The sequence below is a fragment of the Syngnathus floridae genome, chromosome 10 (genome assembly GCF_059516105.1).
Source record: "Syngnathus floridae isolate MCC-2025c chromosome 10, RoL_Sflo_1.0, whole genome shotgun sequence".
NCBI lineage: Eukaryota > Metazoa > Chordata > Actinopteri > Syngnathiformes > Syngnathidae > Syngnathus > Syngnathus floridae.
Window position 1 is genome coordinate 9502968 of NC_142422.1, and position 72089 is coordinate 9575056.

General features: G+C 40.2%; 2 protein-coding genes and 1 long non-coding RNA gene across 3 annotated transcripts; 1 reads left to right on the forward strand and 2 right to left on the reverse strand.

Annotated features, from left to right (window-relative positions):
* The first annotated feature begins 2663 nt into the window (after positions 1–2663).
* Positions 2664–6607, forward strand: tmem74 (transmembrane protein 74). Its single transcript, XM_088388299.1, has 2 exons — positions 2664–2799; positions 3326–6607. The coding sequence occupies exon 2, from the start codon at positions 3386–3388 to the stop codon at positions 4208–4210; it is 825 nt and encodes a 274-aa protein (XP_088244425.1). The 5' UTR covers positions 2664–2799; positions 3326–3385; the 3' UTR covers positions 4211–6607.
* Positions 6608–30838: 24231 nt separating this feature from the next.
* LOC148392297 (uncharacterized) lies at positions 30839–34283 on the reverse strand. Its single transcript, XR_015860864.1, has 3 exons — positions 33744–34283; positions 32608–32676; positions 30839–32503 (listed from the first exon to the last, which is right to left on the reverse strand). It is a non-coding gene; the product is annotated as an uncharacterized LOC148392297 (long non-coding RNA).
* A 1391-nt stretch (positions 34284–35674) lies between these two features.
* On the reverse strand, positions 35675–54342 carry emc2 (ER membrane protein complex subunit 2). The gene is made up of 11 exons (XM_088387651.1): positions 54221–54342; positions 53493–53606; positions 52938–53002; positions 51161–51246; positions 49509–49566; positions 46733–46818; positions 46422–46481; positions 42200–42281; positions 41873–41983; positions 40164–40268; positions 35675–36184 (listed from the first exon to the last, which is right to left on the reverse strand). The coding sequence occupies exons 1-11, from the start codon at positions 54258–54260 to the stop codon at positions 36098–36100; spliced, it is 894 nt and encodes a 297-aa protein (XP_088243777.1). The 5' UTR covers positions 54261–54342; the 3' UTR covers positions 35675–36097.
* Positions 54343–72089: the final 17747 nt, after the last annotated feature.

Below are 72089 nucleotides of genomic sequence, written 5' to 3' on the forward strand. Positions count from 1 at the left end.
CGTGCTAAGCAGTGTGTTAGAGATTTATATAATTATTTCAAATTTTAAAAAAAAGGAATAAAAAAGAAGTATGCCATGCAATACACATGCCACAAGAACAAAAGCAAAACCCTTTTATAACATTTAAACAAAACATACACTTTAATTCGAATAGGTTAAATTATAGTTCAAAGTATTGTGAGCTAGTGACGAGATTGGTGTTTTGCTGGTGTGTTCTTTCACTTCTTTGTTAAAGTACGTAATCTCTGTTTTCACTGTTGTCACTGACTTGAATTTCAAATGGGATTCTGACAGTTTACTTTCTAAAGTAGGTGCTTTGTAATTGGAGTCTTGAAAAAGCTGAGAACTGGAGTCTTGAAAAAGCTGAGAACTGGAGTCTTGAAAAAGCTGAGAACAATTTGGCCAAAATATTTCTCTGTGCAAGTAAATAAATCCGATGTTTAGATAAGTACTCGATAAATCCAATGTATAAACAAGATAATCACTTATGTTTCTTACACGGCAAGCACAGCATCTCTTGGAAGCTGGTGTCCATGTCAACAGGAAAAGTGGTGCAATGTTGCAGACGGCTATAGCGGTGTCTATAATCATTGATGCAGTAAAATACCCACTTCCTTTTTCTATTTCTATGCTTTAGAGTTTTGGGTTATATTGTATCAAGGTTTCATTACAAATTTTGGGATATATTGCAAAGATATAATAGTCTGTAGGTTTTCAAGCCGACTGCCGCTTTTGCTCTCTCTCCTGCACCCTCCAATCATGACTGAATTGGAGTTCACTGTCTCAAATCCTGCACCGACTGACCAGGACAAGATCTGAGGCGGACCACCTCGGAGGAGGAGCCACTATTGAGATTTCCACATTGACCAACTAATTGCCCGGGGACCCAGGCAAATAACATTGGACCCAATACTGACCCCTGTGGGACACCAATGTCCATGCATCGGGACTTAAATCCATCCATCATTACAAACTATTGGCTTCTCTCCAAATAGCTAATCATCTAATTTAAAACTACCCATCGGTTCCCATATTGTTCTAGTTTAGTAATTATTTTAGGATTTACTGTATCAAATGTTTTTAAATCAATAAATGTCTCAAACACAAGTTTTGGTGTTGTATTTGTTACATCTTTCTCATCAATAGGTACATTGAGCTTGTGGTTACTTTGATAGATCCAGTCCCGAGGGATGGGATCTGTCATAGATAGTTTTATTGCCAAAGTTGCTCCAATATTTGCAAAATATTTATTGAGCTGACTCAGCACCTCTTCCATTTTAATGTAACCAAACAAACCGTAAACCATTATGACTAAGCAGGCAATGTGGCTGTGGAGCATATATTCTGACTACCCAAGCAAAGGGGGGGGCTCCTATTTCCTCTCATTCTCTCTTCCTCATTTGCTTATTCAGTATTTTGAGGAAAATGTCAGCCAAATTTCAATGTAAAATATTCAGCAAGTGAATAGTCAGCATTTAAAAGTGGGATGGAAATACTGATTGTTACATGTAAATTGTAACTTTAATTAAAACATACATTTGTTTAGGTGTTTTTTACATTAAAATGTACAGCAGAGTAAAGAGCTCTAAGAATGGCGAATACACAGGTTGAATCTCCTAAAGGTTTGTTTGAAGTTGCAGGTCACATGATCCATTAGAACTCAAGATTAAAAACGGCTGGATGACATGGTCACTAATCTTCTAAGAGCATGGGACAACAGATGCTGCATGATGGTCTATGATACACACAATCTGACAATGCTGTTTGCATAACACTATTGGTTGTTTTTATCCGATGACAGTATTATGTAAAAACTCTGTGCAAATTATTATGTCACCACATTTGAGGGTAAACACAATTTTGATAATAAGTAACTCCATTCAATGTTGTGTATCTCTGGAGGTTGAAGCACTTAATGTCAATTTTATTGATCTCTAATTCGAATAATGTATGAGATTTTAATAGGCATATTAATGGTGCCTTATGGTACCTTTCTTGAGAGAGTTCCACTCTTTGGAAACTCATTAGGTATGCTTGTTACATTATACATTTCATACAAGAAGTGCGGGGACAAGTTCGTTGACCAGAATGTAGAATGTTAATAGAATATTTATCAAATTATGTAAGATGGGGCACTATAATCACATAAGAGCTGTAAAAAATAGAAAATAAAAAATATCTTGCTTATGATCCAGTCGACCATCTCTTTGATTCCTACACCTTTGTTGAACCGGTCAACATCTGGTCCAATTCTGTCAACATGATCATCAAGGTCTTGACTAACTAACGATCTATTTTGGGGTGTATATATTTTCACTCACTTTTCGGCCATACAAAATATAACCATAATTTACAGACATTATGAAAAGGTCTACAGAACCTCTTTTTATTGATTTGATTTATATTGTTCTAATTCTGCAGTCCAAGTTACTATGTTTTTTTTTTTTTAAATCGTAGGAGGGATCTCATCACACTTTAAACTCTGATTCACATATCCATTATTTTTACATTGATTTTGAATTCAATATATAATTGCGGGTCCGTTTCCTCTGAGTGAGTGAATCTGCCTTTTGCTGATCTGGTGCTGATTTGGTCAGCTCCTCTCAGCGAAAGCTCTGCTGAGGGCGGGGCTAAGCAAGCGCTCCAATCAATTCAGCCTCTGACGTCACAGCACCAAGCAGAGAGACGGCGTCTGAGGCGTACTCAACCGTTATGGCTAAATCTGCCTTCCTTGGCGTGGAGTTACTTGCGATGGCGTGTTTCGGCGTGCGGCAGCCAAAGGGATCCTAACGAAGCACGGTTGGTTTATTGATAGATGTGATTTGGGAATGTATTTTTGTGGAAAACGATTGTGCGCGAATGCTCCATGCAAATGCAGCAGAGCCTCAACTGTATCTTTTCGGAAGCAGGATATGCTTGATGGATGGATTTGGAAATCCAATGAGATGTGTTCTTCAATTTCGATGTGTCCTTTGTAGATAAAGTACAGATTATGATCTGTTTACGTTTTAGATCCGGTTTACTACTTGCAGTAGATCATTTGAATATAGTTTAATCTAGGTTTAGGATGAACACAGATTCCTTTCCTAATTGGATACAAAGGCATTTGGCTCATGACATCCAACGTAAGCGTCTTTCAAGAGAAGGCTACGGATTTCTCTAATTAACTTTAAAGTGGCTTTTACCCAGTTTTGCGACTAAAGTGTGTGCGTTTTCCGCACTTGTCCCTTATAACACACACACCAATTGCGCAGAAATACACCCCGCGTTAATTTATTCATCACTGTTATTTGATTAAGATGCATCATTTGACTTGTCTCATTAGGGATGCTGTGCAGCATTACAGAAGAGGGAGGAAGAGGGAACCGGCAGGCGGCGAGAGCAAATGGCTTCTCCGGTGTTGTCTTTAACAAGGGATGGTGAGAAGCAACCGCATCCTCCCGCCGTCCTTGAGCGCCTCTCCGCTGTGCTGCACGTCCGCAAGCAAAGTGAATCAACAGGAGGGGGCTCCCTCGGGGACGCCGGCTGTAACCCAGCCCGGAGCTGCCATGACCGGTGTCATTCAGCTGCGAGGCGCTCGGAGGTCAAACTGCGCCCTCTTGGGGAGGAGAAAGTGCGCGTCTGCTGTGACGAGGAATTGGAGACATCGTTCACCTACATAGATGAGAATGTCAACCTGGCGATTGGTAGCCCAGAGACGAGCTGTAAAAGTTCTCATAGAACCGGGCGCAACTGCGAGCCATGCTCAGAGACGCTACCAGAATTTTCTTTCATGTCTGAGGATGAGCTTTCCTTTGGGGAGGCCTCAGGCTCCTCAGTGGACTACTGGTTTATTAGTGCAGTCACGTTTTTGGTGACAGGCATCTCGTTGGTGATCATCTCCTACGCTGTGCCCCGGGATGTGGTCGTGGACAGGGACAGTGTCTCGGCCAGGGAGATGGAGAGAATGGAACTGGAGAGGGCACGCATTGGAGCTCACCTGGACCGGTGCGTCATAGCAGGATTGTGCTTGCTGACTCTGGGAGGGGTTGTGCTTTCCACTCTGCTTATGATCTCCATGTGGAAAGGAGAGATGTACAGGAGGAAAGTCATTGCTTATTCCAAACGTTCCGCCAAACTGTATGGCTCCATTAGCCTGAAAACTAAATCCAGTCCCAGTCACTCCTCTGCACACTTGTCCCTGGAGGATATAGTGGAAAGTCTGAACTAGCAACATACAGTTTCGAGTCAAACGATGAGCTTCACACAAATTGTCATCACTTCTTCACTTGTGCACATTGGATGTGCAAGTATGCACTATTTTAGTTTACGCTGTCCACTTTCAGAAAAAAGGGCACTTGTATTCCTCATGTGTCGGGTGTGAGCAGAGGTGGAGAGCCTATGCCAGCTGAATTTGGAGTCCATCCCATGTCTGGCCAATCGCAGTGATTTATTCCAAATTAATGGCATTTATTTACATATTAATTTCATATTTTGCAACTCAGTCCGTTTATCATTTTCTAGTTCAGAACCATCCAATTGTCTCCAGAAAGGGCATAAAAAGAGTTGTGCTTCACAATGATGTCTACATGGCAAATCAGCACCTCCAGAAGATATTGTCATCCTCCGAGAATAAAGGCAGAAGTCTTTTTTTGAGCTTTGCCAGAAAAGGTGGAAAAACTGAACCAAATTCTGAATTAGATTTATTAATAATTTAATTTCAGGGTTATGGATAATAGATGTCAGCCTGAGTTGTACCTTCTATTTACCTTCTACAGCAATGCAGATGTTCTAACAATTAGACCGTTAAAAACATTGTGGTGCTTTTATTTTAAATTTGTTATGATGGTGTGTAAACATTAAGTCTTGTTGCCATTGTTCACATACGTCTGAATCTAACGGCACACAAAAATTATTTACAAACCACACAGTATTACTTTAAAAGAGGTGCAGCTCTGGTTTATTAAATTTCCAAGCTAAATTATACGTCTGACTTACTGTTCATATTTGGCACTATGGTGGAGAGCTTCTTGCAGAGCCAGATTTAGAGTGACACCCACAGCATATTCCCATTTTCATGCTTGCAATCGAAGAGCTTTTTTATATGCTCTACCAAATATGATATATAAATCTACTATTACTAAATATCGCAATTATTGGGGGATAAAATGACTTGCAATACCAATCCTTATTTTCTTTTATAGTTTGGAACTCTCTGACTCGAAGAACTTAGCCTTATGGAGTACATTGAAAATTAATACTTTAAGGGCTAGACATGGACTCCTATTATATCCTTATTTCTGACAGTGGACAGAGTTAACTGAGCAGCTGTGTTCCAAATAAACACTCCACAGTAGTTAAATACTGCATTTCCTCCAAAGTGGTTGAGGTCATTTATTTACTGTATGGCAGCCAGATGTATGTTTATTTGTTCAAATATTGTGAATTCCATGCAAACAAGGTTACAGTAAAGATAATTAGAGCTACTGTTTTACCACATATTTGTATTTATAAGTGGAGCGAAAGGAGGCGTTGGTTATTTCAAGTGGATGGCACAGTCCTATAGAGCAGATGCTTGTATTTTGATGGTGTACGGTCAAAAACTGTACTATAACACTGATCATAAACAACACACACACACACACCCTATCTTACAATATTCGTGGAGCATGCTAACAGCTTTATCAACATACACTTGAATGCCTTTTTGGGTCCACTGGAAATCTGGGAGAGCTTCTATTTACTATTAAGGCTATTTATTATTAATGTGAAGATTCTGAACCGCAAAGTCATACGCAGACATATTTCAGGAAGTAGCCAGAGTCCCTAGAGTGGAGGTGAGTCTGGCTTCTAAGAGGTCTACTCACTCTGTGGAATCTTCTGCTCAGTGGTGTGCATGGTAATATCCAGTGACAGTCCCTCTGTGGTGCACTGCAGAGGTAAGCTAGTAAGCCCAGCTTTGTGCATCTGAGGCAAAGCTCCAAGTCGCTTTGACTGAACTCAGCAATTTGACTGCGATGGACAGTCCTGTCATGCACGGTGCACATTCCTGTCTTGATCTTGTGAGCTTCACTTTATAATCAAGCTTTTTCTGCTTTCTGGATAATACATCATTGTCTTTAGCCCTTTATCACTGCAAGGCTGCAGCACTGTGTTTTTATAATGTATTGAATGATATGACAGCCTAAGTATCATTTGAAGCTGATAAGCATTTTCCCTCAGCGGAATCTGTCTCTGTCTTCTTTTCACTTGTCCACACTAGAATGATGATAATAACTGACTTAAGGAATGGCTGAGTATATGTAAGCTTACATATACAATTTGGTAAAATGAAAAATATCAGAATAATTTGTTGGGTGTTGTTGATGGCAGTGATATTCTGTGTAAAAACACAATCACAAGATCATGATTTCAAGTAGAACAAATACTTTGGTTCAGATGAGGAACATGTTACTCACTCACCCACCCTTTCTGATTTAAATAATCAAGTAATTTCACTTATTTAATAACATTTTCAGATGCAGAAATTGTAATTACATGGTACACACATTTTCTCTGTTTCTTGGGATGCTGCTGAAATGTTAGCATTCATACGTGCCAGCAGAAAATAAAGAATGCCACAAGATGACTATGAGTGTGCATGTGTGAATGAGTATGTGCTCCATAAATTATGTATCCACAATAAAATCCATTCTAATGTGCATTAATTCAATACAAAGACAAACCTCGAGTCATGTGTGCTTAGGATTCCAAGAGGGGCATTCTGCTACAACTGCTAAACTACTGTAGCATAATTTTCTAGATTGTGTAGAACTCATTTCATGACATTCATTCTAAATGACATGGGTCGGCCTCTATTAAGGAGATTCAGCCTGTTAACAGTATGTAAACAACCATAGCCTATATTCCCAATACTATAACAGCAAAAACTCACTGCCTGTGTATGAAATAGGATGAGTTTTAGTAACATGAAATTACACAAATAGATTTAGTATTTAATGCTTCATTATACTTTATTACATACTATTTAATATTATCTATGACGACTGAAATTGGAAAAAAGTTTCATACCAGAAAGTAGTTTCATACCATAGCAGGCTACAACAACAATAATAAACACTCTATATAAACTGAAAAAAATTTAAATTAAATCTTTTTTCCTCTTTTCATGTTTCAGCCTTAGTCCCAAATTGAAGAAATCAAATTTTCCTCAAAATTCTACACACACCACCCTATATTGACAATGTAAAATGTTTTTTTCCCCCTAAAATTAAATTTAGAAAAATGTAAATCTTTCTGGGTGTGTCAGGCCATTTGCAGCAATGAAAAGTAAAAATTAAACTAACTGCTATTGAAAAAGGAGTTAAGGTGATAGAAGTCAAAGATCCACATATGATCCACATGATGCTATGTGTCTGATCCACCACCAGTTTTACAGTTATCGTAGTGCACACTTAAATTCCTGGGAATTTATTAAGAAATAAGATGTTCTGAATAGCCATTTCTTCAATGGTATTTTTCAGCCAAATTTTCCCTGAAAAAAGAAAAAGGTTAAACTCTGAACTGTGCCACATACAAGCCGCTTATAAGTATGAACTAACTGGCAGAAATAAAATGGGAATTTGCCTTGACTTTTTAAATATTCAGTTTAAATATCTACTGTTTCAGTCAAATTTTCATAGTTGTCTAAAATCCCTTGTATATGGCACCGATGTAGATTTTGCATTAAAAGCAACCTTTCTGATTCAACCTACTGAATATATAAAGGGTACTTATACAGCGATTTGCATAAAGCGACAGCATTTAAATGTCAAGGTCTATCGAATTTCCAGTAGTTTCAATGTATAATCTCTTTATCCTTGAGCAGAGCACAACCATAGTTGCCCTATTGATATTTGCTTGGTTCCTCTGTAAGCCAATCCGTTCAGGTAAGCAAAACCTTCACCCAGCAGCTGCCATCAGCAAATTTCTCAAAGGTGTAATAATACACCTTGACAATGTTAATACGGTGCTAGGTGTTTGTGTATGTATATGCAAGGGTGTGTGTTTCTTTTATATTTAGGTCTGCATTGGTTTTGGTGTCACCTTTAATAGCTGCTGACTCGGAAAAAAAGGGTTTGTGTTTCAAATTTAGTTTGACATAGGAATTAAAATGGATTTTTATCACTATTGTAACATAAAAGATCAAAGAAACCCATCAAAATGATTCTCAATTTGAATTGATAGTGACGGAAAGCCAGTAATGGTTGAGAAATATGTTTAACATTGTGGTTGTAATTTTCAGTGGTGGACAATCTCGCTACATCAAACTGTAATGTTTTGGCTACCTTATTTGGGTGCATGAGCAAAATATTAGCTCTTGAACTAAAATGTGTTTTCAGTGAAGTTGAAAAGAACCGAGTTCCCCTGACAGTGCCTGTGGTTGACATGCTGCCTCTAAGTAACATGATATCACTTCAGCAGACCTAAACCTAAATAAGAAAGTATATTGTTATTGAGCAACTAAGCGTTTGTTGGCTGAGTACAAAGACTTCTTGTCCTCTGACAACTGGCGACAAAACTCCAGGAGGCCAGTGCATCCCGCCAAGAAACAGTTAACTAATTTGACCACATAACCACAACCTGCATGACAGGTTAATTCATCTCCAATGTTTTTGCGTGGGACCAAAACATAATACTTTTCAAATACCTATCATGTGAAGAACCACACATAGAAACAGTCAAGACCTAGGACTACTGTAATTTTTGAAATGGGCAAGGTTATGTATAGAAGCAGACTCGTCGTGTATACTATGTACCATATTTTCCGGACTATAAGGAGCACCTAAAATCCAAAAATTTTCTCAAAGGCCAATAATGCGTCTTATATATGGACCAAATTCCTAAATTTAAACTGGCCCGAAGCAATGTGTCATGAAATCAATAATAAGCGCCCCGCTGAAGATTACGAATCATCAATTAAAAAGACTATGGATCATTATTTTGTGATTATAAAGTAATTTCTTGCGTCTGAAGTTGAAATAAAAAGATAAATTATTTGATTTGGATTAAAAATCTGACAAGATGCATTAATGGTGCGCCTTATATAAGGACAACGTTTTAAAATGGGCCATTCATTGAAGGTGCGCTTTATAGTCCAGTGCGCCTTATAGTCCGGAAAATACTGTATAATGTTCCTTGAGCGATTCAATTTAAAGGCAGGGGTGTGTTTTAGCAATAATTAATTCATCTTTCCCCTTTTATCCTACCTTCATTTCAATTCCAATAACGTTTGACTTACATGAGTGTTTGTGAAACATGAGACAATGTTGGAAATTAGGAATGAGTAACAAGTCTGAAGGGTCCAACCTTTCAAGACAGCTTACCAAACATCCATTTGTAATGAACTACGGCTCCATTTATCAGCAGATGGCACAGCCAAAAAACTTTTCCACTTCAATTGATTACTTTGAGGGGAAGAACTGAAGCCAAACTAGTCCGAGACATGACTTCATTTTTCGGTTGCTCCCTCCACTGCTTAATCCAAACAGGATATTTTCAGTCAGAGAGCATCCTGCATCGTTGGAAAGCTGGTTGTATTGTAAATCTTATTGGGCATGAAGTATTTTGCCAAGTATTTAGCCTATGAGGAAATCTTAGTTTAGTCATCTCTGCTCAAACATTTTCTTTGTTTGCATAATACTAAACCTCATATTGTATGCTGCCTCTTTGATCAGTTCAGTCGGGTTATTAACAATAAATGAGTCTGTAAAATGCAAGAAGAAGCCTAAGCAAATAACATGCAGACTGACTTCTGAATCTTATAATGCTTGAACATTGCCAATGAAGATAGACTGTTGCCTTGTGTGAGGTCACCCACGACAGCGATCAAACGAGAAATGTTGTGCGACTTGAGAGTCGGAATTTTTTCTATTGTACGTCGGCATTTCCAATTTTCTACTGTTATTCCAGTTACCTGCACCATTTCTCAGCAGGCAAACACAGCCTGTCAAAACCAGACCAAAGAACAACGTCTGCAGATCTTTTTCCTGTGTTGTACTTGGCATCTTTACATTGCTTTCTCAGACAGACTCAGTGTTTTGGCAGCAATGGTAGATGAAAAAGGAAATGAGGTGATCGGTTAGATCAATCTTACAGTAAAACCACTCAACCATTGCAGGGAAGCCTTGTAGATTATATCTCCCACAGCCTTTCTGATCGTCCACACAGAGGATGTTTAATGGGCTGTTTGTGATGGCTGGGGCTGTGGTTTTGCCCAAGTCGCGGTAACAGAGAGGCGTGTCATTAGCATCGTATTTTCAATTAGGAGAATGTCGCCTTAGCTTAATTGAGATGTAGAAACAAATGACAAGCTCACTTCACCTCTTGATCACCTCACTGCGTAGCCATCACAGAGCTCCTTTGATTTAATTTGTATCAAACTGCTAATGCAGTTATTCATCATGCAAGGCCTTGTTTCCCTTCATTATGCCTATGCATTCACTTCTAATTATAGTAAATAATGATTGTCTGCCTCTTTGTTGCTATAAACAAGTAACTATCTGTATTCTGGATCTTCAACATCGCAAATGTCCCAACCATCCAGGGATGGTGCTACACCGGGGCTAGGGAGGTCAAGAAGATTGACATTCAGCATAGTTAGTCGCTAACTAATCCCATGTCCTCTGACAATTTTAATGTATTATACAGAATGAGAAACCACATAATGTGTTGCGATAGGAAATACAATACATTAAATGATAATTGATGAATCTGAGATATCTCTGTTTTCACAAAAAAAGACTTTACCTGGTGTTCTGCTATGTAGCTGAGTAGTATAAAACTGTAGAAATGTCAGGGAGCTGACAACGCTATAAAGCTCAGCCTTATAGGACTCTCTGACCATCCATCATCAAATTTCATGGGAAATTCATGCAAACATTCTCAAATTCCTTGACAAACCACCACCCTTTTGCCAACCCTTGAATGCATGCGAAGATGCAAGCGATTCCATCCAGCCACAGACTAAATTACCACCAAGAAGCCCATTTCTACGCTGACATTTGCAAAGTCACGAATGTCATTATCACAAAGTGCTGTCATTGTAAATGGTCAGAACCAGTTCTAATAGGAAGAAATAAACAAATCCGATTTACATTAGCAAACATGCACATGATCGACGAACACGAGCATTGTTTTCTTATTACACAACTAGAAACAAGCCCACAGCAATTATTATAAAGGTGCACTTTTGAAAAAATGTGTGAACAGTTGCATTTGTTTAAAACAATTTCACTTACGAGTGTTTATACCCTGCACAACCAGTTATCATTAGTATGCTCTGTTAAGAGCTCTGTTTTTTTTATATGCAAGAAGAAACCTAAAGGTTCGGTAAGAAATTCAAACCCAGAACGTTTCATCTGCGAGTTAGACTGCACTAAACACATGCCATACTGTGCGGCCCATGATGGATGCCATTTTAAATCAATTTTCTATTTTTTTATTTCGCTAACTAAATACAACCTGAAGATGGCAGCATTACACAATAGAACCGCCTAAACTAAAGTATTACAGTCCATGCTCTGTCAGCATGACTGTCTGTTTCTCTGCCAAGACTGTGATACTGTGATTACATGCTTACTGGTGCCTCTTAATGAATATATTTTACAATACAAACATTCTAAAAGTTAATGCAAGCCACTCTCTCAGGACTCTTCAATTGCATGCTTACCTGAATTGACTGGTTGGCCAGAGAATTTAAATGCAAACACATATCGCATATTCTTAGATACTCCACCCCCCCCTGCTTGTGTTGTATTGTGCAACATATGACTCCTGCTGTGTATTGATCTTGGCTGAGGTCAGGACAAGGGGTTAGTGAAGGGGGTTGTAGTGTAAGTTAAGTGCACGTTTTTTTAAGGACCTCCCGTTTGTCCCAGTGAGCATTTACCGTCAAGTGGTGCTCTATTGCACAAGGAGAGTGAGTGTCCCAGAGGAGATCATCCAACCAGGACCTGAATAATTCATTTAGTGCTTTGCCTTCTCAGAGCTTCACGAGTCTGCGAGGATGAGGGCTTTTAAAGCACGTGTACCTCCAAAGGTCTTTGATTCAAATCTGTTTTTCTCCTCCGATTACCACTCCAGCCTTTACTTGTTTCTTTGTTTATGAAATAATTAATTTCTCACAATTGTTGTGTCGGTTTTAGCAACGGTCACCTGACACACCGATTGTAAACCGGATTTGATTTCCTGGCAGGGAAATATTCTGCTAAACTCCTCGCCCCTAGCCTCCTTCGATACTCTGTCAGGAATGGGGTTCTTTGCGGGAAATTCTAGCACACGGTTCTATCTGCTCACATCTCATATTTCAGAGCTGTATCGTGTACCGATGGAAGGTGGTGCATTCGGATCATCGTAACCTTCAAATATGCTTTCTCTTCACTGTCCCATCATCGTCTCTTCCGACTCTTTCAGGAATTCTTATCTCCATTGTGCTCATGTTTCCTCTTCCTAATATTCATCTTGTGATGCACCTTGCAAGGATGTAGAGGAAACTTAGATTGCAGCTGTGACACGGATGAAACTCAAACCATGCATGTAAGGACATGAACAGTATTTGTAAAAACATCCACGGCCAATAGATCTGTCAAACAAATATGTTAATTCAAGAGTTTTGGGTTGTCTCAGTTTACCATGGATCTAACAAAGCATGGATGCAATAAGGTTACCACATGAAGATGCGGTGTTCTTACTGAACCCACAATTAAGTAGCCACATTCATATACTCCTCAGTCATATCGCCAAGTTTTAGTTTCTGTTCTGCAATTCACCTTTATGTTTTTCACTTTTGCATGCTCTTGGTATGTAAAGTAGGAACACAAAGAGATTATGCCATTAAGACAAATCCTCCCCATCTGACTCCTGGTGACAATGCAAAACAAGTTCATGCTAAAAAAGTTAACAAAAAATCTCTAATGGAATGATTGCATTTCCCTTCCCTCACCGTAATGAAAAAAATGTTGCCTACAGACAGCATACTAATGACGTTATTCACTAATGTATCGATCAATGTTTAAAAAGCTAGGCCAGCATCAAATTCAGCTAATCGTCTTGCCTTTTTCACTTTGCAATAGGTTTCATCAAATGACTCAACAATGCACTTTGCCAATGTGGGTTGAAAACTGCAATTCAGTGGCTGAAAATACCGATGCATTACATCACCCCTCGGGTGATCTATTTACATTTCAGACAGCATACGTAACTGAAGCATTCATGATGATGTCATCCAAATACAGGACTTGTGCTCCGAAGTTGTTTTGTTGCTTCTGTACATGACTAATCTCTAATAAATGGAATGGAGATGGCAAATGGATAAGGTATTGGGCCTAGATTTAGGGGACTGGCAGGTGTTTGAGACTCTGAAAGGGAAACACACACACCAACCGTTCTGTCCTCTAATCTTCTGAAAGTCATGCTACAGTCTAAAAGACAAGGTATGAGTCATCTAAACAGCCATGGACGTAGGTGACTACCTCGAAGCCATTTGTTTTGAAGATTAATGATCTATCAGTCTTTTAATTGACACACACAAAATGAGTCCGTTCTTGTTATCCCAATGATCTTTCCGTCACTCTCTTTTCATCCCTCTGTAATTTGCCTTGTTCTCTGTTGTCCCAGTCAAGGTTAGTGAGGGGATTCAGAAAAGAGACAGACAGGAGGTCTACACAAATGCAGGACGATCTACTGCCAAGGTTTCTTTGGGGCAGGATGAGATGGAGAGGCGGAGCTCAAAGGTGGGGAGGTTGGTGTACTGAATTGTAGGAAGCGGTGGGGGCAGCGGACGATGGGGAATGACGTGATTGCCTTCATCCCAGCCAATAAAACAGAGTGGCCAGTGAGATCCAAATCCGTACGTGCCGTCAAATTCAATAAGGTACAGCTTTAATGTTTTCTTTTAATCAACCAAATTGCATTACACATAGCCTTCTCTGTGAAGCGACCATACTACAGAGCAGAGGGAGTGACAGGGATGGTATGCACTGGGGAGGACAGCAACACCGACGTGGGCATTCCCGATAACAGTAGAAATTTGAGAACGAAATATCACATGCATGTTCGAGGTTACTCATAGCTTGGTTTCACATCTAAGTAACAGGAAGCAGGCCGAGTGTAAAAATTAGGTCGGACAAGGGACGAACAAGGTGTTCAGACAGACTACGTCATCGTGCTCCGACAGAATTGTCTGTGATAAGCACTCTCAATTTCCATTCCTCCTCCTTCCCTCCCTCAAGCGATTCCACCTCATCATTCCATCCTCCTCACTCTCCGACCTCACTCCTGTCCATTCCTCCTCCAATACCCAAAATGACTCACACTTTCACAAAGATAGATCAAGAATGCTCTCCTAACCCCTCATCATCAAAACGTCATTTTCTCCCCCAAGGTTGGTAAAAAGCACAGCATCCAGCCTGAGGTAGAGCGATTGAATAACATCCTCGTGTACTGCAGTAATCATCATCCACATGATGAGCAGCTTGCTGCTCCAGTCCAGTTCTGATTGGGGTTTTACTGTTGGATGTTTCATTCCACCTTGGATCAGGAACTGCTGTTGTGGCCCAAAGGATTACAGCCTCCTGTTGCTGCCGCCCGTTCATCCATAGACGGATGAAAGTTCACAGAGAGCTGTAATCCACTGACGAAGGGTGGCTTTACTGCTCAGCTGCCTCGGCCACAACTTTAAAGCCAGCTGACATTTAACATAATGATCAGTCAGAGTGGCCGAGTGTTTACACACAGCAAAGTTTTCTCAGACACAATTAGACCGCACTCCTTCCATGGACTAAAAAGAAATCACAATACACAATGGCATTGTGACGTTTCGATCCATTTAATGGTAAACCAAGCACAGTGACTGGAAGAAAAGCCTCAGTCCCAGCTGTGATATCATGGAGGTTTATCCACGAGGCTTGAAAAGATGACCGCAGTTCGCCAAGGATCCAGACAGCATTTTGGTTTTAGGTATCCATCCTGGGATGACTCATTTGTGGTATGCTATTAGACAGAAGGGTTGAGCAGGTTTTCCACCGCTTAAACGGCAGTGCCTTGACAGCAGCATCATTTCATTTTCAATGCATCAGTATAGACCAAATCCATTTTTTCTTACATTTAAGTTCCTCAAACAATGTTCACCTGAGTCGTTTACTTTTAAAAGGCAACTCACACTTATAATTTTACTGTAATTCGGTGAATCACGGGCCATGGTTTTGGTCAGTGTTAGTGTAATGAGAGAGCGCTGACCGAGACTGGCATTAGATGGTTATATGTTTGCACAGTGACTCATGAGATGTTAAAAAGCTGCGATCTGGAAAGATTGATGTAGCCCGACGCATTACGTTGGAGTTTCAATCACATAGACTTTGGCTGACATGACAAATCCGTGTTATTTGGGTTGTCACGTTGTCTCGCTTCCACGCTCAATAGTGGATTCTTTTAATACTGTAATTGCAAGATGAATGTTAACACGAAAGCTGAGAAGCTCAAACATGACTGGAAGATGTTAAAGGGGCTTTTTGTAATTCTGAATAAACTTTGTAACATTTTTAGGCCTGCGCATCACCAGTAAGTCATATATTTTGCGGCCAACATGTCTTAACAAAATTGCCTCAGCCATAGAGTGACTTTCACCATGCCCGCATGCTATGCCGGATTATACGTTCCACAGAAGCATGCAAACTAAATCTAAAACAACAACAAGTTGCAGGGTTTGTTTAGAACTCGCCCCTGAGGTCCCTGATGGGCGAATGACTTCATCCACAAAGTCACTTTGACTCAGTGAATGAGGAATTAGGTAACGGGATCAGGCTTCATTAGGTGACTTCAGCCGAGCTGGCAGGCGGCCAGGTGAGCTGGACGCACAAATGGACATTGATTTTTCAATAAGGGCCCAGAAGCTGTCAGCCAACAGGCTATGGTGATACCTTTTCTCACAGGGAAGGCCTTCACTCCAATGATGAGCTGACTGGCACCCAACCACAGGCCACCACAATGGCCTTCACCTCGTATCGAAAAGGCACATCATGCTCCTCAAATGGTGATAATGAGGAGCCCTGGAGTGCAATCCAAGCTTTTAAATGTAAAAATAGTTCATACTGGAGACATATTGGGTGATTGTATTGTGCTACACAAAGTTTACAAAATGGTCCAAGGTGTCAGGTTATTAAGAACGGCTCTCATACTTGCCTGTCAGGTCGCTAGTCTTCCATATTTATCTGGCAAATGTCTCTGCTGTTCAGCTTTGACCCAGTCCTGAAGTGGCCCAACATCTCTAATAGTTTCCATCCATCATGGCTCCCGCTGACATGTCCTGTCAGTGTTTCTAAGATGGTTGCCGTCACTGGCTACCCTTCTCCTGAACCCCAAATACATCTTGGTATCCTGATGTGAGGGACGTTGAACGCTAACCTGGACCTGACCCTGGAGAGAGCAGAGCATGTCAGACAATCTTGAGGAAGGAAGGACAATAGAAATTAAACAGATGAGATGAGACACTGTCAGCAATAAAAAATAGCAATGGAAAGGAGGTTTTTTTCGTCTTCTTTTTCCTCATTTTTTAATGAAACTGACAAAACTACTCTCCTAAGGAATTGTAAAACAAACAATGTAGTGAGATGATATATTTTCTTTGTTGAGGTCAAATCATCTAAGAATCAAAATATCACGTCTGTGTTTTTTGTGTGTGGAATGTCTATCTGTGATGATTTGGTAAAATAAAAAATGACTAGTTTCAGTTCTCTTTTGGTCACTGCACTGCTGATGGCACATAAAGTGGAATATTGGATAAAATCTTTATTTTCTTAAACTTTTTGTGGGTTGAGGTACTTCAAGTATGCTTACATTATCAGCCTATTCAAACAATGGATTAATGGTAAAGTCATGGTGTCGGATCACACTCTCTGTGGAGGGATACTTTTGGGCTTACCATAAAAGATAGATTTACTTTTCAAAAAAGGTTGCTTAAGGTAACCGACACAAGTTTACATGCATGGAAATTTCAAATATAATGGTGTTAAAAATATATTTTGGCCCACTCTTCCAGCATTGATTTAATTCTACAACACTGGAGGGTATTCGAGCATGAACAACAACCTTTTAAGGTTAGGCCACAATATATCAATTACAATCAAGTCTGGACTGGATGTTTTATTTTTTTTTAAAAGCTATTCAGAAGTTGAGTTGCTGATGTGATTCCCATCATATACAGAAGCCCCTATGATCTGCAGCTTGAGGTCACAAATTGATGACTAAACATTTTCTCTCAAAATTACCTGGTAAAAAGCATCTTGCCAAACGATACTGTGGCCTACAGAGAAGCTGAACGAACAAACTATAATACAGGGCCAAGTCACCGTCAAGTTAACAACTTCACATTGACCATGACCATCATGTAAAATAGAATTATACTGTGCTGTTAAAAAAGGAGGTGGATATAATCCAGCAGAAGCTTGAATGCTAAACCAGAGCGTTTTCCACAAGAGTAGTACTTGAGAGGTTTTGGCACTTGAAGCATCAATTGTACGCTAATAAAACAGTTTGAATTGGATATCAGTGCTGTAAAAGAATCACCTGCAGGCTTTTGGAACCACTCATCAGTCAAATCACTCACATTAATGCTCATGCTATTCGGATTCTAATATCTCTTTGAGTTTTATTGGAAACTGATTTGGTAGAATAACGCTGAAGCCATTAATCTTGCTTTCCCCACCTGTCCCTTCCAATAAACAGACTCAAAGAAGTGGTATTCCCTTTGCTTTGTAGAAGTGTATGAACGTGTCGGCATGTGATGTTACAGTTTTGTGCTTTATTTAAATATTTTCTGTCAAAATGGAAAAGTGAATGAAAGCCCTGCCAACAGTTGAAATGTGGACAAAAACCGCAGCTGTAATCCCTTTAACAGCTTTCAATGGTAGCCTAAAGCTATGGACTCAAACAGCTTTCTTTGACAATTGTTAGAAATTACTAAACCATTTGAATAAATCTGCCCGGATCAGCTCACTAACATAGCAGATATTTTTTCATGAGAGCATGAAGGCCGCACTCAGAGGAATATATATACACGAATGCAGAACATTTTCCACTTCCAATGTGTTACAAGCTATATGGACGCTTTCTGGTTGAAAAATAATATCTGCCGATAAAAATGTGATAGCATATGCTGATGTATCAGATATATCCGGTTGTTTGGTGCTAGTAGTTTGTGAGGTGAAAACGTCATTACTGTAAAAGTTAATGTTTTATAAGATGAGAATATAGCTCCACCAGCCAACAATGCGTTGTGCCGCCATGTTCAGCATCAACTTGGTCTTGAGTTTTGAACACATTTTTCTATGTATCATTATGTGTTTACATGCCATACCGAAGCTAACAGGCAACTTTAAATAGAATATGAACGTGTATAGCGTTTATTTTGCAGCACAATGGGTTGTCCTGGAAGGTTGTGCTCTTTCTACAAAGAAATGCTGGAGCTCTAACAGAGTGATTATTGCATTCTTATTGGTTACCTTCCTGACCAAGGCCAGGTACAATTCTATAATTAGGGGTGCAGAGCTCCTGCCTGGACCAAATAATCTGCTCTTCTCTGTCTCATTTATCCTCGGTATGTCTAGCCCTGCTGCCTTTGGACGGGAAGTGGGGTACACCCTCAACTGGTCAGTTGCAGGGCACAATTTGAGTCTTTAATTTACCTAACATGCATGTTTGGGAGGAAACCAAAGTACAGAGAGAAAACCCATACAGGCAAGGAGGGAACATGCAAACTCCTCACAGGAAAACCAGAGCCCAGATCTGAACTCTACCTCTGCACTGTGAGGTGGATGTGCTAACCAGTCAGCCACTGTGCTGGCCCAGCCAAGATAAATTTAGAGAGAAAGATTAGAAAAAACATCATTCCCACGTTTCTGAAAGTAAAGCACAACACTTTTAGGAAAATCCATGATCAAAGTGTCAAATCTGATAAAACATTGTTTAAATGTCGAGTCACAGCAAAAGATGACTGGAAACCATAAAATGGGATTCATTTGAGGGTTTCTGAAGCACCAAATAAATCCCAAAAAAACAAGGTAGGGTCGCTAGAAACGCCTATATGCGGAGGACCTTCTGCTCAGATTGTTCAGTTTAAATGAGCAGCCAACTCTTGGACGTGTCCAAGTGATTCTGAACTTCTTCCAATCGGAACAATGGAGGCCACTGTGCTTAATCGGACTTTCAAGGCAGTAGCAATATTTCTTGACACTTCCCAAGATCTGTAGCCTATCATGTTTGGCATATATCCTTTGAAATTGTAACTGTATCCCCGTAGGAATTCCGTTGCTTTTCTTCTAAAATTGTGAGTTTGTCCTGGCTTTATTTCATCATTGTTTTCTCATATTTCATTTTTCTTCAAAATTTGATCAGGTTTTAATAGTTAAGACTAGAAAAATATTGTAGGCCTTTTTCCTTACATCATTGTTGAATGACTTTGTATTAGCTGGATCCGTCATCGTCAATTGTTTCCCTTTGTAACTTGGATGTGTAGAATTCTCTTACATCTGTCAATGCCAATTATTCAAGGCTCAGCATTTACATAACCAGGGCCAGGACAGAATACCATAAATGGATGGGCGGCAAATCACACTCTGCTGGATCCCCTTGCAACTTCACGCCATCTGTCTTAAAATATGCAGAATCTCAAAACGGATCCACAGTGACTGTCTGTAGACAAAACAAAATGTAAGTATTGCTTCAGTTTTGTTTGCTCACCCTTAGGCCAGAAGCAAAACCATATTTGTTAGGTTGTCTCAATGTTCCAAAGCTGACAACCAATTGAAGAAGCGCCAAGTTGATGTCCAAAACAGAAGGAATAGAGGATTACAAGGAGTTAGGATTGTGGATTTGGGATAGTCACACAGTTGCCATTGTCTCTTAACTCATGACTATTTTTGGCAGCAGCAGTGGCCTTTTCATTCCGAAATGCAACGGGCCAACCTGCTCTGGCAGACACCTCATAAAAGAGACATAGAGAAGCTGTAGTTAAAAGAAGCATTTGTGTGGCTTGAGGGCTGCTGACGTATTACATTCACGTGAAATACAACCTTCTGTGAGGGTGTTAAAGGGAGGGGAGCTCCGACGTATGCTCAGGATGATTTGTCAAAATGGTGAGTCACTCCAACATACTGCAGTTATTCTAGATAAATGCACTGCAGAGCATTGCATCAAAATGCTGGAGCTGTCTAACTTTAAACAAACAAAAAAACAAACAAACAAACAAACAAACAAACAAACAAAAACTGCATTCTGGGAAAAATGTCTTATGGATTTTGGTATCTTTCTTTTCATTACGTTGGCAAAGCAAGTTCAACAACAAACAAGCATGTGCTTAGTGCAAACAAGTATTACATTATCGAAGCCAAAGAAACGCATCATATCACTAGTTTACATATATTCACTTTTTTAAAATGACAGACATGAAATTTAATTTTGATTTACAACTTTCAAAGAATCTTTAACATTATCCTGACTGAATTTCTATTGTCCTAAAATGTGCTCTTCCAATAATTACAGCAACTTGATTCAACCTAATAAAGAAATGTATATTTATTTACTTGTTTTATTTGTTTCTTGTAGCCTACTGGTCCATAAAAAGATGTCTAAATGAAACTGGTCCATAAAAAATTTTGTTGACCGCTATTGTTGAGAGGTTTTCAATTTTAAAGTGTGCCTCTTTTTTTAATGGAGTTCAATGATATTCACATGTTAGAAAAACACCATGTTCTGTGATGTCCAGACAGCTTCTGTTGTCAATGAATCACACTTGTTTGGTGTGGTCACATTCATTCAGAGTTTATGCATAGTAGTTGTGAGAACTTGTGACAGACGTCTGGAGGGGAGAACAACATAAATGAAAAGGGCTAAGGTCTGGGTGCTTCACTAAGGACTTGCAGTACGTGCAAATGGGAGAATATGGCCCCATACGAGGACACACTCTTCTACTGTGAACAATTTTGGTTTTTTGGTCGGCTTTCCTTTAACTTGGTAAAAAAAAGAAAAAAAAATAGTCTTTGCGAGTCAGAATGTGTCACAACAAACCACAAGTGCCACATGACAACATACTGACCGCAGCACATGGAAAACCAAAGACACTGTTTGTTTGCCAAGTCATTAGTTTCTGTTTACTAACCATACCCTTTTCTATTAATTGTCTGATGTTTGTGATTCAGTATTTTAACCTTGTGAGTCATTTTGGGCCATAGTCTCCCATTCACGCTTAAGTCATTTTATTATGCGCTTGGCTTGCGCTGTTTAAACGCACGGCAATTCTCCCATTCAGATTCATGACACACCCACCATGCCTACGTAATCTGAAAATTTGTGCGCAAAAACAACAGTGCTGTCCAGGTGTCATGAAAGAACAAAACAACATGTACTTATATTCATTGCATCGAAACATCATTTGACACTTTATAAGTTGCATGAAGCTGAATTGATTCCTTACCACATCTGAAAAAGAAAACAAGCTAGAATTTGATTGAAGTTGACCAAGTTTGCTAATATAAAATGATTGTGAGAATAATTCACTACTAAGATGCAAACTATAGATGCAGTTTGTTGTATATTTTTATCATAATGTTTTATTTTTTTTAATTAAGTTGCATGAAGGTGCGTATTTTCAGCAGCACAACAAAGAATACAGCGATCTACTGTAGTTCGGAAATATGCCATTTTATTATTGAAAACAGGGGAGGCAAAGCATGACAGAGGCAGTCAACTTTGGACTCTTTTTGACAGATTGGACACGTTCTCGATTGTATATATAATCTGCTGGTTATTTCCTTTGTTTCCAAAGACCATTTCCACAGCGATATCAAGTTTCAAATTATTAACCCCATACATCTTGTTCCAAAAAACCTCAAAGAAACTCTTGAGGAAGTACTACCGTATTTTCCGGACTATAAATGGCTAATAAAGAAAAACACATATACGTCGCACTGGAGTATAAGTCACATTTTTGGGGGAAATGTATTTGATAAAATCCAACACCAAGAACAGACATGTCATCTTAAAAGGCAATTTAAAATCAAAATAGAATAGAGGCAACAACAGGCTGAATAATCGTGCGGTATGCTAAACAATGAACTGAGAATGTGCCTGATGTAACATATTAAGAGTTATTCAGATAACTATAGCATAAATAACATGGTAACAAATTTACAAAATCATACATGTCACTCCAAATCACTAAAGCCAATGAAATCTTCATCCTCTGTGTCACTTTTAAACAACTTCGCTAACTCCGGAGGTAGGAGATGCAGCACTTTCTCTTCTACGTGGGTTACGTCAGACTCATTGTCAGTTGCAGTTCCAAATATTTCACAGGCCTAGAATGCCCTCATGCGGTTTAGTGTGAAAATAACGTGAAATGATGTAGTAATGTGTATATAATTTCACATACAATTCGCTTCTGAGTATAAATCGCACCAATCTATGAAAAAACTGCAACTTATAGTCCAGAAAGTACGGTAAATCTGTCAATGTTTCCAATACTTGTGCTCATGGAATGTGTATCCCTTATTGTTTTGCTTTTGTAGCATCATAAGTAAATTAACATTGAGATGGTGTTGAAGCCTCGTTTTAATAGACCTTCAGAGGACACTGAAACCCGCTAATATTATCCATTAAAGGGCAAAGAGAGGGATGATGACTCCCCTGGCAGCTCAGCTCTTGACTCATGTGAAAAGATGTTGAGGCACAAATTGTGAGTAATTTGGGACAGATGAAATTGAATTCCTCCAACAGCACAGTGTGCTGCGTTAATGCAACAGAGCAGCCATCAACTTCACGCCTCAAAGTCAATATGAAAAACATCTGTTTCAACATCTTTCACTTCCCATAGTGATGTTCTTGGGTGGACTCTGGCATTGCGACCTTGACAGTGTTTGTTCTTACTTAGCTTCAGTCTGTGATAAGGCCTCTATTGCTTCTGGGGTCAGTTCAGGTCTGGAGGTTTACTGTTCTGCAGGAACTGTTGATATTTTCCCCTTTCACATGGCCAGATACAATTAGATGCTAAACCAGTATATGGGACTGTATCTTTTGGTTAGAGCTTTCTTTTTCTTGTTGCTGTTGTCAGATAAGTAGTACGTGTTTTTGTTTCTTCTTTTCCCGCATTATTCTTCTCTAAACATCTTTTGTTGTTGCTGGTCCCTCTTTTGGCATACGTGTTGCACAAAAGCCACAAGCCATTATAGCTTAAGAACGGTGCTCTTAATCAAAGCTCATATCTCACAGAGAGTCAGGCGCAAAGATGAAAGAGTTGCGACTAGAGACGGGCTGTCAGAAGGCAGCAGGCAAATTTGGAGAGAAACTATCTCACGGTCTGTCTCCCTACCCCTGCTGCTTTGATGGCAGACAGAAAACCAACCAATAAGAAGACGTTATGAAATGACATGACTATCCCAGCGAGCACATAGCCACAATCATCAGCGCCTAACATAAAAGAAATAGAGGGGAAGAAGAGACTTAATATTTGTTTTTATGTCGGACTCAAACAGAGGTTGACTGTGGTTAGTATGTGGTTAGACGGCTAAAGAAAATGTTCACTATGTATGTAAATTTAAAGTAATATGCATAGCTCACTTCCAGCACCTCCAGGAGGGCCTCTTTTTAACCAAGCACGAACATAACCACTGTCCAATTCCTCTTTTTATTTTTCAACACAAAACTTTAACCTTGCATCGCCTTGACAACAACCCAAGGTATATGCAGACTGTCGACATAACGTTGTTGCGTTTGGCGCCTGAAATACACTCTATAATAATTACTATATAGTACAGCGGTGTCAGACTAATTTTTTTCGCGGGCCGCATTGTACTCATAGCTTCTTTCGGAGGGCCATTATGACTGTCAACCCAAATAAATGTATGAGCACCTCATATTATATACAGTAAAAGCTACAAAACAAACTGACAAATAACTCGTTTTCAAAACAGATGAGTAAAAACTGGTCAAATATTTGAAAAAAAAGATATTAAAAGTGAAGACAATCTGCAATTCTAGTGATGACACACGAATTTGATGCACAATTTGTCTTCACGGGCCACATAAAACGATGTGGCGGGCCGTATCTGGCCCCCGGGCCTTGAGTTTGACACCTGTGATATAGCATGTTTGATTGCACAGTCAATATGCCAATATGTTTGATGACATGCAGTGCCGCTTGCTTTCATCTGCATCATCACTTTCATAGTCAAAACATCAAAAGCTAGTTCCATGCTTATGTCACCTTAGCATGTATTTCGTAGCTTTTTGGAAATTACAAAGGTAAAGTGGGACAATTCAAAAGAGCCTCACCCCATCTCAGTCAAATGTGTTAACCCTTCAACATCCCCACATTTAAAAAGCTTGTCTTTTGCATTTTATATTTCCTTTTGACAATTATCAATTGATCAATTCTTTTTTTTTCAAAGTGTGATTATTGCTTGTTTCATTCAAGTAGTATGACAATTACCTCCAAATAGATTATAGCTTGAAAAGACATTTGGTATATTGAAAGAAATGTGGGGTAAATTGAGAAAAATGTGTTCAGCCTTGAGGTATTTTTATGCCTTCTCTTTGAATTTGATATGTGAACAATTTGATAGTCTTACATTCTTTGGAGGCCACACCACCGCACTAGACTGGACATTGAGGAGTTATAAAGAAACCAAAATATTATTTGATAGAATTCATAGATGTGCACGGGTACAAAATGACAGGTGATGTTGGCTTACAGTGGGCCACCCACAGAGGAACATTAAATCCCACCTTCGGTTGGAATGGCCTTACAATGTATTGAGCAAGCGTCATCAGTTTATTAAGTTTCCCCCAAAAAGAAATTGGTGTGGCCAGATCAGTGTGGGATGCAGTCTGGCGCCACCACGATTATTGCTGTTATTTCAGAACTCAAAAAAATGTTACATTTTACTGGTGAGAAAGGGCCGTGTGAGTTTTTGTGCATTTTTGCAATCAATGGGCTACATACTTATAGTTCAGAGAGCCACACTTGTTTTTGCTGCATCGAGGTTGATCACATTATGTGTATGATAGTACCAGGCAAAAATGTATAATCAACAAAAATATGGAACCAATGGGAGGGACAACAAAGTAGTAAAATATTAGTTAATAAAAAGTCAAAAACCCTAAAGTACTATCGATTAAAAAAAACACAAAGAAAGAAAAAAAAACCTCAACACTAATATTGCACAATATATAATATGGTGGGAGCCTCCAGCACCACACTAAAACATTTCCTTTTGGTCTCATAAGTTAAATCAGGTCAGCCCTGCAAGGTCTCTTGGACTGATCACTTGGCTGACCTTGAGGAAACACAATTATAGGCTATGGTACTGTGGGGTTCAAATGATACCATTGTCTTGCCAGCTTTGACATCTTGAAAGTCCAGTGTGCAGAATGTTTGAACAGGTAAACTCCAAGATCTACACTGATGACCTCGTAGGATGCACATACGACGTAGGAAAGTGGAAACCGCCTGTGCAAGTGCCACTTGTCTCCAGGCTGGCCTGCCACAGGATCCTGGGAAAAACTGGACAAAGTAGCTGGGAAAAGTTCAGGTTAGGTGTCTGCCCCCAAGTAATGGTGGCAAATACAAAAGTTATTCAAACCAAATTGTAATCTATCTAAATTTCGCTTTGCATTCGACTCATTTTCAGTGTTCAAATCCTAAAAGCCAGAGGGATACTAAAGATGTCTGTCAAGATTCGTGTTCACTTGACAAACTTAAAAGCAAAAACCACATTGGAATGCCCAAAAAATATCTGACCGAATGAAGTATTTGGTAAGGACATGAGATGCTGTGCTCAAGGCAAGAGTTCAAAGGGCCTGAACCAATAAAAGACAATGGGCCATATCCATATTGTTGTGGAATAAAAAGTGCTTGGCTGAGGTTATGCTCCCATATGAGCAAAGGTTTGTGCTGGAGGCTTGTCTTCTGAGTTTTGACTGGAAGCCATGGAAGCAGGCCACAGCAGAAAAACAGGTCAATACTGACGGTTAGTGCCACAATTGGGGAGTTTGTGGTCTGACCATTTGGAAGACTGAGCAGAATAACATTTTACTGGGGGTTCATAAACCTCTCATGGATCTTCGAATGGCTCCTCCATTAATCTGAATGTGTTGAAAGCAGGATATTAAAGGCGAAGCTACAGGAATAACAAATTGTTACTGAGCTTTAGATGAGTCTCCAGCACTGAGAATTAAACTACATAATAGCTCTGGTATTTTAAAGACAATATTACAAGCCAGTAATAATTGATGAGTACTAAATGATCACTTAGATGAGACATAGCTTATAAACAAAACATATAATATTTATTACTCATAGCAATTCTTATAGAAAATTCAAATAGTTATGGAAAGATAGGATAAGATGAAGAAATCGCTTCTTAAATTGTACGGAAGATCACACATTAGACAGATCAGATGATAAGCAATTATATGTGTGTGTGTGTGTGTGTGTGTGTGTACAGGGCGTTCTGTGGCGGCCTGAACATATAACATTTTGGACTTTGAGGAACAGCACGCTAAACAAGAAGGCACACTGAGTTCGCGTTGTACTCACTGATTCTCATTTGTTGTGTTTATGGCTTAAAGATGTTTTTCACTCTAATAGTTGCCGTAATTGTGTCAGTTGTACTGTTTTAGTGTAGCTTGATGATAGACTACTTAACATTCCAGTTTCATCGCTGCAGTGGAATGGAATTCCATCATAAACCAAGGATCCACAATAAATACTGTACATATGACAAAGCGAGATGTCAAGATGGTTTGTAAGAGTAATGAGTCATAACACTAAAGCACACAATAAAACATGTTGATTAAACTCTCGCTGTTCCTTGTGTGTGTGCGTTTTCCTTTTTTAAAATCCCCCCAAATTACAATGAAAAACAGAATAAATTGATGAAAAGTCTAGAAAAATTAAACCAAACATGGCCTGTAAAAAAAATAATTGTAGCAATGTATTGTTTTTTTCTCTGTAACTCACTATCTTTGTCTTAATCTAACACTTCCCACTCCATAACTCAAACTTCATTTTGCACTTGAAGTCCTCTCCCAAAAGTTCCACTGTCAAAGGTTTTAGAGCTAACGAAAGTGCAAAACCCTCACTTACTAACTATAGGGGTCTCCATCACTTTTCCAGTTGTTGCCAACAATACATGCAGTATGTACGTTACTGGATGAACACATAATTTAGTGCCTGCTATTTGGGAATTTAGAAAATCAGACCCAAAGGGCCTTATTTGTGTTCCAGGCTCAAGTCGAGCATGGGTGGAGTTTTCTTTCTTTTGGCATTTTGCTAGACCTTGCGCTGGTAGAATTAGACATAACGATCATATTTGTGCCTTTAAACACCTTTGTGGAATGAAAGTAGACTTCTGCCAGCCAATCCGCTTCATGTCCCTTATTTGCATCCGAATAAGGGAGGGCAAAATTCGAGCATGCTGTGCCTGACATAAAAGCATCATCTACGTGGAGGTCGTAACTGCAGGAGGTCGTACTTGGAAGCACAGGGGCCTAACCGCTGAGCTAAAAGTCAGGGTCGCCCCCCTTCCCCATTGCCTTACCCTCACCATAGATCAGTCTCCTGGAGTGAAGGAATATCATCCTCGTTTTTTAGACTTCACTTGACCCCTTGCTTTCAAAGTTACACAAACAAACATGCACATGTGGAATTCAGCCTCATGGCAGTTGGGAAGATGATCCTCAACAAATGCGGTTAGCTTCAGAATGAAAGCCCTGCTGTGTCCAATAACCCAGAATCATCTGCCAAGACCCAGCACATTAGTATGACCCTCTCCATTGTACTTTATAGGTCCATTAGTTGGACCTCAACAAGACATCATTTGAGAAAGCCCCCCCACATTCACATCGATTGTCGTCAGATGTTCATTTCCCTTTAGGATAGTTAGAAAGATGAGCAAGGGTGGAGCCCTTAAAGAAACAAGGCTATATTTTATTATCCTATATCCTGGGATTGTAAGGCCATGCAGGAAAACTGAGTTATTTACAGATTGTTATTTTTTCTTCATGAATCACACAAAATGTCTTTTTAACCCATAAGAGGGAACACCACAGTAAGTGCATATACAGCTATTGTGGTTTGCTCCAGGGCATCTTAGCTGTATTGTGGAACGTAAGAGGAGGCTTAACCCTTGGACTATACCATCACACAAACAATAAAAAGCAGGGGTAAGGCAATTGAATTACGTGAGGTTCTCCCAGAGCAGTTCCAACCCATAAATAAATTGAGATTTTGGCATCGACAGATACAGAAAACAAAGACAAATATACACACATGCACACACACTGTGGATACTGAAATGAAATTTCCTTTCCTTCAAAGATGCATTATGGTTACTCTGAATGTAAATAAGCATTATTTTTCCATCCATCCATCCATTTTCTGTACCGCTTGTCCCCACGGGGGTCACGGGTGTGCTGGAGCCGTCATCGGACAGTAGGTGGGGGACACCCTGAACTGGTTGCCAGCCAATCGCAGAGACGCAGAGACAAACAACCATCTGCACTTGCACTCACGCCTATGGGCAATTTAAGCACTGATGACTAATGAGGTTGTACAATCATACAAAAATGGCAACTGTTTGATATCTTCCATTGTCTTATTTATCTTCATTGATTCATTGAGGATGTGATTTTTTTGATACTGTCTCAAGTACAGTAAAGTTAAGCACCATGCATGTGCTAACAAATTATTCATTTAAATGCTTGAAATAAAAACTGTTTTAACAAATCACTCCATCCTCAAGTTGACTGCTGACTTAGATAATAACTGCGGGAGATGGCTTGAATGGGAACCTGAAAATCATAATACATTGAAATTTTATTTTGAAATAAATCTCATCTCAGTGTTCAGCCAAGATCAATGGTCATGAGTTCACATAACTACAAACAAAGATGAAATGTTTTTTGTCCTGATATTCAATAGCAGCTAAGGCATTCTTAGAAGAGTAAAAATCAACATTAAACCGACGGTGACTCACCATTGTCTTCACTACTGATCAATCACTGAGTCAATCCAATTGTTAAGTGACATAATGAGCTGATGATAAATGTAATTGAGCAAAATATACAGAATCCAATTAAGTGACATAATGAGCTGATGATAAATGTAATTGAGCAAAATATACAGAATTTGCATAAAAGAAAACGTTGGTCCAGCAGTACAATAACAATTACATATGACACCAAGGAGATATAATTATTGTTTGTTATGTGAGGTTGCTGGTGGAAAACAGAGCGATGTCTTCTGGGGGGTTTCATGTCAAAAAATCCAAGTTTTGTATATATTATCAATTTCTTATTTCATTTTAACCAAAAGAGAATGTTCATTCCCCACGCATCCCAAAACCTCTGACCACCCTCTGTAGACCGCAACTTCCTACTATAGGTCTCCTGCTGCTCAATAGGCCCCTCAGACCAGACCACTTCAGTGCTGTTCTGTTTTTTGAGTCCGAGTATGTCCAGATGAGCCAGTTAATAAAAAAAAAAAAAGTCAAACCTCTCAAGCCCTTATCAACACCAAGCATGTAATGTCATAGAGTTCATTTCAGATTCAATGTGTTCTCAACGTGCCATAGTTATATATTCTGGGCAGCTTTCAAGTACTGCGGTGTATAAGATCACAACCAAGGTGTCTTTGAAATGTTTTCCTGTCAACATGAGAGAAGATGACAAGGACCTTGAAAGGGTTTCTCCTAATCAAATGATGTTTCCCAGTCTGTATATCCATCATCATCCATCCATTTTCTATACTGCTTGTTCTCAGCATCAGGGTGAGTTGGAGTATATCACAACTGACTGAGCTAAAAGGCAGAGAACACCCTGGACGAATCACCAATCAATCGCAGGGCACATAGAAACAAACAGCCGATTCCAAAATGCACAACCTTTGGGGTATTTGGACTTCAAAGTAGCATAATAATTTAATTTTTGTTGGACTGCAGTTGGACATAGATTTAAAGTTATCTTCGCTGACCCAATCATAACAGCAATACGTCTCATCATTCAACTTTGGATTTCAAACATGATTGGTGAAATAACAATCTGCTCATAGCTCCAGCATGATCACAGTGTTGTAAACATTTGCAAATTGTCTGTCAAATCTCAGTGTTGAAAGTAATTCCAGTCAAGAGCATTTGAGGTTAACAGTAGACTTTTGGTTTTGTCAGTCAATCAAGGACTTGGGAGATAAAACACACTGGTCTCACAGTGGGAACCCATAACGCAATGTGTTAAATATTAAATTTCATTCTGCGTAAGTCACAAAACAGTATATTGTCCCCGGGAAGGCTTGGGGTCGTAGATGTAAACAAACCAGCATAAAATACAATTCCTGTCTTGAGGCAAATCTGTATTCCCCAAAGTCTGCTCTACTTATAAACGAGGTGGATTAATTTTACGTTTGCTTTACCCGCAAAAAAAAAAAAAATCTTAATATGACCTAACTTTTTTGCCTACATCTGTTTCCATCTACCAAAGTTACACTTGAGAGGTGTTTTATTTTGGGCGAAATGCTTTTGTTCCCCGCATATTGTTCTTACTGTTGGAATGCTATCCAGCAGAAGTATTGCGGCTCCTAATGGGAGCTGATTGTGCATTTTATTTCTTTTTTTTTTTTTTTATTCAATGATGGTACATAAATGTATACTGTGTGATGTGCTTCCACCATTTTGAAACTCCTGACAACATGGAGCCCAAACATGGTTTTCAGTCTTAGGGCAATTTAAAAATCAAGCACTAGCTACGCAATCTGTGCATTTTAAAGTTAGCTTTGTGAACCTTCACACCGCCTATTGCCCTCAGTATGGGTCATGCAGTGTGCACCAAATAGGACTGAACTAATGCCTTTGAGTGTCTAGAGGATCTTTTTCTACGATGATATCACTGGTGGTAAAGTAGACCTGTTCACGTAATGAGATTGAGCGTGTCATCAAGGGGTGTTATTTATTTGAACGACACAAAACTAAAGTGCCATTGATAGAACTGACAGTTTGAATGATGGCAGTGTCTGTGGGATTGCATCTGCTGGACGGAGCTGGGCTCATTAATCTCGTCTCACTCATGAGAAGAAAAAGGCAAGAAAATATCAGTCATCTTATTTGACTCTGTACCAACCAGTCAGTCTAGACCAATGCCCTCTCTCCTTCAGGGGTTCTGGCAATGAAACGTATCAAACTCAGCAGTTTTTATGTCTGTCTGTCAAAGCCAATTTAAGAGCAATGCACCACCAAACAGCACTTTTTTTTCTTTCTTTAAAGGGACAGTGTTTAGATTTCTTTTTTCAATGTAATGTTCATTTTTAAAAACCTTTCTAAATTTGGTATGTGAAAAAAATGTTTTATTTCATTAACATTATTTTTTTTAAATATAATCATGAATCTAGGCATAGCTAATCATATGACATAGCTAATGTTATGACATGGGTCGTGCCTCACATCACAGGAGGCTGACATGGTTCGTCACCATCTTTCTGCTACTGCTACTACTTTGCCAGATCAATGAATACATGCGTAACAATTCCAATGAATTATGAATGAATTACTTTGCCGCTTGAGGGAACACTACAATTTCTTTGGGATGATATTTTGCTTGCAGCTTCGCTGAAGGAATTGGTGGTGACATTATAAAGTGTGGTCTCTCTGAGGCACCGTAGAGCGTGTGCTTCAAAATGCACGTGCTTCGAACTTGCATTCTATTAGTCCACCGCAAGATGACATTGGAAAAAAAAAAAAACATTTCTACACAGTGTGGCTTTAAAATGTGGACTTTATACTGAGCTGGTTAGACTACAATTCTTCTTCTGACTAGAATTAAAAATTTAACTGCACAATGTATGATATACCGTGTATCGTATTACTGTCACATATCTCTGTGTCGCATTGCCATGCATAATATTAGAGTTTAATAGGCACAGACAGTGACAATTGAAAATATTGAGCGGAACCACACAAAGATCTTGATTCCCACAGAGAAGGCAAACTTTACTGCAGCTTGCAGAATATGATACATCAACCATGACATAATTATACACCGTGGCCTGTGACAAAAATATGTTTGACACCCCTGCTCTATGTTATATTGTTAAATTACCATGTTGAATTGTCATTGCTGACATTACTATTGTAGCCTGTGGCTTTCAAACTGAAAGGCGGAAGTGTTTGCAATTAGCTAGAATGAACCGTACATGAGAAGAGGCTACAAAAGTGGCACTTGAGTTTAGCAGCTACAAGACTACAAGTCTGGATGTCACTGTGGTTAACAAAGATGCTCAGAGCTCCAAAGCAGGTCTGTTGAGGACTGCACAGGCAGTTGTGACATCTTCATTATTGGTGCAACGTGGTCGCTGAAGAGAGTAAACAGAAGAAACGGAAGGCTTGCAGAGCCAGACAGTGGAGAGCCAGGCGGCTTGGTACATTGTGGGTGCTTTTTCACGGGTGAGCTAATGACAAATGAAGAGAAAGTAATCATTGTGTCGAGTGACTTGCAAGGATAGTGTGCAACAATGAACTGAGGAGCAAGATAAGTACTTCAAACAGCACTTACACACTACTTGGATGAATGGTTTTGGCTGTAATCCACATCTGATAATGTGGTGTGTGGCTAATCAAAATCCTGAGAAGGAAGTGTTCACACACCAGTGAATATGCACTGTAAAAGAATCTTATTGCATTGTTTCCAGTTGCAATCAGATGATTACATGGAAGGATAAAGGCGTAAATATATGAGATGTCGCCAAGACAACCCCAAACCTCATCTACGTCCTCATTGTCCCATCTTTAATCGAAACCCTCACAGGGTATAAAATATCCCTCTGTGGTTGCCATTAACATTCACCCAGGAAGCTCAATCAGTAGCCAATTCTGGTTTTTCCCTCCTTTTATAATTAGGCTCCAGGCAGTGTGGGATAAGGCCGAGCATTTTGGCTGAGAAGACCCTCGGAGATGGGTTTTTGCGGTTTGGAAAGTCTTGGCTGGAAGGAACAGCTGTGTTTTGGAGCCAGCAACTTGCCTTTCTCAGATGTGAATCATGTCCTAACACAGTGACAAAATTCGCAGACAAGATGAGAACTCTGAACACAGACATGTGCATGGAGAAGGTTTTTGTCAGAAAGCAACTACAAAGATTTTGCATTTCTGCTGGCAGGCTGGTTTCTTAAAACAGCCTTCTGGGGTGCTTCTGGACAAAACGTCATCAGGCGTAGATCCTCAGTTGCTTAAATTCCATACTATGTTTACATTGTTGAAATAGTCTTGCATCTTTTTGCATTCACCCCCAAATTCAAGCTGACAAAGGCATTCTTGCATTTTACCCTTTGATATTCAAACTTTAAGAAGAGAAAATTTGATTACAAATATCAAATGATTTGCATTCATATTCATTTAAAGTGTTGAGAACAGTGTTCATACTATAAATCGGACACCTCATAATAAATTGATGCTGTGGCACAATTTCAAGTCATTCTAAAGGCAAAGCACAGTAATGATCACATTGTTAAATCTCTGGCAGAATTATTCAAAAGCAACTATTATTATTTTTGTGTTTATATCATACACCTGTAGTCTGCTGAAAGGCTCCGTCCAGAAAAAACGCAATCCTAATAATGAGGGTAAGTGGCCAACAAAATGGATCAATAGATGCCGTTATGATCATCATACTGTAAGTAAAATGTTTATACTCACCAGAATGTAATGTGCTTGCATAGTTGAACTAATAAAGGATTTTCCAAACTTCTTCCACTTAAGTAATGAAGGATTTTCCAAACGTCTTCTCCTTAAGTAACAAATTATAACTGTGATGCGCCTGGGAACCAAATATACAAAATATGAATACAATGCCTTATGAGGACAATGAACATGATAAAAGAACTTGTAATTCGTCGGCCTTACGTTGCTTTAAGGAGCTCACAACATTTTAGTTGGTGATACAAAAAAAAATTTAATACTGACCCTAAAATTTGTAAATGGTACTCTCATGAATTAATGATGGCAACAGATGAAAAGTCAAACCACTCAAGCTTTCACAAGCTATCCTTACAGGATGATGAATGAGAGTATCAAAATCCTAAGTAAATTATCCAGTAGTTGCCCGTGTTTTAAACATAATATTCTTGCTTTTGTAGACGTTACCACCAAGTCTGAGAGCTGAATCCTCTGGAAAATATGAATTTCTATACCATAATGGAGTCAAATACAGCAAGTTTACAACAGCGAATTGCACATTTTTAAGTTGTTAAACTACACGTGACAATTTGGAGTTTATAAGTGTCACATGTCGCTATGTCACATGTCAGCCTCATCGTAGCATGAATCCACCGCCCGTGCAACTTGAAGAATCTGCTGAAGCAGACTTCAACTCTGACCTTTGGGTGTCCACAGTCAACCCAGCGCAGACTACAATACAAAGTATACAATGCCTCTGTCAGACTCGATAATCTCCCAACTGCAGAACCATAAATGTTTCCCTTTACTCTAAGAGAAAACTATGTTTGGCCAGCACATAGGAAAGCCAAGGAATGATGGCTTGGAGTTTATTGATAAATGATGCGGAACCTACTATTTTTGTTCACTGAGTCAGAGTTGAAGACAAACTGGATTCTGTCCAGCCAAAATTTTAAACAAAGACAGCAATAATCCACTTCCAGGTGAATGCTTTCAGTCAATTTTGGAACGTTTCACCTGAAATCATTTTTCTTCATATCAGACTACAGATGGCACTATTGCCTCAGTATGTTTGTAGTGGTACTCTCATTCAGGTGGCACATTACCAAAATTTGATGAATAGCTTCAAGGTAAAGCATCAACATGTAGTCATCATTCGAAGTTTGATGATCATAAACTGCATGTTCAATGTGAAAACGTATACAGGATGGACAGGTGTGCAAGTAGTTTTGGACAGCCACCTCAGAGTACTGAGGTTTTGGGTTTGAATTTGGGTTCTGGCCTTCCTATGGGGAGGTTGCACTTTCTCTCTGCTCAATGTTATTCTGGGTACTCCAGCTTCAGCCCACATTCTATAAGCAGTATGTAGGTTTTTATTCTTTTGTTGTAAATGTGAGTATGAATGGTTGAATCCAGGGCATACCCTGCCTTTTGCCAAATATCATCTGGAATAGACTCGAGATCAGCTGCAAACCGAGAGAGGATAAGCGGTATAGAAATTGGATGGGTGGTCGATAGAATATTATTAAACGTCTCTAAGACCAGATAGTACTTAAGCTTCACATTACATCAGAACTTGTACGGATGAGTGCCAATCAAAGACTTTAGGTCATATGATTCCATTTCGAGAGACGACTGGGTATAAAAGGCTGCAGCTAAAAACACCGCAAATGTTCTGAGAATGTTTTAGTTCTGCTTTCCAATTCAATGCAGACTGTTCTCTGCGGTATTCCAAATAAAATGAGAAAGACATTATACAGTGTGCTCAAGTTGATGCAGCTGCTGCCTCGGATATCTGAAAGGAAAAAAAATTGGAACCGTCGATTCACACAATGTTCCTAATTCTGCTCCAGGATAAGAGGATAGGTTCAGTATCAATGAGCCGCACCCTTGTAAAGCACTGCAATAAATGGAAATGTACCAGAAAACACAATAACTAAAATAGCCAAAGAAAATGTCAATCAGCTCAACTTTTATTAAGACATTTTGCTAGATTTGACTGAAAGGCAAGTTTTCTTTATCAATGCACCGTCTCGATAAATAGCATTCACTGAAAATCCTTTTCGGTCTTGTACACATTGTTGTAGCCTGTTAGGTCAAGACAACTGAATGTAAAACATTAAAGCAAGTTAGACTACTTGGAAATTGTGTTGCAACATACCAGATGGAAGGACAAATGTTTTCATTTGAGAGGATGCAACACGCTGCCATTGTCCATATCAATTTCAGCCAATTACCAGACCAAAACTTGAAAGGGCACAAAACAAAAACAAACCAATGTTAGATTAAGTTTCACTTCAAGTCATAGGGCTAGTTGAGCTGCCATATGGCTCCAAGAGCGTGTGGTCATCAAAAGAAGGAAGAGGGAAGGACATCTAGGACATGGTTATCTGCATGGTTTCCAGCATCTCCTCCACTGCCTTGACAGAGCACTTGTTCTCTTTCGACCCACGTCCAGCCAGCTGCAAATGTCAGAAGAAGGTGCATAAGAATCTCAATTGTAAGAAAGTAGGGGAAGAAGATTTAAGTTCAAATCTTGCCACCAGGTAAATTAATAACAAGCCTTACTAAAACAAAGATTATAAACACACACTTTAATGACACACAAGAAACATTATGGTTTTAACTGAACTATGCAGTATGTCACCATCAACTTGATGAGCAATCATGTGAAGTAATACAAATTATCTGATCGGAAACTGTTGTATAACATCATTTTATTTTTAGTCTGCGTGTGAGCTGACAGGCAGGATCTGTCTGTTTCCGAGGCCTCCGGTATTAGCACACAAAATAGATTTCTGCACTGTTGCTGAAGGGCTTCACAGGAAATGCTCACAGAATAAAATCCAAAATACATACATATTCACTCATCCATAAATGTACTATATATGACCATACTTTTTCAATCCAATTAAACATGTCCTGCTGATTGGGGCATGTCCTCAAAGAATAGCAAAAGATTAAATCAACATCCTCAACCTTAGGCCATCCTTAACTCAGGGACAGAATAAGAGGGTCAGGCCAATTAAACACAATTTGCTCATTGTCCAAAGGCTGCAATGTGATGAATTTTTCATTCGATGTGTTTTTTTGGCAAACGTTTTATCTTTTGTGATCCCATAAAAGCAAATAATCGTATTGTCACATCACATCCTATATTGACAATTATATTTATATACGTATATGACTATATTAGCAGTCAATATTATGCATACTATATTGATAATAATTTATAATACTTCAGGAGGGAAAATAAATTTTTGGTAATTCATTTTATTTGGTCATCAGTCTAGGCAGAGGTGGTCATTCCTCCAGACTGATGGAAAGTCCGTCAGTGACTGACTGACGGATGCCTATTTTGCAAACGACAGTTGATTGACGGTGACATTTAAATAAAATGACAGATGAAGCACTGATGGAAGTGGACTTTTGTCCATCTGTGTAATTAGTGCCTACCGCCTCAAATATCGACCGACCACTCAGTCCGTCATTGACGGACGCCCGCCCCACCTGTCCCATGTATTGGTTATAATACAGGTTTGAGTCGACTGTATTGACATATAACAGTAGATGAGGCAGAATCATCAGTTAGGCTGGCGAGAACTACACATACAAATAACTGACTATTAAGCTAAGAGGTCCAATAGTACAACACAAGCAATTTTATGGACAGCTCAACTTACTTCAGCAAGACAATGGGAGGCTTCGGAATAAAAGGGTGTACCAGAATGGCCTGCCTGCAGCCCGAACCTGTCTCCCATTAAAAATGTGTGGCGCATTATGAAGTGTAATATATCACAACGGAGACTCAGGACTGTTGAATAGCTAAAGCTGTTCATCAAGCTGGTAAGAATTCAAAGCTTCAACAATTAATGTCCTCAGTTCCCAAATGTTTGTTGTTAAAAGAAAAGGTGATGTAACAACGTGGTAATCATGACCCTGTCCGAGTTATTCTGGAATGTGTTGCAGCCACAAAATTCAGAGTTAATTATTGTTTTCTATAAACAACAAAGCTTACCAGTTTCAATATTAACTATATTGTCTTTGTAGTGCATTAAATTACAAAACATCACATTATGTTTTGATTTGTCAAATGCAACGTTCCATCATTGGAATTGGGTTTGTATTTAATCCTTCAGTTGTGCTCAAGCATTAGAAAACAGGAACTGTCACTAAACTAACAATTTCCATGGCCTGAGGTTTTTTTCCTCTTTTGCAAAACTTCATCATAAACAGAGCAGTTGGCTAAGGTGTACAATTGGCTCCATAAATTTCCAAGAGTGACTCATTCAGCTGGATTTAGGGTGTGCTGTAATCATTGCATTTCATCGCCTTGATGCCTATGTGGCATTACCCCGGATGTGAGTCAATTAGCTCCTCAGCCTGAGGTGTGACCACTATTTTCGAACAGTCAGAATAGAAAAGACAGCTCTGCATTTATATAGAGCATCTAATTAAAGAATTATGACACAGCAGAAGTTCATGGTCTGTGACACAAGACCTAATAAGAAAAAGTTTTGGATGAGTAAGAGGAAAAGGCCATGTTTTAATGCTTCCGCACCTACAGCTCACATCTCCGGGGTGTTTAACGTGTCAATTGACCCCATCGCTAATGACTTCTGTTATTTTTTTCCCTTTTAATAAATGGGGCCCTGCCAAGTTGACCCCTTGCTGACATGTGCACTCACCTGCCCACCTTTTTCTCACTGAGGTATGACAATCACCAGGTACCAAGGCTCATAAATATAGACGACTGACTTAAAAAACTTAAAGGAGTCATCAATCAGCATGCACAAACCCACAGCAGCCTGCAGCTGTCTAACAGAGAGGGCCCACACAGTGACTCCTTTAAAAGCGCTTTGCAATCCTTATATAGGAGGTGAGGAGCAAAATAAAGCCAAAAGTCATCAAAAAATGCTTGTAAGGAAAGACGGAAGCAGAGACAGCACATATATATATATATTTTTTTTGCTTCAACACAAAACGCATGTTTTAAGAGTGGGACCACTGGCTTTCAAGAGAGGTTAAAATATTTCAGACTTTAACCAGAAGAACTCAAGTATGAGGGAATCCAACGAGGGGGAAAAAGACAATTACACTCCATCATTTTGTGATATTTATTACAACAGGCAAGCTCTATTCTGTTTTTGGATGGTTGTAAAACTACAGGCATCCAAGCATATTTGGCGATCCAAATAAACTATTCTAATTATGTTCATCTGCAATCAATTACCCAGAAGGAAATCTCCCTCAACTATAATTATTCAATTGAAAATTGCATTGCAGTCCTTCAGCAAAAATGAGGTAGGGGGTGAAATCCAAAGTATATATGTATTTGTAGAATATAACACAGAGATGCCTCCACTGACTGTTAGTGGATGAAGACAGTGTTGATTTTTCAACTTTAGACTGACTGGCCTTCCTATCTCTCTTTCTACATACCGTACTTGTAGCTACTGTATATAATTTTGCAAGTTCAATATACCGTAAAATTAATTTAAAAGGTAATAATTGTTACTACAATGGTTAGCATCTCTTCGTAATTCAGTGAACCAATTGACTTTCTGATTTGTGTTGTTAAAACATGTCATGTTGCACCGGATTCGGTCGCAATTTATCCACTGTTTGCACATTCGGTCATTGGTCCTAATAATATGTCAGCTGTCTCTTCATAGCTTTGGAAAGAAAAACTTAAGCATGAGCCTTGCAAAAAGAGAGAATGTTTTTGTGTTTGCCGTGGTCCATTGCAGAACTCATTGATCATGTCACCCATGGGGGGGTTGTGGACGAAGGAGGTGCGGACAAAGTTTCCTAAATTAGAAACCAATCATCAACCGGGTGAGGGTGGTGCTGAATGACTTTTTCACGACTGCAAAACACTGGTCAATGGGGGGCAGTGCAGGGGAAATTATTGCAGCTCGGAAAATATTCGTCAATGGGATTGGTTGCTGACAAAGATTCATGATCGGAAATCACAAGCTTCAGTTTTCCAATCCCCCTTCCCACCCACTAATTTTATTAGAGTTCTAATCTGATTAGAATTCCAACTAACACATTGTTTTGTTGGTTGAGCTGTGGTGAATGCATGATACTACTAGAAAAATTTGATCAAGTTATTTTTGTAAAGCGTTTTAAAGAATCGTAATCTATTTTAAGATTTAAGACTATTTTCGATCATAAATTCCTATTAATATCGTGACTTAGGGAAAAAAACGTTTTACATTTTAATGCCAATCAGGGAATTGATTTTGAAAAAAAAAAATCATTGATTCCGTGATTTTTAAAGAATCTGCGAGAAACCTGTAATAGCAACAACAAACTTAATACTGTACACATGATTAGTGCAGATCCTGCAACAAATAAAACAATGCTTTCAGGACCAGACAGCAGAAATGAAAATATCTTAAAAGGATAAAAGCAGTGAATAATAATGTCACTCACCTTATAGGCTCTATTTATTTGATTGGCAGCCCAAGCAGAATACTTGATGTTGTCCTTTTTCACCTTGGCACTAACCTTTGGACTGGCAGCAATGTGACTTGCAGACTATATAGGGGGGAAAGCACAAGAGAGTTCAAGAGATGTTGTCTTTATCAAAACGTGGTTAATAAATAGAAGCACCATACTTTGTACAATGGTTTCTCAATTTCTGTTTCAACCTCACTAATCAGAACAGCTTTGCCTGAGATAGGCAAAGTTGTTCTTGGCAAGGAAATGGTGTGAGTCTTTACATGCTACCTTTGCACAATGTCGATCTATAGGAGTCAAATTTCTCCAGCACCAGCTCTTCAGAGCAATTAAAAATGTGGTACGCAAAATACCTTGGCACTTAATGCATCAGATAGCATGTGAATCACAGTCTTTGCATGACTTGATAACTCCCCTTCAAACCACAAATGCCATGTATTTCTCAGGTTCCTGCCATCATCTCCACACAGTACACCAAAAAGGCTTACCATGTCTGCAGTTTAAAGCCCTGGCAACCAGGATGCTAAAATCGGAACTCTGTACCAATCTACATGGTCTTTGTTTTATAAACTGGTTTTGGCTTCTGTATTTCCTTATTCCGCTCTGTGCGTGTTTTAAGTCAACAGACGCCTTGATTTAGATGATGTCAAATCAAACAGGCTATCCCCTGCATGACAAAGTGCACTATTTTAGTGGGGAATCCCCACACGTGTTGTAAATAACTTAGCCGCAACCCAACTGTGGTCACTGCTACCAGTTTGTCGGTGGATTTGCCAAAGTTGGTGCAAGCTGGTGAAAGTTCCCTGCACTTTCGGTGACCTTCTTGCACCTGTAAAGATGTGGAACAGCAAGACTTGCTGAAGAAAAGAAAAACACTCATCAATCTACAGATGATAAAGTACAAAATCTCACTAAAAGTACTCAGTTAAGAACTAAGTGTTGCCGGATGACTTGTCAGGAAATCATGAGGTCTGCTCAGTCTCCAGGCAAATATAAATGTTAGAGGAAGCAAATGTCTCCATTTAGCCCAACTCTGTTCCTCATTCTTGTTGCTGATCCTTCTGAGAGTTTCAAAAGTATGCTGTTTTAAATTGTTTGGATTATATGAAGAATGCCAGTGCCGCACAAGAAAAACAGAGGGGCTTTCTATGTTAGACCAGCTTCCCCTATTCACCTTTGATTCCAAGCACCCCTTCGTTTGTGTTCTTATGTCAGGTCTCACTTTCAGATAATACATTGGCTATGGCAAACAACATCCGGTTTAAACAAATGAAATTACAAGTGGGCTGTTGGGCCAAAACTGCAATCAAAGTGGCACCTTGTTTGAACACTTTTCCAGAGATTCCTGCTCTCTCTTTCAAGCCATGACTACTTTATTTATTTAAGTCATCATCATAAAAAAGTTCCTGACAAGGGAGTATTATTACTTAAAGAGTTCCAGTGGGGAAGACTTTCCAATGCTTGCGTTCACCATCTGAGTCAGCAATGAGGTGACCTGTCTGAGAGCCCCTCGAAAAAGACATTCACACATACGCCAGTGGACACATTCACTTGCGTGGCACTTGGCACACCTAGTGGCCAGCCTCAACACTGACAAACCACAGGGCTACAAAAAATGTCTATTTTTGTTTCTTCTGTCCTGTTTTCTATCCCAATGTCTCCACATGCAAAGCAGTACTCACCATATACAGACCAAACAATGCTCTCATGTTTCTGTTGTTCAGCCTCAGAGCCTGGGCAAAATACTTTCTAGACAGCTCCAGGTTTTCCAAGCCTCCCTGGGTGTACTTCACCTGTGAGGGACAACAACAAATAAGCTGTACATCGTTGCAGTATCGTAATAGCAACATGTCATAGAGTAAACACTCATGAGCCACTATTCTCTGAAACGACACGAAGAGTGTGTCTGTCTATTTGGTGTTTGAGTGGAGGCTATATTCATAGCAGCTTCACATTTATTCCAAACTTCATCTTTATGCTTCATGACAGATGTCCAGATGGTTACCTACCTCAGCATACTGCTCACAATACAAGTGATTGTGAGGATTGGTCATCATCAGCTCCTCAAGACAAAATGCAGCTTTTCCATAACTGTGAAAGCCAAAAAACACAGTAAAACTGATTTAGCTGTGCAGAAATTCATACCTTGTACATAGCAAAACACGCACACGCATGTGAGCACACACACACACAAACATCTCTGTAAATAGCCCAAATGTTGTATATAAGCGCTCAAATGAGAAAATGTTGTTGTTTGCGCACCTTATCTAATGTGTAAATAAATGTTTTTGCCATTAAAAAGACATTTTTATTATTTTTGTTCATGTTTTATAGAATAGAAGGGCTGTTGAGATGTTTGAGAGGTCACTAAACCAAGTTAGGAACCGGATGAATTTGCCACTTATCCACCATTCAGAATGCTCGATATGATAGGTGATATGATCATCAATGAGAAATAACAAAAATGAGAAAAAAAAACATCTAAATATTAGACATATCCATTATGTTCACATTATAGAGGGAAAAAAAAGTTATAGGTTATACCATCCAGATTGAACTGCCACAGCAGCTATTTAAAGACCGCCATAGTAACTGGCTGAAAGATTAACAGCATAGGAGGGGAAAGGAAGGTGGGAACAGAGAATGAAAGAAATAAACAGGGGGAAGGGGTTTCACAAAAAGGGAGATCAGAGGGCTCAGAAAGTTGGGGGCTGCTTACAATTACCACTTCCTCTCCATAAAGACTTTCAGATGTGCTCGTGCAGTGGCCCTGGCTTGCAACAGAGTCTGTTCCATTAGCCCAAACAAGAATCTTGTAACAGGGCCAGACTCTTACCTCTCCATTTCTCTCTAAGCCATCGCACCCCACCATCACCATGCTACTCCTCCAAGGCTGCGCTGAACCTCACACAATACCACAGTTCTTGAGCAACTCAGTGTCCACAATATACCGTAATTTCCGGTCCATAAGCCGCTACCTTTTGCTCAGGTTTTGAACCCTGCGGCTTGTCGTCCAATGCGGTGTATCTATAGATTTTTCATGATTTTTGTGATGGCTTGATCACTTATACACTCGTAAAAAGGCTGTAGACCGCTGTTGTGCGTCACCGCTTTGCTGGGCGGAGGGATATGTGACACGGTCACTGGGGAGAAGAGGTGCGTTGATCGCATGCCCATCCGCCAGGCAAATGGTGCCATATAATTGACACAAAGAAGAGACAGAACGAGATCAAGAGGGACATTACTCAAGAAAGGAAGCTTTGATACACAAACCCTCATTTTGGGGGACAAAAGGAATGCATATGAAGCCTCTTTTAAGTTAAAGGCAGTCGATTTGGCTCTTAACATGCACTGTAGAGGTTTCTTCCGGTCACTAGGGTGCACTGGGCTATTGTTGATGGCATCTTGTTACGTCGCCCTTTTCTTTATTTCCTGGTCACGTCTACTCTGGACCTATATGTTTGCTCACTAGTTGAATGTAACTTGGCGCTTTGCGCATGAATAAAATTAGAATGAGCGGACCCTCATCATGGAAAATGCTAGAAGAAATGCATAAAAGCGACAATGAAAATAAGACTGAGAAAGTGTGAGGCGAAGTATCAAGTATTTCAATCGGACACTGAGGAGGAAGACTTCAATGGTTTTAGTGCAAAGGAGGAAGATGAAGACGCCTCTCAGTGACTTTTACAGGTATTTCTTTTAACCAGCCCTGTTAGTGCTGTGCTACCGTGTTGCTGCTTTGTTACCGCCGTGTGTCAGTGACTTTTACCGGTACGTTTTTTTATCCAGCCCTTTAAGTGCTGTTTTACTTCCGTGTTGCTGCGGTATTACTGCCGCGTCACAGGCAGTTTGGAAAGAAATGTTAAGGTATGTTATTAAAACTTTTAAAAGGCTTTGTGTCCCGTCTTTCTTTGTAAATAACTTGCGTGCACATGCGGCTTTTAGTACGGTGCGGCTTATTTATGCAAACTCCGTTGATTCCCTTAATTGTACTTCCAGCATAGTGTTTTTAATCATCAACTGAGTACACCTCAAAAGATTTGCCCGAAAACCTATCGGACTGTCAAACTACACTTTAAAATACTCCCAAACACAAAAAAATCCAATTAATTTTGCAAAGCTGGAAATAATTAGTAGATGCCAATATCTGTCTACCTAAGTTTGGAATGTTTGGGATGTACTCAATTATGTTGAGGATTTTAACGGTAAAAATGGCATAGTACAAACAAGTGCTTCATAAATTTTAAGTTTCAGGGGTATTATGAAAATTTATTTCTCATCCTTGCATCTCCATTAGCCTTGTTTTTTTTTCTGGCTGGGGAAAATTTGTGCCGCTACCCTCTCCTGAGAATTTCACAGCGTGTTCTCTCTTTCTGTCTGTCTGTCTCTCTGGGAAAAAAAAAAGTGATGATAATGCCATGCTGTCCGGAAGAGGAGGAGGGGAAATGGGGAGTTTTCAAATGCTCAATAAAGAAAACAATGAAAAAGAAATTGACACGCCTGAAGATAAGGGGTGGGAGCAAAATTAGAAGTGTTTGAATAAACTGGGAGATAATCTGCTCACCCCTGGATTTCCTCTGGCTGCTACAGCCATAAAGCCTCCCATACAAAAGCCAGAATTCTTCAATAAGTAGGCATCTTACCATGCTGAACATTCCTTCTGTCATTGCCTTCATACCAGAGCAACCAAGACTCCATTGAGCCAACACATACTAGCGCACACAGGAACACTAAAGTCAATTCAAATGGCAACTTTTTGGCCTTAACAGTCGAGAAAGAAAAAGAAAACAAGTTACTCGTTTTGACCATGAGGGGAAATTAAACAATGACAACAAAGATCACTTCAACATACCACTAGTACTTTGTGCACCACCTCTGGCTTTTATAAAAGATCAGTGTCAGAGGCAAGGATTTATGAGTGATAAACAGTACTCCTCATTAATCTGGCTCCAACTTTCTCTTTACCAGATTATCTTCTGCTACCACCGAAGACTTTCAATTGGATTGAGATCATTTGCAGGCCTGGACATTGACCGTATGTGTCGTTCTTCAAGGAATGTTTTCACAGTTTGTGCTCTAAGGCTAGCTGGATTATCAACTTGAAAATGATTACATCATACCCAAGGTTCCTTTCAAGTGATGAGGTGAACACAATGTCAACGTTTAATGAAGATGTAATGACAGCTAGCCCCAGTGTCATCTAATATGCAGCAACATGTCATAATTTGCAAGTTTTCGACAAGCAGTCGTTTTCGTATGTCATAAAATGTTGGCTTTGGTTTAGCTTTTTTGTATGTAAAGCCCATTTCCTTCAGGCGGTTTCTTAAAGCTTAGTCACAGACGTTGACTCCAGTTTCCTTCCGTTTATTCCCTCTTTGTTTTGGAGACGTTGCCTTAAGTTTTCTTTCTTGATGCTTTGATGTCTTCCTTGGTTTACCACTATACTTGCCTTCAACAACCTTCCCATGCATGTTTCTTGCACTTGGTCCAGATTTTAGACACAACTGTGAACAGCCAACAACTTTTGCAACACTGCCCGATGATTTGTGTACCTTTAAGAAGTTTTATGATGCTCTACTTTGTTTCAGCTGACATTTCTCAGGTTGGAGCCATGATTCATGTCAGTACACTTGGTGCAAGAGCTCTCCAAGTTGTGATCTATCATCACTTCATCTTGGTCTGAATCAGTCCATGAAACTTCCACAAGTTTTTGGCTCATCTCGATACTTCTCTCCAAAATCCTACCTGGTCTTCCAATTCCTTTTGGTGATGAGTGGTTTGCATCTTGTGGAATGGCCTGTACACTTTGTCACTTGGTCTTCTTCAAATAATGGATGATGATACCTTCACTCCCCTGCCATGTGGAGGTTGGCAGTGATGACTGTTGACTGTTGTCTTTGGGTGTTTTTTCATTGTTTCCACAATGTTTCTGTCATCAACTGCTATTGATATCCTTGGCCAAATTGTTCTGATATTACTTGTTCAGTACAACATTATTTTCTTTTTCAGGACAATCCAAATGGATGTATTGGCAATGGTCAATGCTAAAAAATTCTGAATGATTTTCCCTGTTGTCAGATTTGATTTTTTAGAAACAATACTTGATTCTATACACATAGATAGATCGATAGACAGACAGACAGACAGACAGACAGACAGACAGACAGACAAACAGAAACACCAAATAAGGATACCAAATAACCCTTTGCAGTATAATGCAAATGTACTTACTCATGCTCATTTATGTAGAGTTCTGACAACTCGTGCCATGCTTCTTGATCCCCAACAAACCTGTGAACACAAAATGACCACAGAATAAATAATGCATAAAACATGAAAGTTAATCCAGCTAACAAGAGCTGCTCACATGGACCGATGTACTCAGAATATCAGGGAAAGCGAGAGAGCGAGTGTGAGAGAGCACGAGTCAAAAAGAGAAAGCGAACAAGAGGGATACACAATTTGTAAACACACAAAAAATGCAGACACACACACACACACTATAGATACAGGACATACAATAATGGGTCAAGGGGACTTACTGCTCTAAATATTCATTGAGCTCCCGGATGGCTTCAGGGCTCTTTCCCTGGGCTTTCAAAATAGAGATCTTGCGTTTTCTTGCAGACTGAAAAATAGAACGTAAACAGGATTTAGCCCAGAGTGCTTGACAGAATATGACTGTGATAGATTGTATGAGTTCAGAGTTTGTTTGCACAGCAACTAACAGTATTTATCTCAAAGGAATCAATTTGGTGTGTTACAGTCATGAAGAATAATGGGAAAAGCCAGAAACAATAGATTAACATTATAAAGTGTATTTACTCCAATAATGGAGTCCCAAAATGAAGAAGCCAAGCAAGACATTAGAGGAGATATTGGCAGTATCCGATAAATGAGCTCACAGGCACAGAGCACACAAGATAAAGTAGTGAGTCATGACGAAACCATTTGGGGAAAATGGCACACTGCCCTGAACCCAAATGCCTGTCTTCCTGCTGGCACAGCATGCATCTAGTCCACTTGTCTAATTTACATTGGTTGAAAAATGCTTTCCGCTTCGTTTTGATGTTGAATTGACCTAAAGGTGGATTAAACTCTCATCAATTTGAATTATAAATTATTACTTCCACTGCTCTGACTTTTCCACAGTTTTACCCATTTTACTTTCTTACTGATGGTAATGGGTGAAAAACTTAGGAGGATGCTGTTCCATTTGAAGTGCACTGCCTTGCCGCAGCTTACATTACTTATAGAATTGCACTTGATTGAGTGGGGCTTCCTCTGCTTGACTTACTGCCAAAGAGTTTGGAACCAATGTACGAGTCATGTCAGAAGGAATCCATTTATTAAGCGTGAACATGGATTTGCGCTGGCACCGCAGTACTGACCAGCTATGGTCTCCAGGCATTATATAAAACTCAATTTCAATGATGTTGGGATGGTATGTAAAACAAATAAAAACAGAATACAATGATTTGATTGATTGATTTGATTTGAATCCTTTTCAATCTATATTTAATTGAATACACTACAATGCAAGATACTTTATTTTCAAAAAGATAACATTTATTCACAAAAAAATATTTAGCCATTTTGAATTTAATGCCTGCAGCACATGAAAAAGCTTTGACAGGGGCATGTTTGCCACGGTTACATACATCACCCTTCCTTTCAACAATAAGCATTTGGGAACTGAGGATACTAGTAAATGTTGAAGCTTTCTAGGGCAAATTGGTTCCCAGTCTTGCTTGATGTGAAACTTGAGTTAAACAACAGTTCAGGAGGGTCACTGTTGTCATATTTTGAACTTCAGAATGTGCAACACATTTTCTATGAGGGGGGGGGGGGACCGACGTATTATGCACCGGACATTCTGTACATAGTTTTGCCAGGATATTAATGTGGTGGGTGAAAGATAAAAAGCAATGGAATGGATACGAGTTAAAAAAAAAAAATTGGATCCATCCATCCATCCATCCATCCATCCATCCATCCATCCATCCATCCATCCATCCATCCATCCATCCATCCATCCATCCATTTTCTGTACCACTTGTCCCCACGGGGGTCGCGGGCGTGCTATAGCCTAACCCAGAAGTCATCGGGCAGTCTTGTAAAAAGAAAAAAAAAAATTTTTTTTTTGTTGATTCCACAGTTTGGGTTAATGGGTACCACATCAACTCCACAGCCTGTAATTACAACAGCTCACTTTCCGATCTCTGCTTTGCATGTTGGCATGCTTTGCAAGTCTTCCTTGTGGTTACCAATTTTCCGTCATTTCTTGGGCCTATCCCCAGCTGACTCCTGAACCTGCAGGAGAAATTGCTTGCAATAGTCCTTTCCCAAAGATACAGTAGTTGATAAACTGATGAAGCTCATCTCTGCACCACCCTTTATCACTACACCTAATTTGAAAGAGAAAGTATGGTGGGAAATGGTCTATGGTTAACACACCCAAAAAAGTGTTCCATCCCAAGACCAGTACTGAGTGCTCACTTGTGTCAAAATAGTTTATCATTCCCTTTTGAAAATGTTTCTGGAAACCCTACAAATACCTCGTCACTTGCCTTTCCAGTACAACCAGAACATCAAGTGAATATAACTGTTGTTGAGGCTTGTCGGAGTACTTTTGGCAATGACCAGCTTGGCCTTCCTATTTCCTGTGTGTGGTTTGCTTCTTGTAGCGTTGCATCTGTACTTTTGTCCTTGACCTTAACACCTACTGCTGACGTTTCTGTCATCATTTGTTTGTTTTACGTTCCTTGTTCTGTTTGATGTCTGTTGCTTTTTTTTTTTTTGTGCTGGCTATGGGAAATATTTGTACAACGACTGACTGAGGCTTAAATACCCCGACAAAAGAATAAAAAATAATTTAAAAATATGACTTTTGATATTGCGGCCATTTTTTGGAACGTAACGCCCGCAATAATTTTACACTGGGCGGTTAGGTTAGGGTACTTTGGACAATAAAATCCATCCAACATATCCAAGCCAATGGATGCTTTAAGGCACCCACTTCACATTAGAAACATTTCACTGTCCACTACCCGACAAAAATGTCACAGAATGTCCTTTAATTAAACACAATGCTATGTTTGCAAATACATTATTTGCAGTGTTATAAAGTCATAACTTATTTTGTTATAGAAATGGCAACAGGCTGCGGTTTATTTAAATTTCTGTCATCTAATGATGGCACATTTGATTATTCTCTGTTACGTACTATCAGTCACTGGCATACATAGATGAATACATCCATATAAACAGTAATTTTCTGACAAATTAAGTGAAATTGGTTGGGAATCGGTGTCATACCGTATTTGTAGGGTCGTCTTGAAGAATGGCATCATAGTGCTTATTGGCCTCATCATACCTGAGAGAGAGAGAGAGAGAGAGAGAGAGAGAGAGAGAGAGAGAGAGAGAGAGAGAGAGAGAGAGAGAGAGAGAGAGAGAGAGAGAGAGAAAGAGAGAAAGAGAGAAAGAGAGAGAAAGAGAGAGAGAAAGAGAGAGAGAAAGAGAGAGAGAAAGCGAAAGAGAGAGAGAGAAAGAGAGAGAGAGAAAGAGAGAGAGAGAAAGAGAGAGAGAGAAAGAGAGAGAGAGAGAGAAAATAAAATCTCAGTTTTCACGCAATATTTTTGTAAAATTAGGCGGTGCGGCAATAAAAAAACGTTAGGGAGAATCAAGTTTCTGCATACAACATGCATGTGTGTATGATTACAAAAATGCTACACAGTAATCAGTGGTAATCTTAAGAATGAAATAAACACTCAGCTAAGAGTAGGTTGCTGTTACACAGCCAACTTTGTAAGCCTGTAACATTTCACAATGAGTCATGAAATTGATGCAAACAAAGCACTCTGTTTTGAATATTCTATTCGTTTGATTGTGCCCAGTTTGATTCACCTTTAAACAAGATCATATTGCCACATTAAAATGTTCTTAGATCTGCAGCCAATTTGTTGATTTGGCTGTCTGTGTCTTGACCAACAACACCAAAGTACATGTGAACTTGGTCACCCAAAACTAGTTGCTGAAGCAAGCATGATTGCTTGAGAGCAAAGTTTAAGGGTTTTAGATATCAAATTATACTGTAGAGAAATACAGTAAGAAAAGCTAACTTAAAATGTATGCATGAACATTTAAACTATACCTGTCATATTCCATCAGGCACAAAATGACCATTAATGATGTTTTCAAATCTAAAACACTGATATTTTAGCTGTCAAAAAGCAGTGTCTAGTCAGTGATCAGGCAGTGCCCCAGCACATACGCTACAGCAGACTGAAGCAACTCTGGTTTCCATTAGCACTGAACAGCCCCACGTCAAGAATGACTGCCTCTGTCACACTCACTTTATTACTCAGCCACACTTTGGAACGTTTCAGATGGCACAAGGGTGCAAGCTGCTGATTTGGTGGGGAGGGGGCGCATGCTTTGGAATTATTGTGAGAAGTGCACCGTTTTTTTCCTCTACCAACTAACTGATGAGTTCAGGTCACCTAATCGAACAAAAGACTGAAATGTTTTTTGTTTTTTTTTAAGTTTGGTAAATACAACAAAAACAACCGAGGGAAGGGGAAACACCCGAGGTGACGTAAACACTTACTGAGCCAAGACACTCTGATTTGTACCAGAACCAAAACCAGACGGGAAAGACAAAAACAGAGATTGAGGGACCCCGAGAATAACAGTGGAATCTGACCACTTCCTTCCCGGGAATCCCGAAGTCCGAATCAAGGGCTATCCAAAGTCAAAGCTATTCTCCATGTTACCCAATTCAGTAAATGAATGCTGAGTGATCCAACATAAACACACCCAACCCTCAAACTTTTCTGAATATATACAGTCTCAAACTATTGTTTGAAAATCAGTATACAGTTTTTGATTTCAAGCCTTCTTGAATACAATTCACAAAAGTGATGCTTTTGCCCCCTTTTCTGCTCCAGATTTTGTTGCACCATGCTTACCTTTCCAAAGCTTCCAGCCTCATGCCCGATAATCGCTTCACTCTGTGGCTATCTGGAAACTGCTTCCTCAGTTCCTGTAGACAGGTCTGCAAGGATGTGGGCAGACAAGAGACACCAATTATAGTTGGCTGCATCTACTAAACTATTTTATGGTCCATTCGCGCGCGCAAATGAAAAAAAGTGCAATTTTGAGATGTTGACCTATTTTGCTTCCACAAGACACTGTCCAACACAAACCACCTAAAATATGTCTTTGGATTTAATTTTTTTTATACCCAGGTTGCCCGCTTGACTTAGCTTGCTGTCTCTTAACTGTAACTGTTTGTTTAATCTATCAAAATCATAACGGGGTATCAGCAGGAAGACTTTTGAAGGTCATTTTTAATGAAATTTAGGAGTTAAAACTAATAATGTGGTATCTGCAGGAAAACCTTTGAAGATCATTTTTAATGAAATTTAGAAGTTGTATCGTGATATAAAAACTAAAACAAAATCATAACGGAGTATCTGCAGGAAAACTTTTGAAGACTATTTTTAATTAAATTTAGGAACTGTATCATGAGATAAAAACTAAAACAACAAAATCAAAACAGGGTATCTGCAAGTAATATTTTAGGATTTAGGAGCTACATCATGAGATAAAAACAAAGAATGCAGCCAAGAAATTACATGAAAGTACATTTATTCGAATTGTATGTGGTATTCAAGTTAAGTAACGTCTGAACTACAGTAAAAAGAAATCATTGCGCTGTAAAGTCATAAAAGCAGGATATGCTTGTCTGAAATAAGTCACCGGCCAGTTAATCTGTTCAAAGAGAATAAACTGAATCTATGCCCATTTTTTGAAAAAAATAGAGTTAACCATACCAGTGCATTCTAAAATAATCTGGTTTTAAGTCACATAGTTTAACTCCCAATTTAAGAACTACATGCATTTATTTGAAGGAGCTTTAGCTTCACATCAGAAGGTTCAGAGGTCATGTACCCTTCAGTCAAAATGACTGGAGAGCATGTGATGGTTAAAATGAGGTCAATATGGCAGATTTGGTAAGAACAAAAATGGTGTCAAGAGGATTCCTAACTCAATTCTAAAAGGATTTTCAGGGGATCCACAATTGAGACACATGGTTTTGTGGAGTCACTATAGTCCACAAATGGGGAAAGTGGCGATATTGCAATGGCGACTAACATTCTGTGAAAAAATTAAGCATTTTATGTGGGGGAAAGAACAGAGCTGCATTTAACAATAGGCCACCTGAAAACCTACTCACGACACACCGCTGGCATATTTAGAAAAATATCTATTTCCGATTAATAAAATGTATTTAAAACATAATACAATCAAATGCTGTGAACCTACATCCAGTGAACATTTTTTTTGCCTTCAATCTAACTGTGGACTACTATACAGCAGGTACAAATCCCACGCCCCCCAAAAACTATTTTCCAAACAGTCATTCCATTCGTGTACAAGCAAGTGAAAGGGGACATTTTGAAAGAGATCTCATTTTCTTTGCGGTTATATGTGATGTGTTTGTTAAAATTTATAACAGAGACAGTCATTAGATATATTTTTTTATGATATATTTTGTTCTACATTTCAATGCAAATACTCAATAAAAAAAAGAAGTTGACTGTAAATTAGGGTCACTCTCATTCTAACCCTCAGCTAATGATTTTTTCAGAACAACAAAGTAATACCATTTGGCCAAAATGAGAGCAAGAACGACTGATTTGGAAGCTTTTGGTTGGGTAACTGAGTATCATAGAATCTTACTAGAGCCAAGTCATCCCGACTGCAGTCCAACGCTGCAATCATCACCTGTTCATAAATAATCCATACTGGGCAGAAGAGAGACAAACAAAAGAGGCTGTGTCAAAATACTTTGCAGTTACTTTCTTGGTGCAACATTATAATCAAGCTATCGTAGCACAGTTTTCTAGAACAGCATTCTTATGTCTGTTTTTTTTTTCTCCGCAGAACTGTACCATTTAGAAATGTGGTGACAGCAAATAAAATTTGAAAAACATTCAACACTTGTTATTTTTCCAGAGGAAAGCATGGTGTGTCCATTTGGAGAGAAACAAGAGGATGGTGCCAACTCATTAAACGTAGAGGCCACTTTAACGTATTAAGTCAGAAGCCACATTTTTGAGAAATACTGTATGCTAGTTCTTGCCGATGTCTACACATGCTTTGTACTATTCTACTACCCCATGCATAAAACAATATGTACACACTATCTCTCATACACTTACTCAAATTGAGTATTCTCACCCTAGAGCTGTAGTCCACTTTCAATGAACAATTAGTTTTAAATAGTGCACTTACTGTCATCCCCCAGCTTAGATGAATGTTCACCGATGAGTTCTTCACCAACATCCACTATTTGTTCACTGTTTCTGCAGTTATCCTCTCTCCATTTGCGCAACTTGTCTCGCATCTCTGTAGATAGAGTACATAAAATAAATCGTACCACTCCAAATAGCGCCGTATATTGGTAAACAAACTTCGTTCGTGTGTTGTGCAGGAATTTGGTACGATATGCAGTCGTGACATATGCGAGCAAACAATAACATTGTGCTGCTCTGTATTTTAGCAGGGGAACTTCGCAAACACCGCGATTACAGCCACATAATTGTCAGTATATTCCTAAAATATATGATTGGCATTTTAAATTAGCAATAATGGGTATCAGTGACAAGCTTGCAGCTATGCCTCAACATAAACAACCATCGCTTGAAGTAAGATTGACGTGCAACAAACCATACGCGAACAGAACTAAAGTCCTTTTGTCTATTACAATATGTAACTATCATGTTATGATCGATCATCAATAACATCCAAGGGAAACTGACAGTTGTTCATCTTGAATAAGTCTTAGCGATGACAAAGCTAAAGCTAACAACCTAGCATTGTTATTACTAGCGGCGATCTACTTCCCACATTTACATGCTGCCATTTTAGAGCATAACATACGACCGCACACAAAGAACATCCCAATACCTATATACTGTACTATCAAATAATTATTCAGTGAGAATTACGCCTTGTCTTACCTTCCCAGCCTACATCGTACATTTCTGAAACCGACGCCATCTTTTCTATACAACAGCCCCCGTGTGTAAGTCATGTGACTGCTCGTGGGCGTGTCATCATTATAACGTAGTCGCCGATGATGAATAAAATATTTGATCGAGAAAAACAAGATTCTGTTGTTGTTGTTTTTTTTTGGGGGGGGGGTGCTTCCAATTATTGTACATAAATATTTTAATAAGTAATTTAACCTAACTTCGTCAGTGCAAGTTATCTTTGTCCACACTCATCGCCGCAGGACATGTGTCAAACTGAAGGCCCGGGGGCCAGATTCGGCCCGTCACATCCTTTTATGTGGCCCGTGAAGACAAATCAAATTCATGTTAGTACTAAAATTGAAAATTGTCTTCACTTTTAAAAAATGGAGCTATTGCGTATATTTCTTACCATTCATCTTTGAAAAAAAATTGAAAATGTTTTATTTGTTTCAGATTGAAAACTAGTTATTCATCAATTTGTTGTGTAGTGTATACTGTATATAATATGAGGTGTTAATACATTTATTTGGGTTGACAGTCATAATGGCCCTCCCAAGGAAACTATGATGACGATGCGACCCACAACAAAAATTAGTTTGACACCCCTTCCAAAGGGAGTTGTAAACACCCACAAGGATGCTTGTCCAAGTCACCCACTTGTGGTACGAATCTCCAAAAATAAACATTCATTCATTAATTTGCTGAACCGATGATCCTCACTATGATCACAAACATTCTGGAACCTATATCAGGTGACTTCCGGCAGTAGTCGATGTACACCCTGATCGAATCACCAGCCATTCGCAGGCGAGACTTCAATGTGTTAAATGCTACCGCCGAGTCCCGACACTTGAGGGGATACAGTGAAAGCACTCTGTCTGTGATCTGCATCAAGTTAAATGGTTCCTATATAAATATAATTCAAATGAATAAATAAACATCCAAGTCTGATGGATTGTGGGTACAGTATGTGACAACTGACTCCAGCCATCATCTTGTTCATGAGTGTGGAAAGAATGGAGTGAGGTATTGGCAGCTCATCCTAATGTCTGCAGTGATGTAGACTCTGTATTGGTCTGTTGTGGTGAAGAAGGAGCTGGGTGGAAAGCGCTCAATATACCAATCAATGTACTTTTCTACCCTCACTTACAGTCAGTAGCTGTGGGTTGCGACTGACAGAACAAGAGCCCACATGCAAGTGGGAAATGATATTCCTCCGTAGGGCTCTCTCCCTTAGAAATAGGGTGAGAAGCCACTGCTCCTAACCCTGTACGGCTGGATGGACACATGGACACTGTGCTAGGCCAAACGCAACAAAATGTTATTCCATAAACACTTAGACTTTGTCATTCATACCTGAAAAGTCTAAATATAACTGGCTTTTCGGGTTGAACTTTGAATCTGGTTGACCTTGTCAAACATAAATACGTATCGTCTATGAAATACTAAAATTGTAAAACGCATGCTTTAAAACTGGAAAAACTCCCAAATGAGGTGTTTTTGGTCGCAAAGAGAGTGTATTTGAAACGATACAACAAATACTAATCAAGAGTGTTGCTAGTCTTTCTTTTTTTTATTCAAAACTCCAATCGCTACCAAAGCCTCAGAGGCCAGGCCGGATTTTTACCCATGACCTCAGAACTGTGAGGCAGATTTATCAGTTGTACTACTCTACCACCACGATCGTGATGTAGAGAAAAATAAAATTGTTATTCAAGTATCAATCATTGGATTGTGATTTTCTTCTGAGGTTCTCATCTACTGCTGACCACATTACATATTGATGTGGATTCCAGCACAAACTTGCTTACAGATACATTTCAGGGCTCTTGTGTCATATCCTATGCATAGGCACAATGCTCTATGAAGGGAGAGCGAGATGGAGATCTTTCTCCTGGCATTACTGATGGTGTTAAGTATCTGAGCATAAACAGTAATGGCCAAGTGCAAGTGCAAAACACTAAGACTGAATATGATCTTTATTTGAATGAGTCATAGTTTCAGGAATCTGTGTCTTTGCAATTTAACAGGACATGGAGTAGTGCAAGTGAATTTATATGCCTTTGAATTCATCTGGCAACATCAAATACTAAGTCATTGTGTTATATTTAAATTATCATACACTGACCTTAAAACTGGAAGATGCCAAGGAGAGTCTATGAAAATGAAAGCCCCAATAAATAATATTGTGTAACAAACACTAAACAGCAAATCTCACATTCTGGGTTTGAAGATGTTAAAGTGCTCTGTGAACAGGTTTTCTATTACTTTTAAGATCAAACTGGGTGTGGTGAAGTAAGATTAAAAGACTCATGACATAAGGGGACTGTGTTTATTGGAGCTAAAGAAATGTCACAAAATGGAAGGTTACATCCATCCATCTATCCATTATGTGAACCGCTTATCTTCATGAGGATCGCGGGTGCGCTGGGGCTTATTCTATGACTTCGGGCAGTTGGTGGGGGACACCCTGAACCGGTTGCCAGGCAATCGCAGGGCACACATAAACAAACAATCATTCACACTCACACCTACGGGTATTTAAAATTACCCCAAGACCACAGCATCGACTCGCCAAGGAAAACAGCTAATAAACGGCAGTGCTCCCTCACCTCAGTTAAGGTCAGTGTTGATGACTCAACAGTAAGGAAGAGACTGGGCAAAAAAAAGTGCAAAGTGCAAATACTTTCTTAAAGTTCTGTTGTTGCAGCCCTCTGAAAACACAAATTGTCCCGCTTGAATGGTACTTATGTAGGTTTCCACACCTATCACATACAGGACAAGTGTAGAGTATAGTATATTTTGCTTTGCAGTCGGTGTGTATGAAAATATATTCCAGTGGAATCACTTCACAGGCATTTTATTTTGATTTCTGACAGAAGCAATCAGAGTTGGCCATCTCTAAAATGAACAGTTATAGAGTAAAAATTGAGGTAAGGCTGAGGTGCTTTCTGTGGTTTTGAAACAGTTCCTGTTCCATCTAGATTTCATTTTCATTGGTGTTTTACAGTGAGTTGCGGAAAATGAAGACGAATGCAATTAGCAACCATGTTTGGACTAAGCCCTCTGGAGCCAGCACCACGATGTTTACGTTGGAATCTGATTGGTCCCCTGTCTAACCAAGTTGCTTTCACCTCACTGCGAATAACTTTGTACAGATGACTTCAGCACGCTTACAGACTCCGTCTCGTGCACCTTTGACCTCTCCAAAATTCCAAGTGAGAGGCCCTGAGCAAGAATTGATGGAACATCACTGTTGGCCTTCCTTACTGTCTTGCTCTTTTCTCTCTTGCTTTGGTGCCAAGAACAATATTCAGATCCATGTCAGGGTAGCACCACATTGGTCATTAGTAGAAGATTGCTTTGGTGGAGTACTACCACATGAATTTTGTTTTTGTATTAGCTTCACTTACCTCCTCCATAGTCATTAAAAATATTTGGAATACCTAAAGTTACATTCTTAAAAGTTATGTTATTGTGGTTTCTTTGACTAAAATAAAGCCTAAAACACTTTACCTATCAACGACTAAAGCTTGACAAAATAAAAACAAGATGAGATTAATATTCATTCATTCAATCACCTTCTGAACCGCGTATCAATAAATGTGCTAACCAGTACCAAAGGTAATTGAAACTGGACTAAAATTGAGACTAAATTTCATAATGGCTAATAAAATTGATAACACGAGATGGAATCTCTCGAGCACTAAATCTTTAAGGGGACAAACTTGTACAGTTATTTTTTTTTTCTTTTTATTATGTTTTGTTAAAAGTTAAAGGTCAAACAAGTCCTCTTTGAGGACATGATAGAAAGGGTTGAGCTGACAAACCATTATTCTTTTTTAAAGGGTTATAAATCTGTCATCATCATAACAGTGAAAGGAAAAGCCATTCTTTCACAGGATAGAACCTAGGGGTTGCAAATTTAAGGAGAAGAGGAGCAGCTCCAAAAGTGATTCAAATATTCTTTACATTGTAGATTTCTTTTGCTGTCTTTGTCTGAGAATACTTGCAGGCTCCCACTGTACCAGTGAGTTATTTCCCATCCATTCTACTTTAAAATTAATTTTTATTTGTTTTTTTTATTTCGGCAAGTACATGATCAACATTCATTACAATTTCATTTCACATTATGTTAAACATGACTAAAATTGAATAATAACAACTAGTCATTCACATAAATTCAAGCACATAACGTTTTCACACATGCACTGAAACTGGACAATAGGACATATGTTTATATAGAGTACATGGAGAAATTACTGAGCAAGGATCCTTATGCACTAGTACAATGGTTCTTAACCTAGGTTGCTAACCTACTGTATAGTTTGGCTCAATAACTACTCAGAGACAAGCAGGAAAAACGTTGAGTTTAGGGTTTACTTCGCTTCTCTGTCAATGAAAAAGATCAGGTCAATCTCGCTTCCATCAGGCCTGCTAAATGTATGTCAGACTTTGCATAGTGTATTTACAGTACATACTGTATCTATTTTTAATTATTTAATTTGAGTTCAGTACTCTTAAAGGTGGCATTATAATACTAAAGGACCATACAGTTGGTCTGTAACAGTATATGGCACTCCTATTCTTTCATCTGCAATGTTCCTTTAATCCCTTGAATCTCTGTTCCTTTGCCATTCCATATCAGAGACATCTCATACACACTTATGACAAAGCAAATAAACAACAGCTTTTAAATGTGCTGGAGGGCCGAGATCATTGGCATCAACGCTTATCGGTCCTCCAGACGCCGGCAGTGTCTTCAATTCTCACAGGCTCATTGCAACAGGATGTCTGCATTGGCATTTTAACGCCTGGGCCTGCTGGGCCATCTCTCTCAGGTTCCCATGAAGCCAGGTGAGGGATGCAGTTGTGCATCCGTGTAAAGAGGTACAGGTAGCACAGCAATTCTGTCCTTGTTGGTTGCAAAGACCTGATCCCATGTTCTCCCTCTTGGATGGAACAGCTCCAAGGGCCTACATTACTGATGCCTGTATCCACGATGAAAAGCCGCTAGATGTTGTGGTAGGCCAGCACTGGAGCCTGTATCTGTGCCAACTGGAGCAAGCAGAAAGCATTCTCACATTCTTCCGTTCATTTGAAGAGCTGGCCTTTTTTAGTCAGTCACTGGCAAAGTCCTTCACAAAGTGTTGGTAGTATGGATGCTGGTAGCATGGAATAGGAAATCATCCAGGTACCGTTCTCGTGGAAATTTGGCCAGGACCCTTCACGAATTGAAGGTGGCTGGGGGAATGGATGGCATCACCTTGCACTGCCCTTGTCCTTGGCCAATGAAAGTGGATGATCTGGTCTTAGCCCCTGTCAAAGGCTTATGCACATAACCAGAGAGTTATACATGTTGCGTACACACTAATGTGAAATTTATTCAGTCCAACATAACGTTATGTACTGCATGTTTAGTAACCACTGGGGAGAACCTGCTCACAGGGAGAATATGCAAACACCATAGAAAGGCCAGATTTGGCCTAGTCTCTTAGAACTTGTTTGCTGTGAGACAATAGTGCTAACCACCATGCTTAAGCTCCTAACACATCCATCCACATTATGATGATCCCATCCCTCCATAACATAGTTGAGGCACAGACACTAAGTTATCACATCACAATGACTACCCACAGTCTGTGAGGAAAAATGTGAAGAATTCAAACAGCATTGTAGAGGGGTGGCAATCAGGGTGGGAACAAATAAGTGGTCAAAAATCCATTATTTTATTTGGAAACCTCACTAATTGATTATGTTAAAATACACCACAATATGATGATTACTGTGAGAAAGTTCAAGATCTATTCTTGAGGAGTCATTATGTATTATTGGTAGAGCTGCATTCTGTACATTCCAGTACTAGTAATGTCATGCCATATTTTTCAAAAATAAAATTATTATGTATTAAGCAATACTGAGCAATGTGTGGTGTACTCGAGATGGCAATTACTTCACACCACGCACAAAATGTACCAGGCACGGGGTAAATGTCTCATAACTACAACAACACAGGATAATTGCTGTTCATCAACCCAACCACCAATGCATCCGTGCATCTGTCCAGCCAGCCAGGCAGCCATCCATCCGTTCGTCCATCCACTCATCCATCATCTCCCATCCACTCATCCATCACGTAACAATCAGTTTCTACCTCAAGTAGATTCAGGAGGGGGCAAAAGTATCATTTTTTTTAAGTATTATTCATTCATTGTATGCGCCTTCTTATTTTTACTTTTTGTATTGTTTACTTGAATCTTTGGTTTGTCTGTGGACCAATTGGGTGTAATAGGTCTTGTCTCCACCGTGGGATAGTAGGGAACGCGATTTCGATCTCTTTGTATGTCTTGACATGTGAAGGAATTGACAATAAAGCAGACTTTGACTTCGACCCTACGCTGCAATATAATCAGTCAGGATAATTTTTAGCGTCAACTAACAATTAGCGCTTTTGATGACTTTCTTTACAAAGGGTGAATGGGTTCAAAAATAACCACATTAGCGGTATTTATGCAAGGAGGTCAAGATGTAGCAGTCTGTTCACAGGGTTGGGCTGCACCCTTTCCCATGTTAACGGTTCTCCATGTTATGCTCATGGGGGATTTCATGGTGGATGAATCACTCATGAATAGGGCTGTCAGGCATGCAACCATTTTGAAACCAAAAAGTATCTGTATTCAATCTATTTAAGATGGAGTTTGGAAAGTGTCATTAATAATCTGTAAAGGGAAAACACCCCCCCTCCAGCGAAAAAAAAAAAACAGACACACAAACAATTCCAATGAGCTACCACTACTATGAGTTGGTGTGGTGTTGGCCAAATTCAAACTGTGCCTGTCAAGCCCAATGTCTCGGTCTTTTCAGCTGTGGGTTATTAATGACTGTCATACCCACTAATGACAGACATATTCGGCTTAATGCCACGGTCTTTCAAACAGTCGGCATGGAATTCAAACTGGTATTGAATAAGATCTTGTTTAATTTATTTTTAGTTATTGAACGTCTGGGTTGCCTTGAATTCAGAGACCCTGCAATAATAATGTAAAAACAATCAAACAAACAAAATAAGACTTGTAATTGAATCTTAATGAAAAAAAATATCTTGTCTTTCCTATTTATTTTTAGAGTGATTTAAAGGAGATGTACTGTATTGTGGCGAGCTGTCGTGAAATTATTAAAATTTTCAGTGGTGGGTAGCGCAAGTCAAACAGATCTACACTGTCATGTTCATACTTGGGAAGTAATGGAGAACATGTAACCATTTTATATGAGATTATGTACATAGTATTTATATATTATTCATATAATATATCTATATAAAAATGTAAATGTAACTATATTCCTACAGTTGCAGAAAATAAACAATCAAATAACAAATATAATTTATTTTTATAAAGTGACAATATTTCATAGGATTACAATTTTAATGCCCTTCTCCATGGCAATGACAAAGTACATGAGTGAATTGCAGGGCACCATCCACTTTTACTGTGATGTTTGTTACCTGTTAAACATTTGTTTGTATATGCATCATCCTTCATGACAACTGATGGATTCACTTACCTCTACAACTCTTCAACTGTCATGCTTTTTCCATAATTGGACAGAGACTGTTTGATTATTGGCCAAAAAAAAAAAAAAAATCACAATATAAGTTGGCCTGGGTTGCTGACTTGTCACTTCTTTACTGCATTTCCCATGGCTCTTGTTTGACCCCGCGGTTGTTTTATAGCTACACACAGAAATGTCGGAATTACTTCCCAAAACCCTCAACTCATTTTCAGGATTTGTGTGTTTTGCACAAATTCTGTGGACATTTACATTCTGTGGTGAATTGTTAAGAATAAACACGCATTTGGGGGCCCGTAGACAGAGCCGCAAGAATGCTCAATTTTCTATATTTATCTTGATGTTTGACTTCTGACCTTCCCTCCAATGGTCTGCTTTTACTCCAATATCCTGTATATATTTTTTAGTCAGTCTACAATCCCAGTCTGCACAGTGTTATCGTGCGAAAAATAATGAAGTAAAAAAAGCTCAATGTGTCACTGAATCTGATTGGTTCATTCTCAACGCATCCTCTTGGCAAATAGGGTGTGCTTACTTTTACAGTCACATTATCTAAGTTGTTTATTTTTATTTGTCCTCTCAAAAGATTCTGAATTGTCACCTCCAGGTATTAATTCTGGAAAATATCTGGCAATCCTTATACCTGCTGGTGGACACCAGCTGGCAGTTTTCTTGCCCATTTTTCAAATTTTATATTTTACATTTTGACCTAAACTGAAAAACAGATGTTAGTGTGCAATTAAAATCAAATAAAACAAACAATCACTTTTTTTGTTTTTGCTTTATTATTGCCAATTGAAGGAATGAACGATATCCACACACGTAACAGTCAGTCGCATGAATGCAACCTCATGAGTCAAACGTGTTCCAACTTGTCACCTTGCCTTAAATTCAGCATTTAATTTTCAGAAACAGTTGGGAGTAGTACTGACGGTCATTTTTTAATTAATAGACAAACTCCAGAAGAATATTTTATCTCCTGAATGGACAAATAAGTAAAAAAAAAGAAATCTTCTTATACATTGATACTGTTTTTTCGTCAACCCACACAATTCTTGCACCAAGAGGTGCATATTACATTTGATGGATTTACACAGCTGTAAGTTAAAATGGGCACAGACTAAACCTGCAATATAAGACCTATTGTTTGTCAAGCTTTCTACACTCTTCAAATTCATGAAACAAGGAGAGCCGACTGTTCTATCAGATAATATTTATGAGTTCGAAACACAATCTGAATGAATCAGAGTTGCTGTAATCATCATGTTGTTCGTCTCAGATTTGTTTTCATTTGTTGAAAATTGTGGTCATTTGAAGCTGGAACCAAATCAGCCTCTGTAACCAGATACGTATTTGTTCCTTACGCTTTTCAATGTAAGAGCCTTTTATAAAGTAACATGAAATGGGCAAAAAAGATTTCATTCGTGAGAATCTGTACACTTTACTTTGGTGGTTCCATCCTTGGCCCCTTGTCTGTGTCACCCTCCTGCATGGGAGAGGTGAAGCTTCATTCAACGTGGGAAACCCAGTCAATTAAACGAAGGAATGAAAATCCATGCCACAGGTCTTGTTACAGTATGGCCAAGGACGAAAGGAGCTACTTATTTATATCGTCACCTAATGCAGGGATTGGATGTTAAGAATAAAGATTGAGTATCCCAACGGATCCCGAGCACAGTAAATTTATTGTTGCTGATCAGTCAGCGAAAATGTGCCCATTTCACAAACTAATGGAAACTTAAGGTAACTGCTGTTAAAGCCTAGGTATTGAAACTTTTCTAGCGTGGCCATCACTGAAAGCCACATTGTGTATCTGTAGAAAGTTGTTGTAAAGACCTGGGGGTCACCTCAAAGCAGCAAGCAGAGACTTGAAATATGGCTAAAAGAAAGCAGTTGAATGTGTAGTGGCTGGTAGTGGACTGTATGTCTTAAAAAAAGAATGAGTAATTTTGCTAATTTATGTGTTTATAATGGAAAGCTGTTCTTTTGTGTATGTGGTTCCTTTCACAGTCAACTTAAGATGCTGTCTCATGGGCTATGGGGGTGTGTGGTTAACATCTACGGGTCTTTGGTCACTCAACAGTCACCAACTTTTACTCCCTGCTTGACTCATGTCACTGCACCTGGAATTTGGTGTTATAAAGGAAAGTTTCCCATGGGATCCTTGAGTGTAATCCTATGTTCTCTATAGTGATTGCCCTGTTGAACTTCAGAGGCTTTCCCAACCTGTGTTTCATTACCTGAGTAATGGGTTTTGTTTGTTTTGTCTGTTGCAAAGATAAGAAACAGTAGCCATCTACAATAATTATCCTCACTGCCTTGCAACTTGTTAACAATTGTTCAAATTTCAGGCTAATTGCACTTGGATAAAAAACAGAATTGTGTGTAGTTGTTTAAAGTAATGAATGAAAATGAAGGCAATTATCCTTAAAATGATAACTGCACTAACTCATCTTTCAAAAACGGTTTAATCTTAACATTTAAAGAAAAATAGAGAGAGTCATAGGGGAATATTGGAAATATTTAGGGAGGTTTGTTATAAGAATTTGGCCCACCAAATATGAAAAGTAAGTCAAAAAATACACGCAACACACACTCACACGCACGCACGCACACACCAGTGACGTGTGGTGAGGTTCATGACTGGGGAGGCGTAGCAAGCCTCCCTTGCCTCCTCTGACCGCACATCCCTGCCGCATACTTAGCCCCTGAGTCGCCTTGACCCTTCGTTAACCCCGCTAAGTATCCAGGTCAAGCCACTCAGTGCAGAAGAGCTGGGGTTCAATCCACGCCGATCAGTGTGAACCAGCCGCGATGAACCGCTGCCTTTCTCGTCCGATCAGGGTCCAAGAGCACTGGAGCCCCTGAGCACTGGAGCCAAGAATCAGCTTGACCCTTCGTTAACACCGCTAGGTATCCAGGTCAAGCCACTCAGTGCAGAAGAGCTGGGGTTCAATCCACGCCGATCAGTGTGAACCAGCCGCGGTGAACCGCTGCCTTTCTCCTCCGATCAGGGTCCAAGAGCACTGGAGCCCCTGAGCACTGGAGCCAAGAGTCAGCTTGACCCTTCGTTAACACCGCTAGGTATCCAGGTCAAGCCACTCAGTGCAGAAGAGCTGGGGTTCAATCCACGCCGATCAGTGTGAACCAGCCGCGGTGAACCGCTGCCTTTCTCCTCCGATCAGGGTCCAAGAGCACTGGAGCCCCTGAGCACTGGAGCCAAGAGTCAGCTTGACCCTTCGTTAACACCGCTAGGTATCCAGGTCAAGCCACTCAAGGCAGAAGAGCTGGGGATAAATCCTCCCCAATCAGAGTGAGAACCAGCCGCGGTGAACCGCTGCCTTTCTCCTCTGACCGGGGTTCAAGAGCACTGGAGCCAGCCCTGACTAAGCAGTGCCTCCCCAGTGCTCTCCTCCCGGTTGTACCTGCAAAAAAAAGCTTCTTTCTTCTTGAGCAATCTTCTTTGTCCCATGTCAACGCACGACCTAAGCAGATGCTGGATCAGTTCCTCCAACTTTGCTGTTCTTCCTCCATCGCGAGGCTCCATGGAAGTCCAAGTACCTAGAGGGAACTCACCTGTATTGCAATACCTGTGGAGGGAATGGCTGAAAAAGAAACCCTACTCTACATCGCCTAGGTCCCGGTGCATCCTCGGCCTAGTCACCTAAGCTGGACTAGGGGATGTGAATATTAGGGGTAAGAATTTGGAACCTGTTCCAGGTCACCATTTAGAGTCCAATATTAACGTGTGTGGTGCAATGTGCTGTTGCATGAGCGAGGCTACCCCCCGTAGAAGACTGAGCCTGGATTAAGGTCCTTCCGCTCTGGACCACCACACCCTGCGTGCTTTGTCCCTAGAGTCGGCACTCAGGGGGGCCTCATACGTACCCCCTGAGTCGCATTGACCCTTCGTTAACACCGCTAGGTATCCGGGTCAAGCCACTCAGGGCAGAAGAGCTGGGGATCAATCCTCCCCAATCAGAGTGAGAACCAGCCACGGTGAACCGCTGCCTTTCTCCTCCGATCAGGGTCCAAGAGCACTGGAGCCCCTGAGCACTGGAGCCAAGAGTCAGCTTGACCCTTCGTTAACACCGCTAGGTATCCAGGTCAAGCCACTCAAGGCAGAAGAGCTGGGGATAAATCCTCCCCAATCAGAGTGAGAACCAGCCGCGGTGAACCGCTGCCTTTCTCCTCTAACCGGGGTTCAAGAGCACTGGAGCCAGCCCTGACTAAGCAGTGCCTCCCCAGTGCTCTCCTCCCGGTTGTACCTGCAAAAAAAAGCTTCTTTCTTCTTGAGCAATCTTCTTTGTCCCATGTCAACGCACGACCTAAGCAGATGCTGGATCAGTTCCTCCAACTTTGCTGTTCTTCCTCCATCGCGAGGCTCCATGGAAGTCCAAGTACCTAGAGGGAACTCACCTGTATTGCAATACCTGTGGAGGGAATGGCTGAAAAAGAAACCCTACTCTACATCGCCTAGGTCCCGGTGCATCCTCGGCCTAGTCACCTAAGCTGGACTAGGGGATGTGAATATTAGGGGTAAGAATTTGGAACCTGTTCCAGGTCACCATTTAGAGTCCAATATTAACGTGTGTGGTGCAATGTGCTGTTGCATGAGCGAGGCTACCCCCCGTAGAAGACTGAGCCTGGATTAAGGTCCTTCCGCTCTGGACCACCACACCCTGCGTGCTTTGTCCCTAGAGTCGGCACTCAGGGGGGCCTCATACGTACCCCCTGAGTCGCATTGACCCTTCGTTAACACCGCTAGGTATCCGGGTCAAGCCACTCAGGGCAGAAGAGCTGGGGATCAATCCTCCCCAATCAGAGTGAGAACCAGCCACGGTGAACCGCTGCCTTTCTCCTCCGATCAGGGTCCAAGAGCACTGGAGCCCCTGAGCACTGGAGCCAAGAGTCAGCTTGACCCTTCGTTAACACCGCTAGGTATCCAGGTCAAGCCACTCAAGGCAGAAGAGCTGGGGATAAATCCTCCCCAATCAGAGTGAGAACCAGCCGCGGTGAACCGCTGCCTTTCTCCTCTGACCGGGGTTCAAGAGCACTGGAGCCAGCCCTGACTAAGCAGTGCCTCCCGAGTGCTCTCCTCCCGGTTGTACCTGCAAAAAAAGCTTCTTTCTTCTTGAGCAATCTTCTTTGTCCCATGTCAACGCACGACCTAAGCAGATGCTGGATCGGTTCCTCCAACTTTGCTGTTCTTCCTCCATCGCGAGGCTCCATGGAAGTCCAAGTACCTAGAGGGAACTCACCTGTATTGCAATACCTGTGGAGGGAATGGCTGAAAAAGAAACCCTACTCTACATCGCCTAGGTCCCGGTGCATCCTCGGCCTAGTCACCTAAGCTGGACTAGGGGATGTGAATATTAGGGGTAAGAATTTGGAACCTGTTCCAGGTCACCATTTAGAGTCCAATATTAACGTGTGTGGTGCAATGTGCTGTTGCATGAGCGAGGCTACCCCCCGTAGAAGACTGAGCCTGGATTAAGGTCCTTCCGCTCTGGACCACCACACCCTGCGTGCTTTGTCCCTAGAGTCGGCACTCAGGGGGGCCTCATACGTACCCCCTGAGTCGCATTGACCCTTCGTTAACACCGCTAGGTATCCGGGTCAAGCCACTCAGGGCAGAAGAGCTGGGGATCAATCCTCCCCAATCAGAGTGAGAACCAGCCGCGGTGAACCGCTGCCTTTCTCCTCCGATCAGGGTCCAAGAGCACTGGAGCCCCTGAGCACTGGAGCCAAGAGTCAGCTTGACCCTTCGTTAACACCGCTAGGTATCCAGGTCAAGCCACTCAAGGCAGAAGAGCTGGGGATAAATCCTCCCCAATCAGAGTGAGAACCAGCCGCGGTGAACCGCTGCCTTTCTCCTCTGACCGGGGTTCAAGAGCACTGGAGCCAGCCCTGACTAAGCAGTGCCTCCCGAGTGCTCTCCTCCCGGTTGTACCTGCAAAAAAAGCTTCTTTCTTCTTGAGCAATCTTCTTTGTCCCATGTCAACGCACGACCTAAGCAGATGCTGGATCGGTTCCTCCAAATTTGCTGTTCTTCCTCCATCGCGAGGCTCCATGGAAGTCCAAGTACCTAGAGGGAACTCACCTGTATTGCAATACCTGTGGAGGGAATGGCTGAAAAAGAAACCCTACTCTACATCGCCTAGGTCCCGGTGCATCCTCGGCCTAGTCACCTAAGCTGGACTAGGGGATGTGAATATTAGGGGTAAGAATTTGGAACCTGTTCCAGGTCACCATTTAGAGTCCAATATTAACGTGTGTGGTGCAATGTGCTGTTGCATGAGCGAGGCTACCCCCCGTAGAAGACTGAGCCTGGATTAAGGTCCTTCCGCTCTGGACCACCACACCCTGCGTGCTTTGTCACTAGAGTCGGCACTCAGGGGGGCCGCATACGTACCCCCTGAGTCGCATTGACCCTTCGTTAACACCGCTAGGTATCCGGGTCAAGCCACTCAGGGCAGAAGAGCTGGGGATCAATCCTCCCCAATCAGAGTGAGAACCAGCCGCGGTGAACCGCTGCCTTTCTCTTCCGATCAGGGTCCAAGAGCACTGGAGCCCCTGAGCACTGGAGCCAAGAGTCAGCTTGACCCTTCGTTAACACCGCTAGGTATCCAGGTCAAGCCACTCAGGGCAGAAGAGCTGGGGTTCAATTCACGCCAATCAGTGTGAACCAGCCGCGGTGAACCGCTGCCTTTCTCCTCCGATCAGGGTCCAAGAGCACTGGAGCCCCTGAGCACTGGAGCCAAGAGTCAGCTTGACCCTTCGTTAACACCGCTAGGTATCCAGGTCAAGCCACTCAAGGCAGAAGAGCTGGGGATAAATCCTCCCCAATCAGAGTGAGAACCAGCCGCGGTGAACCGCTGCCTTTCTCCTCTGACCGGGGTTCAAGAGCACTGGAGCCAGCCCTGACTAAGCAGTGCCTCCCCAGTGCTCTCCTCCCGGTTGTACCTGCAAAAAAAAGCTTCTTTCTTCTTGAGCAATCTTCTTTGTCCCATGTCAACGCACGACCTAAGCAGATGCTGGATCGGTTCCTCCAACTTTGCTGTTCTTCCTCCATCGCGAGGCCCAATGGAAGTCCAAGTACCTAGAGGGAACTCACCTGTATTGCAATACCTGTGGAGGGAATGGCTGAAAAAGAAACCCTACTCTACATCGCCTAGGTCCCGGTGCATCCTCGGCCTAGTCACCTAAACTGGACTAGGGGATGTGAATATTAGGGGTAAGAATTTGGAACCTGTTCCAGGTCACCATTTAGAGTCCAATATTAACGTGTGTGGTGCAATGTGCTGTTGCATGAGCGAGGCTACCCCCCGTAGAAGACTGAGCCTGGATTAAGGTCCTTCCGCTCTGGACCACCACACCCTGCGTGCTTTGTCCCTAGAGTCAGCACTCAGGGGGGCCGCATACGTACCCCCTGAGTCGCATTGACCCTTCGTTAACACCGCTAGGTATCCGGGTCAAGCCACTCAGGGCAGAAGAGCTGGGGAACAATCCTCCCCAATCAGAGTGAGAACCAGCCACGGTGAACCGCTGCCTTTCTCCTCCGATCAGGGTCCAAGAGCACTGGAGCCCCTGAGCACTGGAGCCAAGAGTCAGCTTGACCCTTCGTTAACACCGCTAGGTATCCAGGTCAAGCCACTCAAGGCAGAAGAGCTGGGGATAAATCCTCCCCAATCAGAGTGAGAACCGCTGCCTTTCTCCTCCGATCAGGGTCCAAGAGCACTGGAGCCCCTGAGCACTGGAGCCAAGAGTCACCTTGACCCTTCGTTAACACCGCTAGGTATCCAGGTCAAGCTACTCAAGGCAGAAGAGCTCAGGATCAATCCACCCTGATCAGAGTGAGAACCAGCCTACAAAAGTATGCTCCTATCTTCTTGTGCAATTTCCTTTGTCCCATTACAACGCACAATTTAAGGATTTAATGCTGCATTTAATTCCTTCCACTTCCCTGTGCTTCATACACCGCAAGGCCCCAGGGAAGGCCAACCTGTTGTTGTAGTTGCCAGAGGGTCACTATTTCAGAAAGTTCCTACACTCACGGTTACCATTCATTCAAATTCCTGGTTGCTCCTCCATGTGTACTATCTCTCATTTTCCGGCAGTTACTCCAGGTAATTTGGATATACCTTCGAGCGGCCCTGCGTGGCTTTATTGGATTTTCGATTAGTCAAAACCTATTTTAATATTCTCAACCCTGAGTAGTGTGTCTTCATTGGCAGGGTGTCCCATTTGCTGTGATCTCTTAGGATCACTGCAACCTCCACAACATCTTTTATTGGTATCCGCTCTTACCTGAAGGTCCTTATTTTGGGTGTCCATTACACTCACGGTACCATGATTTTTTCAAAATGGCCACCACGCCGTACGGCTCTGTTGAGTACAAAAGTTGCTTATCCATTTCATACCTTTCACTATCTTATTATTTTACTTTTGTTTATCCCCTACACTTTTGATCTCCTTGATTTTAATGTTCAGCTGTCAATTTTATTTTGTCAATTACTGTGTATTGGTATTGTACTTCTATTTTAATTCAAACATCTAATTATCACATTTCATTTTATTATTGGACTTTAATTTTGACATCTGGGGATCCCATTGGCAGGGTGTCCCATTTGCTGTGATCTCTTGGGATCAACAGCAACCACCACAACATCTTTTATTGGTACCCGCTCTTACCTGAAGGTCCTTATTTTGGGTGTCCATTACGCTCACGGTACCATGATTTTTCCAAAATGGCCGCCACGCCCTCCGGTCACCCTCCGGCACTCCCTGGTTGCTATCCCTAGCATTGCGTCCGATTGAATTTAGGTTGGTAGGTTTATTTAGATTTTTTTAGGTAGTTTGTTCGGGGGATTTAATTCTACTTTTATTTTTAAAATTAGGATTAGGGTTAACCAAATTTAATTCAAATCGGTCATTCCTTATTAAGAATATTATTGTAATAATTGCACATTCACAATATAAGAATACAAGTGACGTGTCCGGCAACTGACGTGGCCCAATAATATATATATATATATATATATATATATATATATATATATATATATATATATATATATATATATATATATATATATATATATATATATTCTTTTATAGCAGTAACTATATTTTGGTTAAGCAAATGGCACATACTCTAAAATTTAGAGTATTTAGAGTCTAAATCGAAAGAGTTGTGTACCGCACCAATCTTTTCTACCATGTAACTTAAAAAAAAAAGTACATCTTCATTGGTAGTATAAATGCACTTTCATTGACCTTATTCATCCAACAAAGAGGCCTCGTAAGGTAGATGGTTCCAAAAATATTTACCAGGACCTTCAATACATTACCTGTAATGGTCTGCAATCATTTTCCTCAAATTGTCCCGTTTCAAGCCGGGACACTTAGTTTCTTTTTAAGTTTCTTACAAAGGCTTTTAAAAACCTTGTGGTAACAGAGGTAAAGAGAAGTTTTACAGACCATAGAAGGATTGATGTAAAATGATACTCCAGGGGGCTGCTTTTGTCTTGATGAACCCTTGAGAAAAGTGGCACCCATCTATTTACTGATTACTGTAATAGCAAGATATGGGTATTGTTTTCAAGCCTGCTGTCTACAGTTCACTGGACCCTTCAAAAGGGTTGGAGCCACATTTGCTCTATATGTACATTTTTCTTTCAAATCTCGAATTATTGTCAGATGTTAGAGAGCTGCATGCATTTTTAAGGTTATATATACCTATAATAGAAATGCTTGTTTCTGCATGAAAGGGGTTTTCAGAGTTTGTATCTGGTGGTCTGAGATCCAGGTGACAGTAATTAGGGTAGTCAACTGTTTATCGGTTTCAGTCCGATACTCATTATCATTGCTGAGATGTGCGGTGCCAGATAATGCCATGTAGAAAGGATTTTTTTCAAGCGGAACACTGGGCAATTTGCATACTTAAGCAAACACAGAACTGGTTATCTTCAAAGTTTTGAAGGTGAATGTCTTATGTGAAAGGGGTTTACTGGAGAAGAGGATTGGAGCAAGCACAGAGAGTCCTAAGCAAGCATCTTAAACCCTGGTATCTCTAGAGCTACGGCTGGTTCATGGCCCAGTAAAATACTCGATACTAGATTTATTTACAAGTATGCAAAAGATTTCAAAATGGGCGAATTTGGCCTTTTCATCCATGTTTGAAATCTAACATTTATTTACAGTAATTATGTCTTCCGCAAGAGTTTGTCCTTTGAAAATATTACTCTTTAAGTAAATTCTTGAGTCCTATTTATTATTTGTC

Excerpts from the sequence above, each read along its gene's own strand:
- tmem74 (XM_088388299.1), top strand. The coding sequence starts at position 3,386 with ATGGCTTCTCCGGTGTTGTCTTTAACAAGGGATGGTGAGAAGCAACCG.
- emc2 (XM_088387651.1), bottom strand. The coding sequence starts at position 54,260 with ATGGCGTCGGTTTCAGAAATGTACGATGTAGGCTGGGAAG. Across the intron at positions 46,819-49,508 it reads AAGACGACCCTACAAATACG|TCTGCAAGAAAACGCAAGAT; the intron begins GTATGACACCGA and ends TCTATTTTTCAG. Across the intron at positions 41,984-42,199 it reads ATTGTGAGCAGTATGCTGAG|GTGAAGTACACCCAGGGAGG; the intron begins GTAGGTAACCAT and ends TGTCCCTCACAG.